Here is a 72,089-nt window from a genome sequence, read left to right as displayed (position 1 = left end):
CGGGCTACATATGGGAACATATGGACGAGAGATAAGTTCAATTCTGATTCTCAGTTCACGAAGTGCGAAGCAAATCTCTCGTTGAATTTTCGATATTCTAAATCTTATAATTTCAAAAAAGGTGTGTGAGAGCTTTCCAAGGACTGCAAATAGATACCAGGATAGTACCAGCTAACCATTCTAGCGATCGTTCCAATAAAGGTAGGTTCGAGTGCTTCCAGCGTATCTTTTGTATTGTCCTTTTCTTTTATCATTTAAATTAAACGTCAATTGAGCTACCGTAACATTATGGTTTTCCAAAAGTCTTTATCTTTTGAACCGAGCCGATTCGGAAGAATCGGAAGAATTATATAAGAGAAAAGTGTTTTTTTTTACCCCAAGAATCTACTGTTAAAATATTTGTTCCGAGTAAAAACTCATCCTGTATAAATATTATTTTGATAAAGAGCATTACAATTTTAACCATCAAACAATGATTAAAGAATGTTTATAAGATACAGTTTTAGCTGAGGTCAGCGTAACGGGGTATACCTAACGTGACCATTTATTTTTTACTCAAAACGGGACACTGGTTTATTTGGGTCCATATATATGTATATATAACGGGTATTCAATGAAAAAAAAAATAAATTTATGTATTCACAGAAAATAAACTATCAGGTATTACAAATAAAAATATTTCCAAATGTTTAGTTATATTTATATATATCAGGGGAACAAATTTCCTTCAATACTGCTTGTGATGATTTTGTAAGAGTGGAACTCTATATTCACCTCAGTTATCAACATCGTCATTAAAACTGGAATTTGCTTAGAGACTAGACTCCCTTATCTAATCTAAGGGAATTTGTAACTGGGTATTTTCAGATGTCCACAATTTGTTCATCATAGAAAATACTCTCTTTACTGGAGCATCTGTAGCTGGCAAACATAAGATATATTCAATTAATATACTTAAGTTTTCATGCCGAAAATTGTTGGTGAGAAAATATTTGGAATGTTTAATGTTTGGATACTTCCATCCAACAAGTTTCCGTGGAAACATTTAAATTATTCCATTCGATTATTTTTTGCTCTGTGATGTACATAGTTTGAAATCAATGAAAATCCGTCAAAAACTTCTGAATCTTTATTAGAGTCAATATATTCCTTCTCAATTAATACATCCAGAGATTTTTGAACATCTTCCAGGGTGGTAATTTTTTTAAATCTACCCAATAAAATATCTCCTTGTCTTTAGTAAGGAAACAAGTCCACTGCTCCAGATATTTACCGGCCAGCTCTTTAATTTTAGCGCAGGTTTCGAAAACGGGACAATTTCGCGTCCCGGAGTTCAGTTCGGGGACACCGGGACAAGCAATCAAAAAAAGGGACAGTCCCGTTCAAAACGGGACGTCTGGTCACGTTAGGTATACCATACAATTTGGCGTATGATACAAGAGCTTAGGGAAAAACCCCAGTAAAAGAACCCTTCATCCCCATGAGTGTATAGGGCATTTAAAAGATGAAACTGTTTATATAATGAGCTGAAATATTTTATATTGAAGGGCATCTCGCTCTGCAAAAATTGATCCTTTCGTCGAAGAAAAAAAAATCCAATTTTAGTCTTCTCCAAGTAACCAGAAAATTTCATCTGAAAGCAGAAAAATGCTAGATGAAAAAATTAAGTTATATATATGCCAGATTGGCCTAAAATTCACAACCCAATTCAAAAAAGATTCAGAAACTGCATGTATAGCCCTAAGACCATCCTGAAATTTATAAATGGGACAATGATTAACCAGATGATTCATGGTTTCTTCTGGTTCCCCGCATTCACAACTAGAGCTTTCAACTGAATTCCACCTGAAAAGCATACTATTGCAACGTCCGTGACCTGTTCTTACAAGATTCAAAGTAGGTACACCATACTTTCCTGGGAAAATCAAAACCAGGAACTCTATTCGAGGGATCACTAACTAATTCTTGGTTGAAAATAGTGCATGTATTCCATTCAAACTGCCAAATGTCCTTGTCCCATACATTCGAATGAAGGAAAGAGTTGGACCATAAGGGTTTACGAGACTACAGTCTGGGAATCTTATATTGTGGAATATAGGACAGAATTGGACATGAGTCGGGAAAGGTGTGGAATTTATTCCAAGGATATTTAATTGCAGTCTGTCTACGAATATGGAGTGGTACAATGTTTGAAAGAACTGGTAACTAGATGAAAGTCGAATCTCCGGACCGTACCAAGCAAAGTTCACTTCTAGATTCTCGAGGCTCATCAGAAATGACCAAAAAAACTCGGGAATTCGATATTTTTGACGTTTATGAAACGCAAATATAAAAAGAAATCCACGATCACAGAATCAACACACCCTGACCAAAGATTATAGAGTAGAAAGATAGGAAACGCCCTCATATCGCTAGTACTAAAAACCGACTACATTTTGGCCAGTGAAAACACGCGTGACAATGAGATGGCGCTAAAAACGCACTGTCAATACAGGAAAACTTTTTGATAACAGTTAATTGAGGGGCGCGAAATTTGAATTCTATTTCTCATATTGCATTCCAATATTGACTTTGTTTCTATCAGAAAACAAACATCCTGAGCGACAGAACAAAAGTATGGTTTTGCTTTGTGATCAGGATGTTAGTTTTCATCTAAACATTGTTTGGAATCAATTGATATCAACGAAAAACGCTATTGGATGTGCTATATGTTTATTTGCATTTCATAAAAAATTTACAAAAATTGAAATAGTGGGCAATAAATGAAGCTTTAACTAGGACACTAAAGTGTATGGTGATCTGCTATACGTCGAAGGTGTTGTTTCTGTACAATAGGTTGTTCTGAATTAATGAACTTAGTTGAATTTGTAAAATATACATTTATCAGAAATTAATATGAACCAATATTCAACATACATCATAGCATATATATTCCAGTTACATATGTAGGTATTATTTAAAGAATTTTCAGAACCAATCATAAAAAAACCTTACAGACATATGCAAGACCTGTATGTCAGTATAGTTTCTTGGTGCTTTTTTTATGATTTCCTTATGATATGGTCTCTTCATGACACAATATACAAATTGATTAATGAATGAACAAAACACTCACAGCAGGTTTCATAAAACATTGACTTTCTAAACAACAATTTGACAGTCACTTGGTTCCCAAATGGAAATCAATAAAACCTCTGCATTTCTGAATATATTGAAAGAGTAGCAATTGAGAATCATTGAATGGACCTATAAAGATCATCATTTTCCCAATAGGCCGTTCATGCAAAGGATGCTTTCTGCATACAACAATTTACGTCGATGAACAGTTCTCAATTGACCTGCAGTAAAATGTTCATTGCACATGGTGTAGTTAGTTAGTGTTTGCTGAATTAATTGTCTTCAAGCTCTGAGAATTTTATCCACTTCGGAGCACTGAAAATTAGAATCAATGAATGACCGATTCACATGTTACGACTTTCAATACTTACGCTTCCATTTTTCTTAGTTGAGTGAAAAACTTAAATCACGTAAAAAACATTTTATTATTTGATCCACCGTTCTTCACCATTCAATAATTTTCGAACAATATTTTGATGTTTTCACCAAGAAATAAGACAAAAAATTCAAAAATCAGCAACTGGAACGACCTAGATAAACCAAAAGCGGTACGAGAATCAAAACATTCAAAACCTCTTCGATCAAAATTGACGTCTGAAAAAATTTCATATATTTCTGCAAATGGCACTCAAATTAATATTTTAACCAGTCCTAGCGTCTTAAAAACACGCGTGACACACAGATGGCGCTCAAATCGCTTTAGTCGCCTCGTTTCCCATCTTTCTACTCTATAATCTTTGACCCTGACGTTACAGGTTAACGCAAAAGTGATCACAGAGTCACAGGGATGGGTAGTACCCATAGATTAATCTATGGTAGTACCAGTACCGACTTCACCCATAGAACGGAGAGTCATGTTTTTGTCCTCGGTATCTATGTTTTTGTGAAGCAAATCGTAAATGTGAATGGATCTCCTGGCCTCCTAGTTATTTTGTAAAATTACGTAATCCTGTCGTGTATGACAAGTTTCGAACGAATTGCCAATTGGCTAATCCCGAAGCTATAAGACAATGGCCGATTGTTTCTGTGGCGAGGCTGAAGTAATCGCTACAAATTTCCGTCGAACCGCACATATCATTCGGAAATTCGTGCCACCTATTTCTCCTCTCTCGTCCAAGTCGGCCGCGTCCAGCCCACTTCACCTCCATTCTCGTTTCCTTTCCAGATCGAAGTGTCGATAAAAAAAGACTGACATCGACAAATGACTGATGTGCATAAGTAATTCCGGATAATTTTTCAACTTTATTCACTAATTTGTATTCGTTTCTGGTGTCGATTACACACTCACACACACACTCACTCACTCGGTCTATAGCAGGAAGTATGAAATTGAAATTCCTCCTCATTTGTGTAGCGGAGTGGTTTTTTTATTGTTGAAAATATGCGCGTTCGACGAATCGATCGAAGGTGAGGTCGATTTCGAGTGTCAGTTTTTTTTTTATGGAATGACATTGTTACAGCTCGACGCCAACTCTGCAGAAGTCCGTTTGCGATAATCATCTAATTTTTCGTCGGACACATTTCCAAGATATGAATTATTATGGTAATGACGGCATTGGAATGAAATGTACGAGACTTGTTTTTGAATAAATTGGAGAAGTATACTGTCCATGTGATCGCTGTTATCTTAGTTCTTGCACATCCACTCTCACAATATTGTTGTATTGTATTCCCATCTGAAGATGTTATTGATCAAATTTTGACCTCCTCCTATTATAAATCTTAAAGTTGTGTTCAGTTAAATTGTGGTGGTTTTAATTTTCCATTCACGCCTAATTTAGATTTGAGATTAAGGGATACTCGTCAGAGTAGGGAGGCTAAGCTAGAAGCCTCCTCAAGCAGCTGACCAATAAAATTTACAATGTTTAGTATATAGTCCATTCAAGAATTGTTGACATCTCAGTTGCCTCAGTAAGCCTTGAAAGTCCAGACACATCTGATCACAAAAATCTCCAATAATTTTTGTAGTTTCAGTCACTGACTAATATAAAGGGTAAGTCTTTGACTCCTACAAATACACTGCGCAAAAAATTGACGCACATTCTGAAAATCTCAATTTTAATGAAAGTTAACTCTACATTGACTTTATAACTTATTTTTTATGTTCTCTCGGGAAGGTTTTGAACGAAACAAGACACATTAAATGGGAGAAAAATTCAGGATTTCACCGAATCTTATGTGAAAGAAGAGAAATGAACAATTGCCAAAATACTGAAATGCTGATGAGTGATTTAATACTTGGTATTTCCACCCCTTGCGTTAATTACAGCTCGGCAACGACGGTTCATACTCAAAATGAGTGATCTTGAAAAGTTCTGATCTAGTCCTTCCCAGATTTCTTCGAGTTGGATTCCTAAGTCAGTAAGAGTAGCTGGATGATTTTCTGAACTTCTCGGCCTTCTATTGAGGTTGTCCAAACCTGCTCAGTCGGATTGAGATCTGGACTTCTTGCTGGCCATTCCATTCGAGAGACTTCAACCTCTTCAAGGTACTCCTGAACGATGCGCGCACGATGGGGTCTGGCATTATCGTCCATAAAAATGAAATTTTCACCAATGTATGGGGCAAATGGCACTACATGCTCTTCCTTATATACTTATCAGCATTCATAGCTCCATTATCAACGATCACTAGGTCTGTGCGAGCAGTCAAAGATATTCCACCCCATACCATAATCGATCTTCCCCCGAAACCAGTAGTATTCAGGAAATGGTACTGAGCATATCTTTCATGTGGACGTCTGTATACAAGGGAACGTCGATCACAATGGTAGAGGCAGAATCTAGACTCATCTGTGAAGAGAACTCTTTCCCAATCGGCCTCTTCCCAATGGATTTGCTCTCTCGCAAAATCCAAACGCGCCCTTCGATGGGCTGGGGTAAGAGCTGGGCCTCTTGCCGCGACACGAGGCCTTAGATCATATTCTCTGAGGCGATTTCTTATTGTCTGAGTGTTAATTTGTACCTCATGAGTTTGCTCAAGCTGAATTTGAAGGAGGCGAGCGGTTGCAAACCGTCGTCTCAACGAAGAAACTCTCAAGTAACGTTCTTGAATGGCAGTTGTTACCCGTGGTCTACCCTGTCCTGGTCTTCGGACATTCATACCTGTCTCCCTGAATCGCTGCAACATTCTGGACACACTTGTATGGGAAACTCCAAATTGTTCTGCAATTCTTGTGTATGTCCACCCTTCTTCTCGCAAAACTACCGCTTGGGCACATTCCTCTTGGGTCAAATTGCATGTTTCGCGTTGAATAGCGATCGAGTGTAGAAAATCAAACGAAAGAAAAACTATCGATCACTAGAATTGATAGACAACAACTGATTTTAGAATGGAGCCAATACATTCAAAATCTAATAATATCATCGTTTTTTATTCCTGCTGGGAAAAAACATCTGTATTGAAGAAAACCGTTGAAAGTGGATAACATATGCATGCATAATTTTGATAAAAATAATTATCATTGAGAACACCTTCAGTTGTAGAATAAATTTGACATTTCCATAATGTGCGTTAATGTTTTTGCGCAGTGTATTTCAACAGTATATTCTTGAGGTCGGAAGAAACACTTTTTCTCCATACCATTTTTTTCGATTCGACCCTGATAAAAAGATATGGCCATTTTAAGTTTTCATAATGTGACACCCCTGGAAAAACAAAATTACCTTCAGAATAACTTCTTAAATATGTGATACTACAAATCTGTGGATCTTTTTAAAAGAAAATGAAAAAATATTTTTTAATAAAAAAAATATCAAAATTGATTGCTCGAGAATAAGTCAAATAACCACGAGCCGCCCATGATTTAGATCTTTTTAGATAAAAAACAATTTCGCAGCTATTCTCCGATATCTTTGGATTTCATATCATATCAAATGAAGCTTGAAATGTTCTTAACTGACAGAGTGAATGAAACTTCGTCTTTCACAGAGGAAACGGAAAGTTGATCGATCAGAATATTTTATTGAATTCAATAAGTCCCATCGTCGTTTTCTCATCCGTTTTCATCGTTTCATCAAACGATAATGAAGCCGCCTCGTATTTGTACCGAATAAACGAGAAAGTTAATGCCAACACGGCCATAATTATTCCGTACTAATTTGTATTCGTTCCTAGTCGCGGTTATCACCTTACTGGTAGTCCCCTCGCAGGAAGTGTAAAATTGAAATTCCTCTTCATTTATGTACCGAAGTGACGTTTTATAAGCGAAATATGCCTCCAGTATTTATTAATAAACATGGAGGATGGTGTTCCGATGTCCAGATAAACCTTTATGGTCGTAATCATTTGGCAAGAGCACTTTATTGCCTCGCGGTCTGTTACCTAAGTTGGTTGAAATGTTGAAAAACCGATGACAGATCAAGGTTGGGGCAAATTTGTGAAGACTTGGGTTCGTAATACTGTCAGCGTTATCATTGCTGACATGAAGCGATAGATAGAAGAAGTAGAATGGTGATCGATTAATTGGCGACGAAACAGGGATTTTTGAATGACTAGATTTTTTTCCAAATGTCTCTGAGTTTTGGCTGTAGATTCAATCTAACCTATTCAAAAATTCCACGTAGGTATTGGAACCCTGCAGCTATCCATTTCTAACAATCAAGTGCGATGCAACTCATCCAGTGATTTAAAAGAAGGGGAAGACTAAGAATTGATAACACTTGCAATAACTCATAACTAATGTTCGACCCATTGGTGTTCTCATTCTGATAATCGTTTTATTTTATTGCAGATCTCACACGACGTCTTCAGCGTCTTCGGAAAAAGGTAAGAACGACAACTTCTCCTGACACTCCCGATTCAGGTCTCGATGAATTCGTGTCCGATTTGCCGGAGTTGACCTAACGTCAACCTTTCGGCCGTATTGACTGGTCGCTAATAAAATTCGTATGATTTACGGTTCTACGGACGTTTATTGTGCGCCTTTCATTCGTACGGGGTCCGTTTTGGCAGTTTTTACTGCGTTTTTCGGTTCGGACTGACGTGCAATTACGGTCGTCGTTGGTGTGTCGAAGGACATGAATAAATTCAATTCGGAAATCTCGGGAGTCGTTTCTGCTTTTACGGTGTTCATAATCTTTAGCGTACGGATTGACGTGACGCAAATCGGAAAATGGCACACGTGAACTCAAAAATTCATTAGGGAATTTGAATGATTTCCCTCAAGATCAGTTGAAAAGATCCATAGCCGATTGACAGAAAGTTACTTTATCATAGCTGACGGCTGTGATGAAAATTGGCGCCGAAGCAAGGATCCAAATTTTAATTTTTCGAATAAATCTCCTTTAGTCTATTTCTTATTCCTAGGTCACCTAAGGCCTGATTATTTTCTATTTTATCTCTTTTGACATGTGGATCTTTCTGTCCATAAGTGGGTAGAGCCCGTTTATCGCTGCTTTGGTTTAGCCAATCGCTTGGTTTATATGACTATTCCAAGTAAGTGCTGCTTTTTTTTTGGTGTAGCAGGAGGAAAATCTGCAAGTCAGACGAACCACCCTCTCCTGAGGGGGAACAGTGTGGGGTTTTTCACTCTCCTGAGCTCGAGACCCAGTAAAAACCCTCAACTGCTTCTTGAATTTTGGTTCCGGGCATTTGCCTATAAACCGTTCATCTCTTGGTCGGTTTTCTTCTCGCACACTATCGTGCTGGGATTTATGTGTTTATTCTTTATTGGATTAACACTTTATTGAATTTTTCAATAAGTTTCTGTTGTTATTTTTATCTCTTTTCAATTGATCTCTTGGTCTCCTTCGGTAAATTCGCATTCTCCTCTTGTCTTCCTCTGGGTCGTAGTCCACTAGTCTCCTGAGTTCTTGATTCGGATGGTTTTTCGCTGTTTCGAATAATTTCTGTGCTTTTCTGTTCATGAATACCGTTATGGTTTCCCATTTTAGGTCCCTATAAATCTGTCTATTCCTGACAAACCAAGGTGCATCTAATGCACATCGAAGCAGCTTGTTTTCAGTGGCCTGAATTCTTTTGATATGGCTCTTTGCTGCAAAACCCCAGGCAACTGATCCATAAGTCAGTTGCGGCCTAGCAACGGCTTTGATTATCTTCAATTTTGTCTAGTTCGACATGTGGCTTCTTCTTCCTATCAGAGGGTAGAGTCTATTCATCGCTGCTTTCGTTCTGTCGATTGCTTGTTTGATATGACTTTTCCAAGTAAGTTCTTTGTCAAGCGTTATTCCTAAATATTTGGTTTCATTTTTCCAGTCGATTTCTTCGACGTCAACTTCTAGATTCGTCATGGGTCGCAGTCTTATCTTCTTCAGTAATATTGCTTGGCTCTTTTGTCCATTGGGCTTGATTTTCCACTTTATGCACCAGTCATTTGTTTCGTCAATCGTTTCTTGTAGAACTCGTTCTATTACTTCTGGGTTTCGGTGTCGAGTTGCTATGCCTGTGTCGTCAGCATATAACGTTAGCCATGGTTCTTGGATTCTTCGGAATATTGTGAATGTATATGTTGTACAGAAGTGGCCCAAGCACTGACCCTTGGGGTACTCCAGCCTCTAAATCTCTTGTTGTGGAGCATTCTTCTTCCACTTTCACGTAAAATCTTCTATTTTTGAGATAATTCCTCATCAACTTGCATATTTTGATCGAATATGCAGCACATCTCATCTTATATATTAATCCTTCATGCCATAATCTGTCGAATGCTCTGGCGACGTCTAGTAAAACAAGACCTGTAGCTTGTTTATTTTGAAATCCCTCTGTAAGTAATTCACCACATGTGTATAGTTAGATACCTAGATATTTAATTTCGTTTTGCCACTCCACTTCTTTTTCACCAATGTATCAATTTATTTATACTAACTTTTCTGATAATATCACTAGGCTGTTTTTTTTTTCATTTATTTTGATTTCGCCAACTTCTTTTAATATTTCTTGTATAATTGTCATATGTTGATGTCGGACTGCTTTTCTGTTGTCGTCTGCATGTAATGCAAGCGTATTTCTTGGAATCTTTGGTACGCAGTGTATACAGAGTGCGCCATCGAAAACGAATCAAATGTGGTGTTGTCGCTCATCGTGTGCCAATGGCATTTTTTGGGATATGTGTAAAACTTATTGAATGAGCTTTTGATTTGAAAGCTGTAATTCTATTCGTGAGGCGAGGACCTAACTGTAAACCTGAAAATTCATAAATTGAGAGCATTACCCAGTGGCGATTCTTGTGAAACACTATAATAATTAGTCCTTTTTTAGGCTCTGATAGTTTATATATTCAACTGAGAGTCAACCTTCTGGGCTTTTTCTCAAAACAGGAAACAGATCCCTTCCTATTCGATTCCGTTAAGGCGATTTTCGGACAATTACACGCAAGAAGATGAATGTTAAATTATCCACGCCCGCCTCTACAACTTTCTTCAGCTGTATACGTACAACAATGAACAGGACCCGTTGACACAATCTTTCAACGCTTTATCAACACCTAGTCAGCGCCACAAAGCTGCGATGAAAATCAGTTCAGTATACGAAAAGGTATACAGAAACTATGAGGGACATATGGCATGCCCGATAGATTTCCTATTAGATACTGCCGTGACCAGAAAAAAGGATTCCAAGTCATTCCGGGGCAAAATAACCTTTCTCCACAGAAAAGAACGATCCTTGTTTGGGTAAGGTGTTAAAAATTCTTCAGAAATACATTTTTTGTGATATCCTGAAAGCGAAAACATACGTACAGTCGTCCAGGTGGATTTTTAGCTTGTACAATGGTCGGATCTTCGAAGGATAACGCTGGGCGACCGGCGTTATCCCAGGTAGATTCCTTTCATACTCTTTTAAATTTATTTAGAGAAGGAGCCCCTTTTGTGCGCGAATCGAAGAGATTTATATCAATACTATATTAAGAAATAGATGTTCGCGTTTTGTATGAAATCCTGCCGCTTTTTTACGTTTTTGTCCGACGACGTTCGAATCGACGAAAGAGCATAATAAACCATCTTTTTGGGTTTCGAATTTTAATTCGGCGTTCTTTATTGTGCTCGCTGGTTCTCGTTGTTTTGCTCTCTGGTGCAATGTAGGTACGTTTCGGGGGCCGCTTGCTTACACCTGGTCCCTCGCTACTTGCCGCATTCAACTCGGGTTGCGATCCGGTCAAGGGTTAAGACGTGTTTTAAATTCTTATCTTTTGCTCCGGGGCTCTCATTAATCGAAATTGGATATTGTTGTTCCACTTCTGATGGGGTGGTTCGTTTCGTCGAACAAGGATGAACACGGTATCGAACCAGTGTGAAGATAAAATCGTTTTCCAATTATAGAAAATGTTAGCCATTCAAGGTGAGTCTTTGACTCGTACAAATATTACAACAGTACCTAGATTCTTGAGGTCAAGATACCATTTTTTTCCAATCGACTCGGTTTAAAAGAGACAAAACCATGAGAAAATATTATTTTCCGCCGACCTATTAATAATAGCACGAAATTAGCTGTTAATGAACCCTCTTATTGGTTAATTTCCTATTAATGCATTATTGTCATGGGTAATCGAACATAAAAGTATTAAGCAGCTTCCAAAATAATTATTTCATTTGTATGTCGCATTGATTTTCGTAGTACTTAGCGGGTGAATTGAGAAGAGAAGAATTATGGAGGTTGAAGAAAAATTATGATGGTTAGAGAGTAATCAATATATCTACGTACTAGAACTCCGGGCTCCACACATTCTTTAAAAGATATTGAAGGGAACGATATCAATGTGATTTACTCAAATGTCACAACTCGAATATGCCCTCTATGGACTTCTCGAATTGTTCGATCGGCCGCATAAATATCAACATTCCGATATGAACATAGAAAATTTATAAGGTGTCAAATTTGACTAGGTATCGATAGAAAGTTTTTGCAATCAAGAATTCACATTCAATTCAAAATGTGGTCGACGGAAAAAATCTTGTAATCAACTCGGTTATTAATTGAGCGATTAATGATCTCGAATATCAATCGCTTTCATTAATAACCTAGTTGATTAAATAACTATTTTAGTTCTCACAAACAGTTTTATCGAATGAAATGAATTTCGCAATAGAGTTTTCAATTTTTTTATGAATATGCTTCGAACACAAGATATCACCCACGTCTTTCAGTTTTCTCATTATGACCATTACGTAGTACTATGAAAATACCAAAAATTCAAAGAACTTAACTCTTGAAACTAAGTTGGACGCTATCTAATGAATATTTGAACGTTTTGTAAAATAGAAGTGATAATTTCCCGTATAATACGTCGTTTTCGTTTCAAAAATAAAAAAGTATCTGTGAAATTTGAAAAATTGGGTACTTTGGCTGAATACAACTTTGTTCATAAGATCCACAGATGTGTAGAGTCACAGGTTAAGCTAGTTATTCTGGAGGTAATTTGGTTTTTTCAGGTGCGGCACAGCTCCTTATGAAAACTCAAAATGGCTATATCTTTTCATCAGGGCCGAATCAGAGAAATTGGTATGGGAAAAAAGTGTTTCTTTTGACGTCAAGAATCTACTTTTGAAATATTAGTGTGAGTCAAAGACTCACCCTGTATACCTAATATAGCAAACTAGCAGGCTAGGAGATCCTACTTGTCGAATTGATTCGCCAAAAAAACATGGTAAAATGAATTCCACCCATGTCAAAAAAAGTACTCTCGTTCTATGAGAGTCTAGTTAGGATTACCCACCTCTGTCTGTGAACATAGCTAACCTCAGTTTGGCCAAACTGACGACTGACTTAGGTTTGTCGACTTTTACGTTTGGTAAAGGTCAAAAATTCCGCAATTCCGAAGCTTTTTCTTCTTATTTAAGATCCGGCTTCTGTGTCGAGAGTATTTGCTGGGCACGCTTTGGTTATTCGTCTTTCGTTTGTCGTGGTTCGCGGCCAGCAATATGCAGCGGTTCTCTCTCAGTTAGTGATTTCCCAACCCTTCTCGAAACCTCCTACCTCAATCGTTTTGTTGCAATTGCGCTCGATTCAAAAAATACCTACAGGCTGTTGAAAATCCATAAAATAATGTGATTTTCAGTTATACGAGGATATGTTGAAAAATTCTTAGCCTACAATAGAACCAAACAAAATTTCAATGTCAAAATATTTTATTTCACAACATATTCTCCTCTTAATTGGATATATTTATTACAGCGAAAGTGCAACGTCTCTAGACCTTTAAAAAAAATGTTTCTTCTTACTCTGCAAACTAGATCTCTACAGCTTTATTACCTCCACGTTGGAAGGAAATTTACGACCTTTTGAACTATCTTTCAGTTGAGGAAAGAGATGATAGTCGGTTTGAGTCAAATCTGGTGAATAAAGGGGGTGTTCTAATAATTCAAACCCTAAATCACGAATTTTCTGCATGGCAATATGAGACTTGTGTGCAGGGGCGTTGTCCTGCAAAAACTAAACACCTTTGGATAGCTTTCCGCGTCTTTCCTCTTTAATTTTTTCCCGTAGAGTGGCCAGTAATGTCGAATAGTAATCTATGGTTATTGTTCTACCCTTATCCAAAAAATCAATTATGATTACTCCATGGCAATCCCAAAAACCTGCAGCAAGAACTTTTCCAGCTGATTTTTGGACACGAAACTTCCTAGGTCTTGGAGAACCAGAGTGTCGCCATTCCATCGATTGTTGCTTTGTTTCTGGATCGCAGAAATGAACCCAAGTCTTATCCATAGTAACAATTCGGTTTAAGAAGTCTACATCGTTTTCAAATCGAGCACAGATCGAACGCGATGCTTCTAATCTTTCACGCTTTTGGTCAACATTTGGGGATCCATTTTGCAGCAATTTTTCTCATGTCCAAATTGACGTTAACTATTTGATGAACGCGTTCGTATGAAATATTCAGTGCTTCAGATATCCGTTTTAGCCTAATTCGACGGTCTGATAAAATCATGTCATGAACTGCATCGATATTTTTAGGGACTGACACAGATACTGACCTTCCCGATCGGTCATCATCTTCAATGGAAAATTTACCTCTTTTGATGCTTGCAGTCCAATTTTTCACGGTCGCATACGAAGGACATTGATCGCCAAGGGTATTAAGCATATCTTCGTAAATCTGCTTACCTCTTAACCCTTTTAAATACAGGTACTTGTATGCTCGATACTCCAATTTTTCGATTTTCACAATTTCGGTGGACATCTTCTTTCTTTTAATTTATTGCGTAACTCTGGTTTACGTTTTTGACCTCAAACTTCACACTGATACTTCTAATGAGCTATTGTTCGTTGCTAGGGTAACGCAATATTTTTTTTTATGCATGGAACTGGTCTAGGCTAACTAGATATCAATAGATCCTCGTAGAAATTTTTTGGAAAACCGTGAACCTTTCATTAAAATAATAATACGCAGTCCACCGATATCACTAATCTGCGTTTCAGAATTTCCTGTCTCTCATCCAGCGAAATCGAACGTGTATAAGCCGAGACAATGGAAATCGTTGTACCTACATCGACAGTCGTTTTATCGTCGAGCAGTTGATGAATTTTTCTCATTCGCATGAATCATATCTGCCTCCTATCCCCCCATTTCATACGGTCCCATTCCGCGGCAGATTATTATTCGCGAAAATCAGCAGATCTCTCCGTGTGGCACATACATTGTCGTCGATCGCTGAATGAATTCGATCATTATATACCGGGGGAGTCGCATATACATTTTAGGAGTTCAGTTACCCGAACGATCTGGATCGGGATACCTCAGGTATTTATGATTTAGAGGGGGACGTGGACGTGTGTTAGTGAACTTTGGCCGGGTCACGGATTTGAGTGATCTGGAGCAATGGGCGTGAATCAGATGAATGACTTGTTATGAGTAGTCGATAAAATTGAATGATATACGGGCTGTATCTTCATGAGGTTACGCGACTTATAAGTCGACTGAACATCTGTATAAAGATCGAGCAAAAATTCGTCGTCAAGTCTCCAATAAAGTAAAACTTCTTGTAAAAAGTTGGGGATATTGAATCAGTTTTGGGTTTTCTCTCCAGAAAAACTGAATATCCTTTCAGGTTAGAAGGACAAGATTTCATGAAAATAACAGTAAAAAAATACAAAACTTGAAAAAGTATAAGGGGAGTCCAGGAGACTCGGGTAGGAGACTTGAACCACCTCAAATATTTAAATTCAAATTTCGCGCTACCGGTATCGTAAATAGCTCGCGACATACTGGTAACAAGGCACAACTAGTGGCGGCTCCATTTTGGCCGCCATCAGTTTGGGAGTGAAAGGGTTGAACGTGATTTTGTTGTTAGGAAGTAAGAAATTTAATAATTTTTGTTTGTTACACTGTCTGAAAATTTTAATTATTTAGTTTTATTGCTTTCATTGATTAATATTGTTTTATAAACGATAAGCTTTTTTAATAATTGTTGTGAAAGTTTCAAGAAAATATCTGTTGAATAGACTGAAAGGGAGTGCGGGAGACTTGACCCATGCTATGGTCGGGAGACATAATCAGTGGTCCAAGATTCCCGCACTGAGTTTAGATAATAGTTTGCTTAAAAAAAAAAAAGAAAATTGAGTAGTAGAAATAAATATAAAAAATATACATAGGTTCAAAAAAAATCATCTCGGAAATAAGGCAGAGTAACTCTGAAATAGAAAATATGTATTTTATACGCTGATACATCTGATGATGAAACCTTGACATAGACAATCGTTGGTCATTAGAAATTGTTTTCTTTCAATGTTTTTCCTGATAAACAAACTTATGGTCAAATCTCTTTAGCCCCCTGTTCAACTCTACCATGGGTTAGGGAGACATGAGCCAATTTTCGTGTCTTAAAAAAAGAATTGCTGTACTCAAAATGTTCATCTCACCATCACTCTACTATTATCTATCGTTACCTATTTGGGCATGATATCTTCACGCAAAAAAAATGAGTTGCTACCATTTACAGATTTAACTTAAGAGGCTTCAGAGTGAAAAGGGGTTCAACTCTCCCGCACTCCCCATACCTTCAAGTTTAGTAATATCCGCAATTCTGAAAATTCATAGTACTTTTGGCGCTCATTACAAAGGTTGACATCCACGTATGTAGATCAAGAATATTTTCTGCATGATTTCTACCAAGTTATTGGGAATATCCTTCTCAATGTGTTGCCAGTGCTATGCCAAAGGATCTCGGAGCTGTCAAAGACTTCACGGGGATGATTGAGGGTTTTTTCTTGAATTGATCTCAAGCGTGGATTTGGATATATAAAGAGAAATCTTGGAAGTAAATGTGGTAGTCACCTGTTGGAATCTATGTGGCACATCACTACAACATCATCATCCAATTTGGTAACAATGGAGACCTTTGAAAAATAACCGAAAAAAGGTTGAAAAAATTGAGATTGTTAAGGAATACTGCAAGGTAAGCGGGTTGTGCTGCAGTCAAGCTAGGTAATGCTTTATGTGCTTATTATTGACAGCCTGCTTTCGCCTCTTTTATGAGGCTCCTTCAAATGTCTGTAGATAATGAAAATAAGAGAGATATTATATGGCATTTTAATATAAGATGTGCTTAAACTTACTCAATGAGCTCCACACATAATGTAAACAAGTAAACAGTCTTTCTTGACACAGCGTTGTGATAATTTCAAAAGTCTACGTAAATTGTTTACTTGACTACATTATGTATGGAGCTCCTAGGGTGAAACCCACATTGAGCAAGTTTAAGCACATCTCAAATGATAAAATGCCATACAATATTTCATTTGCTTTCATCACCCACAGACCTCTGAGGAAGCCTCACAAAGGAGGCGAAATCTCAGGTTGTCAATTAAGAGCACATAAACCCTGACCTAGTTTGACTTCAGCAGTCAGCACAACCCGATAACATTGCAGTATTTCTTCCAAAAAAGTTGATAACACACAACCTAAATTTTAAACTTGAGATTGTTTACGTCGTCAAACGCAAATGTAATAAACAAGTCCACAGAAAAAACTCCTTTTTGACGCCCCCTACGAAGACAGGTTAACGTCAGTTTGACAAAAGTGAGGTTGGCATCGTGACAGGAATGGGTAGTACTGATTCGAGTCATAGAGCGAATAGTAGCGTTTTTGGCCTCTATATTTCTGAAATTCATTTCATTATTGGCTTATAAGGGAATGATATACACCTAAAAGGTGGACCTCCCGGCCTACTACAACATTTTCTCCATATTTCGATAACATAGTCAAGACAAATGTTATACACATCGAGATCATTTGATTGAATTGCCATGGATATTTCTCAAGCTTCCGAACGCTTTGTTGGTGCCAAGTAATCTCTTCAGTGGCTAGTAAAATTCCAGACTGATGTACTTTTTCCATTTTTCAACCCTTTTTGTCGACGTTTCACGAACGGCTTGGTTAGCAGTAATATTCAATAGCTAATGTTTCAGATAAGACCTGAGATTAATGGAAATATCGCCAATCGAATTCCTACCCCTATTTCGTATTCTGGCCTTATCGCAGCCACCTTACCATTGTCGCCACGGTCCCCTTCGGTCGGCCCAGACAGACTTTTTACGTTTTTTAAGACGCGGCCCGATGATCGATGGTTTTTCACCATTTTAATCGATGATTCTCCGACAACACAACTCTCCTCATTTTTCCGAGGGGGTTCGTGACTCCAGATATCATGAGAATTTCTTAATGATTTTTTTTTACCGAATCTGCCACTGTCAGATTGGGTAATTGATGAATTCGAGGCTTGGAGTCGGTTGGGGAATTTTCTGGGAATGTGGATAATCGTATGAGGAATTTTATTGAAGGTCTTGTGAATGCGAGGAAAGGTTGTTGAAAAATTGAAGTGGACGAAAGAGTGTGTATCGATCGATCAAACTATTTTTTTTTTTCGTTTCTTTGTATATAATGGAAATAACGAGTTGTTTGGCGATTCGTCATGAGAAACAGGATTTATTCAGGGATGATGGAAATGTTGCAGTAGAAAAATTTCGTGTTTAGTCCACGATAAATTCCCAACGGTGATAGAAAATTATTGATTGCCACAGTCTCAGAATTGATTGATTTTTCGTTCATTAAGTTTTCTTTTTGTCTTGGAATTTATCTATGTTGACTTTTTCATTCAGTCTCCTTTTTTTGTTTTTGCTTGAATTTGTCTATGCTAAATAACGTGTATCATTAAAATTTTATATATAAATTTATTTTTATTGTTATTAATTACTTCCGAAGGGAGAAAATCAATTAATTCTGTCCACATTTCACATTTCACATTTCCAAAATGTATTGGGTATTTTTCTGAAGAAGAAATACCACTTCACAAAGATATAATCTCGTAGGATTCGATCTGCAGTAATCAGTCATTTTAGCTATTCATATTATAAATATCGATTTAAAAATATACAAGATATGGTAGATCCACCATATCAGTACATATTTTCCTTTGGCAAATGCAACACATGAATAATGTTAAAAGTACATTATTCAACGAGCTTAGGTTTACCCAAAAAGAATACTGTATTTTATCCATAGTTGTGTAAAAAGATCATTTCTAAAATATTTCCCTCAATTTCAATAATATCTGTATTCATTTCGATATCTCAATATTGATATTTCATTATTGCTATATATCAATACCTCTATGATCAGAGCCTCTATCTTTGGTTAGGCCATGAAGTTTGATAAACCAATGAATAATGACTAATAAATCACAAATGATCAATCAATGTTTAATATGATAATCAGTGAATTATAGCTCATTAATCACCAGGTCATTTAGGAATGTTATAATTTTCTAACAAACGTATAGATTATGATCTCTTTATATGCATCGATGGTGGATCAATAAATTAATGTACTCATAAAAGTCTACTTTCAATCAAATTAGTCTAGCCAATTTATCTATATCGGTTTATGTTCACGTTGTAAACCGTTGAAGCTCGTTTGCGAAGTTCTGGCTCGTGAGCTTATGTATAAGTATACGAATACCTCTGAAGAGATGTTATTGATTTATATTCTGCATCTAAAAATTCAAGATTGCGCATACTTGAGGCCTCAACAAGGTTCGAGCCATTAAGTTTTGCAGTGTATTTACGTGTAAAACAAAGGAACACCTTATATATGTGCAAGGGTTTCAAATAAACAATCCACGCGATAAAATTTATATGTTATATAACTGAGAGAAAGAATTCGTCATGAAAATATTGTCGGATTTGACAATATTTCATTTCGATCATTTTATTGTAGGTACAACCCTTCACTGAAAGACTTTCGATATAAGGTCATACAACACGTGTTTTATTTTTTTATCCTACACTACCTCTAGTTGACTATTTCTATGATATAAAGAAAGGAAGTATTCTGATTTGACGTGGGCATAGAAGACTTTAATACATTGCAATAGTAAAGGTCATAGAATGAGATGAGTTTCCGTAAATTTTTTGCTGTGAATTATTTCTAAAACAAAAGCATTGTCATAGATATAGGCAACCACTGGATGGGTACACCTGATCCTATTGCTTAGCCATCAAGATCACCACACCTTAATCGTTTGGATTTTTTCGTATGAGGATATGTCAAATATAAATTTTCTTAAATAGGGTTGATTTAGAACAGAGAGCTGTTGAATACAGTGAATTCTGTTAGAAAAAGCTATCAAATTCGTTTGTCGAATATGTTTACAGAATGATTGTACTCAATTTGATGAGTTATATTAAAATTGATTATAGAAATTCTGCTCCATATTTATTTAAAGTTTACCGTAGATTCGGGTGACTTGGGACGATTTCGAAATTGAACTTGTCATATTTCAAAAACGGTAGCCTATTTTCATGTGAGAGGAAGGTTCGAATATGCTGAATGAATCAGACTATTGATTAGGATATAAACCATACTTCAGCATTCGGATATAAATTTTAAAAAAATTAAATATACTTGTCCCAAGTCACCCACCGAGTTGGGAGGCTTGGGAGACAAGTTAAAATCCATTGATTTCTCAACTCTCAAATGAAATAAGGTAACTTGGGACGGTGTATAGTTGTGAAAAATTAGAATTTGTGATTATATACTTGAAATTTGTTAAGGAAATTAAATGATAAACCCTTATTACAGCGAAAGGAAATAAATTGTAACTCAAATGTAAAAAAAACTAAACAAAACAAGGGAACTATGATTTTTTTCATTTTTTCGTGATTTCTTTGTGGAAATAACGTAAATAATAATATCCTGCGAAAAATTGGCATATTTCCTGCTGCCAATGCGCCGTTTGTATCTATTCGGCATTGTCCCAAGTCACCCTTTGAAACAACAAAATAAATGAATGAGATCCGTGTTGCCGTTTGATTTGTAAACAACCTTGTTTCATGATATATCTAATATCCCAATATCCCACGTATCCAGAAACAAAAATTACACATGTACAAAGTGAAACACATGTACAGGACAGTAGAAAGTATAAGGGCCATAAAAAACGCGTTTTTAGTCTCCTGAATTCGTTACTTTTTCCTGTCAACGCGAACGCTCTGGTCACGGCAAACTCGACAGGTATTAATTGTTTAACTAACCGAAAAGACGATACATAATCTTATAAGTTTGTCCCTTCACTCATAAATGGTAAGAAACAAAGAAATCTGCAAGGGGGGTAATTGTCCCAAGCTACAGGACTGTCCCAACTCCCAAGTCACCCAAATCTACCGGTACATGATTTTATTGAAGTTATAGAAGTTTCAGCTAACAAATGAAATTCTAATTCTCATCATAAAGATGGAGATTCATTGAGAGTGAACAATTTTGTGGTCAATGGTTTCATATGACATATCAATATTTTTGAAGAGCCTTTTTTTTGCATGACATGAGATTCAAAATAAAGAACATATTTTTTCCACCCTTAGTACAAGAGATGAAACAGAGTTGAGTGTAGTGTCGTATTCCCAGTGAAAAAGTGCCTGTAAAAAGTTTCCATCGTTTTCAGATATTCTCGAAAATAAAGAACTAATGGTAAATAAATTTTCGAAATCGACTAAAATCAAAATTATACCTTCGGTACAACCGTGAAACGAAAACGCAGCCCAGGACTGAACGTTTTCACCTATTTAGTCTGGAAATACCAGAAACAGCCAAAATCAAGCAATTTGGGATACCCTGTACAGCCGAAAGGAAACCCTTTAAAAAAATAAGGTCAATTAGTAGCAGCTATCAGTGCCTCCAGCTGAGCGAGGTCCGTATAGTAACACGGCATTTCCAACGGTTTCGCACGCCGAATTTGTTTTCCCTCTTAAAAAACTTATTCCCACAACACCCCATAAGTCAGACGACGATGGCGAATCCCACTCTTTTCCACTTGACAGAAAACAGAGAATTGTTTCCGTATGTAACGCGGCATTCGAATATCCATCGATCATCGGCGATAATCAATCAAAAACGATCATTAACTGCACAAATACGGTGTAGGGTTACTTTTTTAACCCCTTTGGTGGATAGAGCGAGAACGGGAAAGTGAAAACGTCGGGGTTTTAGGTAAAAAACGACGTTTTTTTACCTGAAGCTACCTGTTCGGTCATTGTTGACGTTGGTTTGGGGAATGGGTAGGGTCAGGCGGTATTGAATGGGCTGGTATTGTGTTGGCTGGATGAATAGACGTCTGAAGGAATTGTGTGTGGTGATTTGCTAGACTTCTGGACGTTCTTGGGAATTCTTGAGAGTTGGAAAATAATATTTGATTTTTCGTGTACTGTCGTATTTGGTTATCTAATTTCGGATCAAGCAGAAACTTAGTTAATGAATCTTTCTGTTTTTTGAAGGCGAAGTTGCAGCCTAAGATTGTCTAGAGACAATTGAAGAAGAGCAGCAGTTTCTGCGCGATTGCATTTTGAATTTTTCTTTTTTCACGTACGTGTGAAATGGAAGATGTCTACTAGAGTTAATTCAATTTTTGAAGCCCCATAGCTACTTCAAATAATTAAATTAAGTTCAATCGGAGTATAGAAACACAAGGCGAACTAAATTTTCACAATTATAAAGACGAAAAACCGTAAAAACCTACCAAGCGAGAGATGTATAACCGACACGGCTAAATCACTTGTAGAGTTTTTTTTAACAAAGAAAACTGTCTGAAATTACTTCGGATTTTTAGATATCATGCATAAAGGGTGTTTTCAAAGGTGAGGCTTTTTTTTTGACAGAAGGTGGAACTCTCAAAAGATATCGTTTTACCAAAAATTGTCTATATAAATTATCCAGGATGGCTGAGATACAACCCCTAGAAGTTCGACAAAATTTCATTGAATTTCAAGTGCGGGACTGTGGAAGGTGACTCCGGCATCGCAAAAACGAAACGAAACATCAACATATGGCTGGACAATGAATGGTTCAGTACCAAGTTCATCGGATTAGATGCATCAGTTCACTTTTGAGAGAATCATAATTGTTGTATCGTGCAATTCAGGGTGAAAAAAAATGTAGAATATCGAGGCAGTTTCTTGAAAGTGCTTATGTTAATTATGTTGAAACAGTGCTATGATGTTTCCCCATTTCATCCCATTTTTTCGACGATTGTTGGAATGTTCAAACAAGAGGATTGTGATGCCCATTGTGAAAACATTCGTGAATAATTTAGACCAATTTTATTGGTCAGATTTTGAAATATTATTCTTTTTCTTACACTTGTGTTGTAAATTTCTTCTGTCAGTTGGTATCGAAATGAGCCATTTCATAAAATCGTGTCAGTTACTGAAGAATAATCATAACAATTCGGCAAACCTAAGTTTCCATTTTCATTACCACGTAAATATCGAACGAGCCAATATCCTAAACGAAACCACATAGTCGAATCAGAAGATAAGTTTTTTTCCCACTGCTTTGCGATAACTCAGCTAACAAACGGTGTAGGTTATTATAAGGATCTATTTCAGTCATCATTTTCAATATTTTTTTCAACTTTGTCATTTGAAAGTTTTCTATGGGTGATTTTTGGTGAAACGCTTCATTTTGACCAGTTCTACCTTCTGTAAAGCCTTATCTTCAAATACACCCTGATGCATACAGGGTCTTTGACTCGCACCAATATTTCAACAGTAGATTCTTGAGTCCAAATGAAACACTTTTTCTGAATCGGCTCGGTTTGAAAGATACAGGCTGTTGAAAAACAATAAAAAAATTATGTTTATTTCTATTTCACAAACGGTTTTATCGAATGAAATGAATTTCGGAATATAGCTTTTCAATTATTTGAGGAATCTTTTTTTCGAGCAAAAGATATGGCTCACGTCTTCCAGTTATCTCTTTACGACGATTTCCATAACGTACCATAAAAATACCAAAAGCTCAAAGAACCAAACTCTTATAACTAAGTTGGACGCTATCTAAGAAATATTTGAACGTTTTGTAAAATAAAAGTATTCTTCATATTTTCTCGTATAATGCGCAGTTTCCGAGTGATTTGATGTTCAAAAGTTAAAAAAGCATCTTAGAAATTTGAAGACTTTGGCTGAATACAACTCTGTTTTAAAGATCTACAGATCTGTAGTGTCATAGATATAGCTAGTTATTCAGAAGTTAATTTTGTTCTTCCAGAGGTGGCAAAGCTCATTGTGAAAATTTAAAATGCCTTTATCTTTTTATCAGGGCCGAATCAGAGAAAATGGAAAAAAGTGTTTCTTTTGACCTCAAGAATCTACTGTTAAAACATTTGTACGAGTCCTGTATACGCAGGATTTCAATATTTCAAAGCTTTCCAAATTTTTCTGGCCCTCGAAAAATATTGAGATCTGTTTTCAATATAAATTTGAAAAATATTCTGTACGAAAATTATCTTCATTTGAATCTCTTGTAATTTTTTAACGTCAACTTTCTCGTAAATTTACTACTGAACAAAGTGAATTAGGAGACATTTTTCTATTATTGTTATGGCCCCCGGTGGCTTGTCGGTCGTATACGGTGAACACGTGATTGTTCATTTCAGACTGCGTCGTATTCCACACGAATAAGAATAACAAATTGCAGATACGACATTTCATGTTTTCATTATTCTGTAATAGACCGGTTAGTATATACGGTAACACGATCCGATTGTTTATAAGAGTGCCAGGTGCCCCCCCTGTATCAGTTTCAACGTCGCACGTCATCTTCGGGCTTCAATTTAAAAATAATAAATTCCTTCATTTACTATCTCAAATATGCGACTTTACTGGAAATATCACTCACAGAAATATTAAGTTTCAAGAGATAATGAGCGATAGTCTGCCCGCTCGCTCGGTTAAGCTCACTGATCCAGGCACGGTTGCCAGATAGTCCTGGTGAAAATTCTCGAAGGAATTTCTAGGAATTCTAGGAAAAAAGCGAATTCTTATTTGAATTTTTCAGTGAATACTTTTAGTGACGACTGTGATGAATCGCATTTCTAGGATAACGCTTTGAAGGGTTTTTTCAAAATTTTAACCTCTTTTAGCTACTAAATTCCTGGGAAGCATATTTCAAATAGAAATGGGAACTCCACAATACTGACATATTCAAAATATCGGGAGGTCTAGACAAAGCTACTCGTCTTAACCCTGAAAATATAAGAAAATTGAAAGTAACGAATGAACAACAAAACTAAAAAATTTAAAGGTTTTCCATAATGAGAAATTCCCATTTTCAGGGATAATCCCGCCTATTTGGCACCTCCGCAACGGTTTGATGCACAATAAAAGCTGGATGAATGGCCGTTTGAAGGTATCAAAATGCACCGGATTCCTGTTGTTTGAGAATTTAACGATGACGATCGTAAACTTTTATTGCCTAGAAATTTTGGTCTAATCGTGTGAATCTCTGGTATCATCTGGTCAATTAGTGCCGTTCATCCTAGGTTTCGTCATTTGTCCGAATGACCATGGATGGTTATGAGATGAGGGACCGTGATGAATTAATTTTTTTCAATATTCGGTCTTGTAGTGCCATCTGTAGAGTTTTTTTTGAGCCAATGATTCTCGCACAAAATTTTGGCACGTCGGAGAAGTCTTTTCATTGGTTATATTTTGCAGTGTCGCATGCGACTCTATTCCAATATAATGCCTCCTATTCACTACATCCTTTGAAATCATTTTCACTCAATCCTGCAATTTGCTTCTTCGCTGCCTTCCCCATCTTGTGTATGTTACATTATTTTCCAAGATCACCGGATTTCCTATCCGATCACCTCTAATATTACCAAAAAGATTGCTTTGTCACTTCGTTTCTGATACTTTCCCCATAGTACCTATACTTCTAAATTGTATTTCTCGAGGTCTTACGCTGGTTTCTTGAACCCTAATCTTGTAGAATAGAGATTAATTCAAGAGGTTGCATTACACTGCAACCTTAAGATCTACTGTGCCCTCCATTAGTATATAGCAGTATATATCTGAAACGGCTTCTCTTCTCCTGGAATTCTTTTTTTAGGTGCGTGTTCTATAACGCAGAAAGTTTCTGGCCAAATGAAAGGCATTCCTTCTCCGGACATGCTGATTGACCTTACACTTTGATTCCCAAGTGATCGGAAACCCCAACCAAAAAGACCTTGTTATTTTTGCCTATTTGTTGTTCGTCTTCATTGTAGATCACTCCCTTAAATCTTACCCTGATCTAACCTTATGTACAGGTTTGACCATATCAAGGATAGGGCAAACGCAGTAATCTTTTTCCCATAATACCTCAGATTTGCTCAATGGATGAGAGATCATGAGATATAGGGGACCAAGGCATCAATGACAAATCAGCCTAGCTTTAGCCCACTATCGGCCCAGTATCAATCTCGCTATAGGCTGCTGAAAATTTCTCGACTTCTCACTCTAGGCATGATGAACAAATTAAAGCGAATTTTTAACTGAACCCATCTTTTAGACCTCGGTGCAACCGTTAAATCTTGAGGAATTTTTAAAGGGCCCCATCTTTTTCGGGATATTTGAAGGACGATTTTCGACGCTTGTATCTCCTAGAAAAATCATCCTAGATCTGATTCTTCCGAAATAGCTTGTGCTATATGCTTAAAAGAATAGTATGTACTTTGAAACTCGTTCATATTCGAAGAGTGAAATAAAATCATTTTTCGATATTGGAAAAGGTATTTGTCTCAAGTTTTCAAAGGGAGGGACCACTGGACCGCCCTAGTCCCTCTGGCTTCCTGACAGGGTGTAGCCGCATCAGGAAGCTTCTATTGGTAATTAATATATCTGGATCTCACTTTTGGATGATTTACCAGACACATCATCGTTCTCCTTTGGTAAACATCATCCATATGAGTAATGGACATCACAATATGCTTGTTGAATATGTAATAAACTATTTGACTTGTCCCACACAGTTGTCCAGCTGAATGATCATCATCACTAATGCCTCCTTCTTCTAAAAGTTATTCCAAGAAAACTCTGTTTATTATCGGCATATACCAGTCCATGCAGGACCAAATGATCCGTCGACACGACGACGCTGACCCGTACAATCAACGTCCTCCCTCCGAGGACATTTCCTCCGGATGTTATGACCACGACTTTCGCGAAAACCAAGCCATAAATCGGACTGGAAAAGGCGGGAATCGGCACATTTTCTCACCCGACCACCCAGCTCGTCCGCAGGTCGAGGAAAAGGTAAACATTCGGCCCGAATATATATCGATAAATGCGCCAAATCGAAGAAAGGCGAGAACTGCCTCGGCGCGCTTGTTTAGTCTACCGAAATATTATTATTGACAATAATGACGGGGTATCGGTTGCGTGCGAACCACCGGACGGTAGCCCCTTCGGGGGCAGATGGAATGTGTCCCCGCCGACATATCGGGGAAATACGAAACGGCGATACGGCGAAGAAAAAAGAAAAAAAACGGGAGGTTCGATAACAACGCGGGCGTTCTGTTCCTAAGGAGGAATCTGGGAAAGTGCCCTCATTGAATGGCCGTGTAATACGTGGAAGTCGTAAGGATCGACTCCGCGGCGTAAAAAATACGACTAAGGTACATTTGCAACGTATGAAGTTTCACTCAGGACGATTTTCTTGAATGGAACTGATATTTTGCTGTCTGGCATTGCCGCCAATAACCAAAAGAACGTGCTAGAATGAAACCACTATGGTATGCCACTATTGCGTGGGTGTCAGGGCACAGAGACAGATAACCTTGCTAAACATGCCCACTAAAGAGAATCCCTGTTGTTAAACCAGAGCACATTAGACCAAATAACGAACTGCTAAGTGAAACTGGAAATCTTAGATCTGTGCAATACAAGGAACCCTATTTTCCATTAGGCTCATAAAGAAATTAATAAAAAATATGTTAAGAGAAGAAAAACGCATCAGAATTCATCTAGGAAGCAAATTGTAGAATCGACAACAAAACTAAATGTTTGTGGAACATAGTTATAACCATCAAACGCCAAGATACCAGAGCTTCCCGCATTCTAGAAAATCCTTATGAAACGCCAGAGAGATTCAATTTTTACTTTTCAACATTTGCTAAAAGCTTATTAAAACAAAAAAAAAACTCAATCTTCTTCCAATATTCCTCGAAATCCAAATTCATTTCAATTCCAAAAGTAAATGAACAAAACATGATAGATTTGTTGAAAAATGAAAGCAGCTGTGGAATAGATGGTGTGCCAATGAATATCATCAAGAAATGTAAAGAACAATTTGCCGTCTCTTAACTTTCCTGATCAATATAAATATTCTTTGGAAAAAGAGTGTTACAAACTTTTACACTCTGAAAAAAGATGAAGCGGGTGTAAAGAAATGGCAACAAGAGATAGATCCTAAAAACCTGTTCCTCGTTCCAGATCTCAGTGTAAGCAGAGGAAAAATGTCAACGGGGTACCATACATATCTTCGTATGAAGCATGAAAAAGCAGTGATAAAAACCACAGAAAAAACTCTCTGTTTGCCCGTATAAGTGTAATGATGATGTATTTGTGTAAAGAATAAGCTGAAAGTATTATATTGAAGGACATCTTCTTCATAGGATAAAATCCAAAAACTTCCTCCCCTTCTTTCTACTACGATGGTTGACGAAGAATAATCTGAAAACAAAAAAGAAAGAAAAAAACGAGAGGGGTATTGAATTTTATATTTCTCATTAAATAATTTTGAAATTTGTAACCCATCTCAAAAAAGAATCGGTCACCGAATGAATGTCTTCGAAACCACCCTGAAAATGCTATATTCTACAACTCTTCACCAAGTGGTCTATAGTTTCTTCTTCTGCGCCACACTCACATCTTGGACTATCAACAGCATTCCACCTAAAGAGCATGCTATTACACCGACCATGGCCAGTCCTCAGTCGATTTAGTGTACACCAAATTTTTCTAGGAAGATCAAAGCCAGGAACATTTTTTGGAGGATCCGTGATCAAATCTTTATTAAAGAGATTACACGAATTCCATTCCGATTGTCAAAATTCTTTATGGCTATTAGTCGAATACAGAAAATCATTAGTCCATAAAGGCTTACGAGATTTCAATCTGGCACTTCTAGAATCTGGTAAATATGATAAAATTGGAAATAAATTTGGAAAGGAATGGAATTTATTCCAAGACTTCGAGACTGCCACCTGTCGGCGAATATGAGGTGGTACGATCTTTGACAGAACCAATGCAGAGGTGTAGATTTGATAGTCCCAGTAACAATCCTCATAGAATCATTGAGTAGGGTATTGATTTTATTGACGTGAGCACTGTTGAACCAAACAGAGCAACAGTACTCAGCAGCAGAAAAAACTAGGGCCAAAGCTGCCGTGAGAAGTGTGATGGCATCAGCACCCCATGAAGAACCAGCTAATTATACTGTTCAATAACTCGCTGGAACTGGGTGTATTCCTCGAGCAATATAAACAAGCACTTGTGAAACTATTGTTCAGAAAGAACATGAAGATGCGCCAGAAAATTATAGGCAAATAAACTTACTTCCAACTTCCTTAAAAATATTCGTGCTGAGTAAACAACCCACGGCTTTCCTAATTGATCAGAATATTCTGTCCCCCTCACAACATTGATTCATAAGAGTAAAATCAACAAGACTGCAATATATGAGTTCGTTAAGAGGACATTGGGGGCTCTAGAGGATTCTAAGATTGTGATGGCTGTCTTTCTGGATCTTTCAATACTCTCAACCACGATCACATACTGCAAAAGATGAATTCCTATGGAATAATCCCACTTGGATAGTTTAAATCTCATCTCTCCTCTCGAACACAACAAGTTTCTATCACCAACGAAGAAACCCAAGCCATCTCCACTTGAATTGGGTGTACCGCAGGGAAGCATTTTGGGTCCACCTATTTTTATATTTTTTATGAATGAACTTTTTTAATTTACTAATAATTCGGTTTGTTTTCGAAAAAAACTCTGCCCCTTACTTAGGATGAAACAAGGGTTTGCTTCTACTACACAGAAACAATGCAACAATCGATTGAATTATTTTCCAACGTCTAGAAAGTTTCCCAAAGATCTGCTTCTGTTTTTTGGGTTTGCGATGGAAAGTCATGATTGACTCGATGATGGTTGAGCTGATGGAGGCAAAGAACTATAAGAAGTTACTGATCATTCTACCCTCCACGAAAAAAATTTATGGGAAAATACGAGGAAGGTATTTTCGTTTTCGAAAAACATGTCCCCATGCAGAAAAATATAGTGATTAAGGGTTCAAATCACACCCTCTTTATCCACCTAATCTAAGCATTTCGACCATAATATTTATCGTAATATGTGAAGGAAACTTCAAAAGGTCATGAATTTGTCTCAACGAAGAAGTGAAGTATATACAACACAGAAGAGTGTAATGTGCTTGTGCCCCTCCTAGATTTCCAGGCCTACTTGGTTTTCTCCAATGGAATATAGCACCTTTGGAAACTTTTTGTTTTGTCAATACATCCAGCTTGGTCTAGTCGATCACCAACGTTGATATGTTGATATGGACCTAAAAATCCCGAGCGGAAACAATCGAGATCAAAGACATACGCACACGCAGGACATGACGTTTCGGTCCGTTCCATCGACTTCCTACCACTGTCAGGATTAACCGTGCCGTGCTCGCAATATTTCCCGTAAAACAATAAATCATACGCCTAACGCCCTGATTTACGACTATCGCAATCGTTATACAAAATGGGTTCGAGTAACGCGTCAAATAAAGCGAAATATGTGTATGTGCCTTATTGATTGTCCGTGGCAGCGCAAATCGAATTTTTATCCCGCCCGAGAGCCAGTCAGTGGTCTCTCGATCGGGGACATTCAGCAGAAACTGTCGTGGTGAATGTCGAGAGGATTTTTTTTTTGCGATCGAATTTTAGCGATTCGCAAGTTTGCGGACGGGGCGTCATGAAAAACGCCAAATACCGTTTCGAAATCGATTTTCGCTAACAATCCAACGGTAATTGATATTTTTAATCGCTGATCAGCTTCGGGATTGAATTTCAGCCCGTCGCCTTTCTTTATTGTTCTGTTTCTCTGTTTCGTTACTCACAGGGATATTATTGTGGCACGAATGTGACGAGGTGTATAAAATATCAACTGAAATCATTGGAATTAATTTGGATATTCGATTAACCTCGTTTCCAACACTTTGAAAAAGGCCTCGCGACTCCAGAACATTTCTTTCGTTGGTGCTTGGAGATCGAAGCACATATATGTAGTTCTTGGCAAGGTTTAGGTTTCGAATAGCGGTATAACAAAAAAATCAACATAACTTGCGTATAAAAAACGCATAGAATTTTGATGGTCGATATTCCAAACGTAATTCCTAGCTTTTGCTGTCTCATTTTCCAGGTAAACTGTCATGATAGCGTTCTTCATTATCAACAATAGGTTATCTCAACTTGAGGACCGGTGAAACAGCAAAAAGGAACAAAAACCCTTGTTGAAATTACCAACGTTCCGTATCTTTATTGATTATTCATCAGGTCTGCAAAAATATATAAAAATATATTAATTGGTGATGCTTTATTAGAGGGACAGAACACAACAACAAAACATGTTCAGAAAATGATAAGTATATCGAAGAAATTCAATATGAAGTATTTCCGAAAATAAAAACCATGCAACATAAGGAATAAAAAACTCACTAAGCCAGATGAAAGCTGCCTAAGAAGTCAAAACAACACAAAGAGTATAAAGTATATAATAAACACTAGTCAACAATAGTCTTTGATCTTCAAGACAGCTCTTTACAAAGCAGTGGTCCTCCCAACGCTTCTTTACGGAAGCGAAAGCTGGACTTCCTACAGACGACACATAAAACAGCTTGAACAAACGCAACAACATCTAAGACAAATAATGCACATCAGATGGTTCCACAAAGTTTCAAATGCAGAAGTCTTGCAGCGCGCGAGTGGTATAACAATTGAGACTCAAGTAACGAGAGCCAGACTCAGATGGAGCGGCCACATTCTGAGGATGCAAGACACAAGACTCCCGAAAATAACTCTGTAGAGCGAATTCACAGAGGGAGCGCGGAAACCAGGAGGCCAGTATAAGCGGTCTAAGGATATACTACATCAATCCCTAAAATCAGTTAATGGCAATCATAACTGAGAACAACTAGCCTAAGACAGATCACAGTGGAGGTCTTTGGTCCACAGCTATAATGGAGACTCGAGAAGAATACAGCGGCGGCCAGATCTGGTTGGTGACTATCCTTGCCCAGAGTGTGGAAGGATCTGTAGGTCACGGTTGGGTCTCTTCAGTCACAGGAGGGCACACAATCACAAGTAGCCCTAAGAAATTGTAAGTTTGATCGCACCGATAGTCTAGTCTTTTAGTCTTTTTGTAGTTTCATTCTCGGTAACGAAATTCAGCAATTAATGAATGTAGATATAAATATAAGGGTACAATGCCCAGGGGGCACCTTATTTGAATGATTGCACAGGCCTAATTGAGATCTGGGTGGGTCTAGCATGAAATTTAGTGAGGGAATTTACAAAAGCTAATAAATAGGTAAATCTCATTTTTCCATTGAGACACCTCAAAAATTGAAATTTGGTGTACCATCAGTCAGATGTTCTTCATTTGAAGAACTGTATCTTCCAAAATCCTAACTCTGATTTGGACCAACTGAAGACGAAATCATTGAAAAAAATCTCAAATATAACCGAATTCCCATTGTTTCCATGGATGCTGGGACACCTTGTATGGGCAATGTCATCAATTTTTACATTTTTCATGTAGAAAACATGCAGTGATCTAAGGAAAAAATACGTTCACTTACAGAACTTCATTGATGTTCTCAAAATTCCAAAGCTTAATAATTGACGGGTAATTTTTTCGAACGCGCGTTTGACACAGAATACGAGTATGTTCATCAGAGAAATTCATTTTTTTCGTGGGAATTTTGTTTCAATTATACTTTATACATATAGATAGTATAATTGGTTTTCGAGAAAATGTATCTTGGATTAGTGAGTTCTGACGTTTATTCTCAGTTTGTGTATTCAAAATAATCCACACGTAATCGGCCTATAGTATCTAACACTCCTGAAAAAACACGAAAAGCATCCAAGAAAACATCTCGATAACACATCCACCACATCCCCAGCCCTGATTTATACGAGGCCATAGACAGGAATTAAGGTAGCACCTCCTACCACTTGAGCAATATCTCGAAATTTCAATACAATAGATAAATCAACACAATATCTCCTAAATACGATTTTCCATTAAATCACCGGACGGGGAGTGGGCGCATTGTAACAACATTCAAACAAACCGACACGCATCAACAATATTCCACAAGAATCGCGTCAGCGGACATAGAAAAGCTTCTTAGGAGTTGACGCCGGAGGGAACGAACGCACACGGTCAATCTGGGCTACGTGGGCAAGCGATTCATGGCCCGGCTCGATGACAGGTGACAATTCCACTTATTTACTGGACGATCAATTGGTGCGTTTTGCCTTTCGTTCGTTAAGATGTTGAAGCAGTTTGCGGTGGTCTCAGATTTGTGCACTGATGATGACCGTTGTACGAAACTTTCGTAGGTTGCTCTCTTGATGAGTTCTTATTGAAGTCAGGGTGCAAAAGTACAAAGTCAAAGGTGGATTTGCAATCAACACAATCTTTTATGTTATTTGCTCTGTGCATGGCTGTGCAAATCGAATGACAATGCAATATAATGTCATAAAGCAGGGGATGACCATAGGAAGATCATTTTGCTCACTCATAGATGACACCTTATTGTTTTTAATCACAGTCGTCGTCGAATAAGAAAGATAAAATAGATAAAAATTGAAAAACATCAAAAAACAAGCTTTTATATAGAAAACATGAAATTGCGAAAATATTTAGGCATTTCAAAAAATCATTCAGTTAAATTGATAATATCACCTAAAGTATTAATCCTTTATTCAGTTTATTTCTTCTTTTAAATATTTTCGTTTTTTATTCAAATCATTCGAGAAAAAAATAAAATTAATAGTTTCTCAACCAATAACTTCAATCAAGAATCAAGACGTTAAATACGTTAATCGGCTGATTATTCTTATTTTTCGGTAATAAAATTGAATATTATTCTTCATACATTTGCGACGGTAAAATATAAAAAATATTAAAATGAGGTGGGCAACATTGTCAATTATACTGAACTGTTTTTATTACTTCAATCTTTTATTTAGTTTAACATCATGTGAAAAAATATTATCATTATTTTTTTGTTATTATATAATAATACTTCTATTATTATTTCTTCTGTTTTTGATGTTATTTGTTCAATAAAACCTTGTTTACCTTTGTTTAATATTTTTCATTTTATCCTTTTTATTCAATGACGAGTAATCAAATTAACAAGTCCATAGTGAAACAAAAAATAATGTTCGTACAGATATCAAATACAAGAATGCCTTATTCAAGACATTTTTCCAAAGACAAATCTTTCGAAATGCAAAAAAACAATCGCATTCTCTCCTAGATAAACGGAAAATTCTCGTTTGACACCCGTGTTCGTTCGGGCAATCCTAAAAATTAATCGCAATGTTATTTTATTCATTTTTCAATCTCGTCTCCCAACCACCCTTGCGTCTATCCCGTACGCGGCATAATTCATTCGGACATTTCTCAAATACGCACCGGAGCAGCAGACGTAGTACGCAACCCGTTACGTTCACGCAAATTGTCGCCGACAATAGGCTGGTAAATTTAGGCAATAAGGCCGATATGCAAATAGGCATTATGCCCGGTTTAGAATCGATATTTGCTCATTTATAAATCGTAATTTATACCCGAGCTGGGGTGGCTAGCAGCTCGTTTGAGAATATGCTAACGAACCTCTCATTCATATTCAAATTTCCACGGGATTCGGATCTGGTCGGGTTGAAGGTGATTTATGGTCTCGGCGTTGGGGAGGTAGGGGGGTACAGAAGGTTCACCGTGGATTTTTTTCACACCTTTCTAATTTCGCGAATTATGGTTACGACGGATGGCTCGTTGACGTGTACGTCTGCCGGTTTGTCACGCTGTTGCTTGATTGGGTTTTGATTTCTGATTACCATTTTTGATTGTGGTGGTTCCATGGGGATCGTTAGGAGGTTGTGATGGGTGAAAAATTCGATTGGGATGATTGGAACAGCCCTGCCGATTTCATGGGCCTAATTCGAAAGTTGAATAATTATTCAGTTTGTATAATGTATAAAGAATCAGGTGTCGTGAAAATATCCTTTTAAAATATTTATATTGATTTTTAAATAATTTTTTGTTTTTTTTTTTCGAAAAAACTTTTAGAATGTGGAAAATTCTCTTTCTTTTCAGTTGATCGATCTATTCCGCCTTGGAAGTCAAAATTCTGAGATATGAGTCGAAATTTTGACTTGCAAGTTAAAAATCTGATGAACAAGTCAGAATTCTGACTTAATTCGAGTTGAGAGTACAAATCATTCATTTTAACAAGCGATCAGAACGATGGACTGATTATTTGTTGTTTACGTCCATTCCATCATTTTAACTTTCGTCTCAGAATTCCAACTGTTGGAATCCTGAGATACAAGTCAGAATTTTGTGTTGCAAGTTGAAATGTTGAGATATAATAATTCTGAATTCCGAGATACAATTCTGAATTTTGAGTTGCAAGTTGGAAATCTTAGATACAGGACAGAATCCCGACTTATTTTAAGTTTACAGTTGAAATCATTCAATTGAACAAGCGATTAGACGATGGACTGCTTGTACTTGTAGTTTACTTGTAATATCTCAGAATCCAAACTTGCAACTCAAAATTCTGAGCTACAAGTTGAAAGTCTGAGATATAAAGCAGATATAAAGTTGAAAGTTTAAATCATTCATTTGAACAAGCGTTCAAAACGATGGACTGCTTATTGTTTACGTCCATTTCAGCCAGCATTCTAACTTTCTTCTCAGAATTTCAACTGTAAAAACAGAATTCTGACTTGTATCTCAGAATTCAAACTTGCAACTCACAATTCTCAATTGTATCTCAGAATTCTGAGTTGCATGTTCGAATTCTCAGACACAATGATGCTGAATTCCGAGATACAATTCTGAATTTTGAGATGCAAGTTGGAATACTGAGATACAAGTCAGAATTTTGTGTTGCAAGTTGAAATTCTGTTATACAATAATTCTGAATTCCGAGATGCAATTCTGAATTCTGAGATACAAGTCAGAATTCCAACTTTCGTCTCAAAATTCTAACTCTGAAAACAGAATTCTGACTTATATCTCATAATTCAAACTTGCAACTCAGAATTCTTAATTTTATCGCAGAATTCTGAGTTGCAGGTTCGAATTCTGAGACACAATAATTCTGAATCCCGAGATACAGTCCTGAATTATTAGTTGGAAGTTGGAATTCTGAGGTACAATTTATAATTTTGACTTATTTCTAGTTGAAATTTAAAAATAATTCAACAATCAGAGCGATGGGCATATATTGCTTTGGTCTATTCCAGCATTTCAACTTTAGTCTCAGAATTCCAACTCTGAAAACAGCATTCTGACTTGTATCTCAGAATCCAAACTTGCAAACTCAGAATTCTGAATTGTATCGCAGAATTCTGAGTTGCATGTTCGAATTCTGAGATGCAATAATGATGAATTCCGACATCCAGTCCTGAATTTTGGGTTGCAAGTTGAGAGTTTGAGGAGTAAAGCAGAATTTTGAGTTGCAAGTAAGTTGAAATGCTGAGATGAAAGTGAAATTGCTAAAATAGACGTAAGCAACAAGCAATTCATGCTCGTAAGTCGAATCTCTGACCTGTACCCATCTCATAATTCCAACTTATAACCAAGAATTTCAACTCACTTATCTCAGAATTCTGACTTGTATCTCAAAATTCCGACTTTCAGGTCAGAATTCTTGCTTATCTTCAGAATTGCGACTTACAACTCAGAATTCTGACTTATATCTCGGAATATTTTGACTTTCATCTCTGATTTCCGACTCAAAAATTGAAATTATACATTTAAAAACGAAGGTATTATTCTATAATATACGAGCTTCCATAAAAGAAGTTCTCCTCAAACACGCGGCTCTATAATTCTCTCGATATCGTATCTTCGCTGAACTCGAGTGGAGCCACGTGTCACAACTGATGATCCGAAGAGAAATACTAATAGCATAACTAATACATTCAAACGGCGTGCTACGTGTTTGCTCAAACTTTTTTCGTATAGGTAAGTCGTCAGCCGGTAGGCAGGCAAAGGTCACGAGTTGAGTGGGCAATGGGTCTCTGAACTGCCGGCGGTGTAGTGAGGAGATCCTGCTACTTCTCGCATGTGCATTCTTGCCCGTGAACAGTAGACGATTCGGTAGTGATTTGTTGGTATCGTAAGTTGGTAACACTGTCATCCGTCCATTTGCGATATAGGCGGACGGTCGCTCCTTGTTACAGACAGAGTCGTAGGGCAACTTGATATTTCTTCGCATATCCGTTTTGAATGTCCCTTTAAAACATTAAAACATTGACCCAGAAGATATTCATTAGCAGAAATCACTGAATACTGATTTGTGATTCAACTTAGGATGCGCTAGTGTTGAGAATTTTGGCTCAAATAATAGGTTTCTTCGTAGAGTGGTTCGCAACGGTTGTGAACTGTACAGAGCAAGCGCAATTTCATTTTAGGGTAGCGAAAATCCATTTGCGCTTGCTCTGTACAGTTCTAAACCGTTGTGAACCACTCTACGAACAAGCCTAATGAACATCGGAGAACCAGAATGAAGTTTCCATTACACATGACACTAAAGTAAACCTGGGTACCTGAAATAGAAAACATAGAACGAAGTAACCAGAATTGAAGCATACTTATGGAGGTTTATTTACTAGAAAGCGATTTTTTAGATGAAGAATGATAATTCGTTTATGATACGTAATCCCCAACCAACAATAACAAACGTAATATTTAGGTACTAGCGTCACTTACACTAGCAGCACAATTTCGTGGTTCCTAACCCTAGTATAAGCCCGGCTAGCTCAGTCGGTAGAGCATGAGACTCTTAATCTCAGGGTCGTGGGTTCGAGCCCCACGTTGGGCGAATACTTTTTGAGTTTTCTCATCTTCTAATACAAAAATGAAAGAAATGGCCAAAATGACTGTCACTTTCGAAATTACGTGATGAACAGTACCGACATGAAACGTGGTTTAATCTGTTAATGGTCTGAAATAGATAATCAGGAACAGAGGAATTGCCTTTTTATATGGGTATTGAAATTTCATAAGCCCCACTTGCTGCAACAACACAGTGATAAGCTCGAATCATGAAATTAATATATCATATTTTTTACCCTTAAGTTCAAATCAGAAGAACCAAAAATTCTTCGCCCAACGTGGGGCTCGAACCCACGACCCTGAGATTAAGAGTCTCATGCTCTACCGACTGAGCTAGCCGGGCATATATTAGAGGATCTGGACCACTACTTTAGTGACATCACTACAAAGGATGAAAACGTACAAATCGATTGAAGATAAAAACAGAGGATCAACTATGTCAGGTTCAATGATAAGCAATCGAGGCTGAATGATGAGGAATCCTGGAACAATGATGAAGAATCTCTCTTGATGCAAAAACCAGTATCAGTGATGAAAAATCTAGGATGAATGATGAAGAATCTTCAAGTATCGAGGATGAAGAAACGATGATCAACCATGAAGCATCAATGATGAAAAATCATCGTAGATAAGGGTTGAAGACTAGAGAATCGACAATGAAGAATCAAGAACCAGTGGTGAAGAATCGATGATCAATAATAAGAAATCAATTATGAAGAATCTAGAATTAATTGTGAAGAATCAAGGATTAAAGATGAAGAATCCAGGATCATTGATAAGCAGCAATGATGAAGAATTATCGTAGATAAGGGTTGAATAATCGAGAATCAACAATGAAGTATCAGTGATGAAGATTCGATGATCAATGATGGAAAATCAATTATAAAGAATCAAGAATCAATTATGAAGAATCAGGAATCAATGATGACGAATCAACATTCGGTGAAAAAGAATCGGGAATTAATGATGGGGAATCCAGGATCACTGATGCAGCATCAATGATGAAGAATCATCGTTGATAAGGGATGAAGGAACGAGAATCAACAATGAAGAATCAAGAATCAGTGATGAAGAACCAATGATCAATGATGGAAAATCAATTATGAAGAATCAAGGTTCAATTATAAAGAGTCGAGGATTAAGGGGGAAGAATCAGGAATCAAGGATGATGAATCAACATTCGGTGAAAAAAAATCGAGGATTAATGATGGGGAATCCAGGATCAATGATGAACAATCATCGAATATAAGGATTGAAGGATCGGGAATCAACAATGAAGAATCAAGAATCAGTGATGAAGAATCGATTATCAACGATAGGAAATCAGTTATGAAGAATCAAGGATCAATTATGAAGAATCGAGGATTAGGGATGAAGAATCAGGAATCAATGATGATGAATCAACATTCGGTGAAAAAGAATCGAGGATTAATGAAGGGGAATCCGGGAACAGTGTTGAAGAATCCAGGATCGTTGATGAAGCATCAATGATGAAGAATGATGGTAGATAAGGGTTGAATTGAAGCATCGATAATCAACAATGCAGAATCATGAATCAGTGATGAAGAATCGATGATCAATGATGGGAAATCAATTATAAAGAATCAATCATGAAGAATCAGGAAGCAATGATTACGAATCAACATTCGGTGAAAAAGAATCGGGGATTAATGATGGGGAATCCAGGATCAGTGATGAAGCATCAATGATGAAGAATCATCGTTGATAAGGGATGAAGGAACGAGAATCAACAATGAAGAATAAAGAATCAGTGATGAAGAACCAATGATCAATGATGGGAAATCAATTATGAAGAATCAAGTTTCAATTATAAAGAATCGAGGATCAAGGGGGAAGAATCAGGAATCAAGGATGATGAATCAACATTCGGTGAAAAACAATCGAGGATTAATGATGGGGAATCCAGGATCAGTGATGAAGCATCAATGATGAAGAATCATCGAAGATAAGGGTTGAAGGATCGGGAATCAACAATGAAGAATCAAGAATCAGTGATGAAGAATCGATGATCATCGATAGGAAATCTATTATGAAGAATCAAGGATCAATTATGAAGAATCGAGGATTAGGGATGAAGAATCAGGAATCAATGATGATGAATCAAAATTCGGTGAAAAAATATCGAGGATTGATGATGAGGAATCCAGGATAAGTGATGAAGAATCCAAGATCAGTGATGAAGAATCCAGGATCATTGTTGAATCATCAATGATGAAGAATTATCGTAGATAAGGGTTGAATAATCGAGAATCAACAATGAAGTATCAGTGATGAAGATTCGATGATCAATGATGGAAAATCAATTATAAAGAATCAAGAATCAATTATGAAGAATCAGGAATCAATGATGACGAATCAACATTCGGTGAAAAAGAATCGGGGATTAATGGTGGGGAATCCAGGATAAGTGATGAAGCATCAATGATGAAGAATCATCGTTGATAAGGGATGAAGGAACGAGAATCAACAATGAAGAGTCAAGAATCAGTGATGAAAAACCAATGACCAATGATGGGAAATCAATTATGAAGAATCAAGGATCAATTATAAAGAATCGAGGATTAAGGGGAAAGAATCAGGAATCAAGGATGATGAATCAACATTCGGTGAAAAAAATCGAGGATTAATGATGGGGAATCCAGGATCAATGATGAACAATCATCGAATATAAGGATTGAAGGATCGGGAATCAACAATGAAGAATCAAGAATCAGTGATGAAGAATCGATTATCAACGATAGGAAATCAGTTATGAAGAATCAAGGATCAATTATGAAGAATCGAGGATTATGGATGAAGAATCAGGAATCAAGGATGATGAATCAACATTCGGTGAAAAAGAATCGAGGATTAATGAAGGGGAATCCGGGAACAGTGATGAAGAATCCAGGATCGTTGATGAAGCATCAATGATGAAGAATCATGGTAGATAAGGGTTGAATTGAAGCATCGATAAATCAACAATGCAGAATCATGAATCAGTGATGAAGAATCGATGATCAATGATGGGAAATCAATTATGAACAATCAAGAATCAATTATGAAGAATCAAGGATTAAGGATGTAGAATCAGGAATCAATGATGAATCAACATTTGGTGAAAAAATATCGAGGATTAATGATGAGAAATCCAGGATCAGTGATGAAGAATCCAGGATCGTTGATGAAGCATCAATGATGAAGAATCATGGTAGATAAGCGTTGAAGCATCGATAATCAAGAATGAAGAATCAAGAATCAGTGATGAAGAATCGATGATCTATGATGGGGAATCATTTATGAAGAATAAAGGATCAATTATGAAGAATCGAGGGTTAATGATTGATTTCCGATGATCAGGGATGGAGAATTAAGCGTCATAGATCACTTATAAACTATCGTGAAAGGAGAAATGTAAATTGACCCCAAAATTTCGCACTATCGAGAGCCAAGGACCCATAATGAAGATGTATGAGTTGTTTCCAAGAGATTAATTGTTGAGTTAATTGTGGAATGTTTTCAACGGGGTTTAAACATCCAAACCTAGGAAGAAAATTAAGTGGATTATCCACATCTACGCCACTGTGACGATACGGAACGGATCCCATCGAAGGCGACGCCCCGGTACGCGGGCACACTTGAAACACGCGCTGCACGCGCTACCAACTTTTTTTCATCGCGGCCAGCTCGGTACAACGCGGACACTTAGTGCGGAATACTTACACCTATTACCCGACCCGTCGGTGAAGACTCCTTCCGCTAGCCTTTTTTTTTTCTTCTCAAGTCGAGACTGCTAACTGCCGCACCGCTCACTTAACACCTGTAATAAGCGCCGATAGAGCGGCCAGTCCGGTACGGCTGGGGCCTGATTGGAAATGCCTACCGATCTAGACTTGGCGAGAAGGTTTTCATCCGTCTTATGACCACTAGTCCTGTAGAGGGTACTTCATTAAGCTATTGGACGAGACGAGGACCCTTCACGTCTTGAAACTTGAATTTGATCGTAGAGTTTGGATTTTGAAGCTTTCCCAACGTTTTTCGCAACCCAATGATCAAGAAAATGAGCGACAAAAAACTTTAACCTCGGTGCTTACTAGGAAGAATGATTGGGAAAGGGTTGGCACAGAAACCACGACATGGATTGGCGTTGGACTATTCGAGGAAGGCAGCAGATGCCTACTGGCGTTTTGCTCCTACCTGAGCTCACTTTGGAAGAAATATATGCAATGTCTCCAGTTTAAATGAACCCAAAAAGAAACCTTCAAAGAAGTGACTCAGTCAGACTGCTATATCAAGGTACTGAGCTCTCATTGATCGTCAGTATATTGATATTGTGATTCTAAGCGTGTGTTTATAGTTTCCCGGAAAAAGCTCAAACCATAGCCGAAAGAAGTGATGATGAATCACTAAAGAAAAGTAAAGAACATACCCGATAACCTCTTACCTCTCCTTGTTTGATTCCAAGACTAGGTCCTTTTGATCTGGGTTCTCGGACTCTGGAGAACCAAAGAAAATTGGGAGGTAAATAAGCTTGCCAGCCTCTTATGGCCCTTTCTGTGGTATAAAAAAGCATCTTCAAGAGTTCCATTGGAAGAAGGTTACTTCAATTCTTCGAGATAATAATATCGAGGAACCTTAGCCTAATATCAGCCCGGCTAGCTCAGTCGGTAGAGCATGAGACTCTTAATCTCAGGGTCGTGGGTTCGAGCCCCACGTTGGGCGAATACTTTTTAAGTTTTCATGTTTTCTGATGAAAAAATGAAAAATATTACCAAAATGACTTTCACAGATGAAATAAGGTAATAAAAAGTATCGATATGAAATGTGGTTTAATCAGTTAATGGTCTGAAAGAAATAATCAGAAACAGAAGAAATGTCTTTTCATATGGAAATTGAAATTTCATAAGCTTCACTTAACTTACAACAAAGTGATCAGCTAGAGTCATGAAATTAACTAGTTAGTTTTTATAAGTTATAGTTTTGTAACGTGATTAACATCTGTAAAGATATAATGGATATAATAAAGTATATCTATATATCATCTAATCTATATTATTTTTCACCTTCAACTTCAAATGAAGAGAACCAAAAAGTCACCGCCCAACGTGGGGCTCGAACCCACGACCCTGAGATTAAGAGTCTCATGCTCTACCGACTGAGCTAGCCGGGCATATATTAGAGACTCTGGACTTCTACTTCAGTCTCATTTCTATAAAAGATGAAAACGTACACGTTAATTGAAATTATCGAGAATCGAGGATCAACAACGAAGAATCAATGATGAAGAATCCAGTATCATTGATGAAGTAACGAGGATGAGTGATAAATAATCTTCGAGTATTGAGGATGAAGAAACGATGATCAATGATCGTTGAAGAAGAATCGCGGATCAAATATGAAGAAGCTTCGAGGATCAAGGATGAACAATCAGGGATCAATGAAGATAAATCAAGAATCGGTGAAAAAGAGTCGAGTATTTATGATTCGGAATCCAGTATCAGTGATGGATAAACGAGGATCAACTATGAAATAATCAAGAATTAGTGAGGAGGAATCAAGAACTAATGAAGAAGAATAATCAGCGATGAAGAATAGAGGATAAGTTATGGCAGGATCAGAGACTTGAAGATCAATAATGAAGAATCGAGGGAGAATGGTGAAGAATCGAGGATCAACTATAAAGAATCGAGAAACAATGATGAAAAATCAATAATCAGCGATGAAGAAAAGAGGATCTACTATGTCAGGATCTGTTATAGAGAATCGTTGATCAATAATGAAGAATCGAGGATCAACTTTAAAAAATCGAGAAACAATGATGATAAATCCCGAATCAATGATGAAGAATCGTGGATCAACTATAAAGACTCGAGAAACAATGATGAAAAATCAATAATCAGCGATGAAGAATAGAGGATTTACTATGTCAGGATCAGTGATAGAGAATCGCTGATCAATAATGAAGAATCGAGGATCAACTGTGAAGAATCGAGAAACAATGATGAAAAATCCAGAATCAAAGATGAAGAATCGACGGAAAATGATGAAGAATTCAGACTCAATTACAAAGAATCAAGGATCAATGATGAAGAAGCAAGCATTGAGGATGAGAATTCGAAGATCAATGATGATGCATCGAAGATAAGGGATGAAGAATGATCGAGGACAAAGGATGAAATATCAAGGATCAATAAAGGGGAATCAACAGGGATTACTGATGATTGATTGAGGAGCATTTTATATGAAAATTGAAATTTCATAAGCTACATTTGCCGCATCTACAAAGTGATCAACTCGAATCATAAAATTAACATATAATATTTTTCAACTTCAAGTTGAAATGTGGAGAACCAAAAAATCAGCGCCCAACGTGGGGCTCGAACCCACGACCCTGAGATTAAGAGTCTCATGCTCTACCGACTGAGCTAGCCGGGCCTATAGAGGCTTTGGACCACTACTTTAGTCTCATTTCTACTCAGTATAGTGGGAGACCGAAGTTAGATCAACAAAAAGAACGTTATCAGCAAACTTCCATCAATTCGTCTCTTACAGTTCTCGTTGTGAACCAGAACCATTTCCAACGCTCTGGAATCGGTTCGATACCAATTCATCTCAAATTGGACACATCGTTAATTGGTTCTGAATCAGTTCAATCTTAGACGGAACTGTGGTCCAATTCTAAACTGGTTAAAAACCGTATATTCAATATTACCCGAATGGGGTTCAAAAATTACTTCGCCCAACGTGGGGCTCGAACCCACGACCCTGAGATTAAGAGTCTCATGCTCTACCGACTGAGCTAGCCGGGCTTACAGTCAGTGAAGTTAGAATTATCCATCAAGTGGTGAAGTTCCTCGACTGAAAATTGCAGTAGCGGGAAAATATTCGCAATTTCAAAGTAGATAGATCTTTCGATTCTTGGACCAAAGAATATTTTCAATTTTTGTCTGTACCACTCGCTTTTGGCAGCATTCTCAGCAAAACCAATAAAGAACATGTTGATAAGACGAATATTTCAAATTTGAAAAATAGTTTATGGCTTATGAATCTGTAAATTTCACATTTCAAACAACGCGTTGAGAAAAACGGAAAATTTTCCAAATGTAAATCTAACGTGTCATCAAATGAGCATAAACAGTGGAGTTATAAGTTTTTCATGACCAGTGTTCCTGAAGATAGTCTTCTTTACCGGTGGAGAAACTTTGCATTCATTTCACCATAAGCCCGGCTAGCTCAGTCGGTAGAGCATGAGACTCTTAATCTCAGGGTCGTGGGTTCGAGCACCACGTTGGGCGACTACTTTTTGCTGTTTCTTTTCGAATACCTAGTACCTACCTATTCAAAAGGATCTATTTGAGGAATTCATGTGTAAAATGACCTAACGAAGCTATAAGCTAATAATTGATCGTTTCACAACTTCAGCGAACTTATTCTCAAGCGATATTTATTATCATCTATCAATTTTTGTCCAAATACTATAAAGGAAATAATCGAGAAGTTGAAGATCTAGCTGGTTAATTTGGGGTCTGATAATGAGAGATTTTTTGAATACCAATTATGGCACAGTTGGATTTGAAGGGGCATCCCAAAATTGGCCTTCTATATTTTCCGATATCGTAACTCTCTACTTTATTTGGTGTTTTTTGATATCTATAAATACTTTCAGGTTTTATGAAACAGTCATTCTGACAAGGCAACCATAAATAAAATGAATAAAAAATAAAAGGTCTTATAAGTATAAGACGTCGTTTACAGAAATCCTGTTGTATTGAATTAATTCACACTTTTCGTTTGTTCGTTCACTTAACTAGTAGATATACCTATGCTTATTATTTGAATAACCGTCTCAGGATTCGTCACCCTGTATACCCTTCGAATACCAGCACGCGCGTCCCCGCAGAATGTAATCCTGTCAATGTCGACACAAAATATCTTATTGGTATAGGTCTTCGTCAAGAATAAACAAACGCGAATACGATCTTTCGTCGATTCGAATATAATGCAAATTTGGCAACCTCTTCATTCCGATGGACGATGATGATGACAGGGGAATATTTTATAATACCTCAACGTACGGTACGTACACGCGACATGGAATCTGAATTTTAATTCTCTTCATTCTGCCATCAGCGTCGATTCAGGGAGTAGAGGTTGGTACTTATATCCCCCGATAATTTCAAAGTGTTTTCCTTGTGAAGAAAATATCGATCGGTGTGTTTCATTGACAGATCAGAAGCGAGGTTGGCATCGATCATAGAGCGGGGTGGTTTTACATCGATCGGATTCATAGTTTTTAGCCTCAGTATTATTTTCTGTGCGGAATCTTTCTAGGTTCGAGATCAAAAATGGCGAGGGCCTAGGCCCAAGCCTGGTCGAAGGGGAAACCGTGAGGGCCGCAGGCCCGAGCCCGCCTGTTAAAGGTGAACAGTGAGAGCCGCAAGCCCGAGCTAGGACTATGAGCGAACAGTGAGAGCCGCAAGCCCGAGCTAGGACTATGAGCGAACCGTGAGGGCCGCAGGCCCGAGCCCGCCGGTTAAAGGCGAACAGTGAGGGCCGCAAGCCCGAGCTAGGACTATGAGCGAACCGTGACGGCCTCAGGCCCGACCCGCCGGTTAAAGGCGAACAGTGAGGGCCGCAAGCCCGAGCTAGGACTATGAGCGAACCGTGAGGGCCGCAGGCCCGTGCCCGCCGCTTAAAGGCGAACAGTGAGGGCCGCAAGCCCGAGCTAGGACTATGAGCGAACCGTGAGGGCCGCAGGCCCGAGCCCGCCGGTTAAAGGCGAACAGTGAGGGCCGCAAGCCCGAGCTAGGACTACGAGCGAACCGTGAGGGCCGCAGGCCCGAGCCCGCCGGTTAAAGGCAAACAGTGAGGGCCGCAAGCCCGAGCTAGGACTACGAGCGAACCGTGAGAGCCGCAGGCCCGAGCCCGCCGGTTAAAGGCGAACAGTGAGGGCCGCAAGCCCGAGCCCGTCGGTTAAAGGCGAACAGTGAGGGCCGCAAGCCCGAGCTAGGACTATGATCGAACCGTGAGGGCCGCAGGCCCGAGTCCGCCGGTTAAAGGCGAACAGAGTGAGGGCCGCAAGCCCGAGCAAGGACTATGAGCGAACCGTGAGGGCCGCAGGCCCGAGTCGAATTGTCTCCTAAAGGTGGATCTACCCAAAAGGTGAATCTACCAAAAAGGTAGAACTATGGGCGTACTAGTTAAGTCTTTGGAAATAATCATGTCATAGAACAGCTACCTATTCATCGAGGAAAGCAAGCATTTCTGAACTTGTTCATTGATCATATTTATAACCCTTTATTTTTCCTCTAAATGAGAATATTTGAGGTAATGATTGTCCACTCAAGTTTGAATCAGAGAATAACCCGTCAATTATGGCACATAGGTTGAATCTGGAAGTGAGAATTTAAATTTAATCACATATTGAAAATAAAATGAATTGTTCGGTGCACACGGCTATAAATTATTCAAAAAAATTATCCTTTCAACATCTCTCAATCTCCAACACTCCAATATACGAAATAATCCGAACGAGCCCCGATTTCTCGAAGCGCGTCAATTGAATGAATAAACGGTCAACAAGTTAACAACAACACTCGTAACATTGTCAGAACGCTTCTCGGTAAACAACCTGCGATGACGGGAGTCAGAAAGTCCCACCCACCGGCTCCAATGGCAGGTCCGTTGCGCTTTGTGGGGCGGAGCTAAAGACCCTGTAACGCGAATGGCAAGGTGGACGATAACAGGAGCAAGTTTATTGCGACACTTTTATCCCGGGATAGGATCTGATAATGCACTCGTTAAATGCGTTTTAAAGTGTCCACGTTATAGCAGTTCGTTATTGGGCTGCACGGAAATACGTCAGCGGAAAGGTGCGAAATGAGATGGATATACGATGAGTTGAGCTAGTTTTGGATTGTTTCGAAATTTATTTGACCCTATACTAGTCAACATTGTTGAACTAGTACAGAAGCACTTTTCGACTTTCACTTTTATTGAGCTACTTTGTGAACTTCAGGCTTATGTACGCACAATTATTGAGATTACGTGTACGATGAACGTTAGAATTACGTTAACGAGCCTTAAAGTCACGCTCATTATAGCCTCAGGACAGGATCACGTTTTAACCGAACGTTAATTTTGCATTAGCGATGAACGTTATCATTTTACCTATACCTCCGTGATGATTGTGAGGATTATCTTTGAGTTGAACTTTTGAGTAGTAAATGTAAAGGATCTCTTCTGTAATCTTTACGGATTTGGGAATACGTTCTCGATCAATGGTATTACAACTTTAGCGAATAAAGTTGAAATAACGTTAACGATAAACTGTAGTATAACGTTAGCGATGAACAGTATACCTCCGTGATGATTGAATTGCGTTTCTTTCACAGATCTAGATCGTTTTTGATCAACTATAAAGCACAACTTTAGCGATAAAGGTCGAATAACAGTAGAATTACGTTAGCGATGAACAGTTTAGCTCCGTGATGATTGAGATGATTCTGTTTGAGTTGAACGTTAGTAGATATAATCTTTGCAATAAATTCAAAGGACGTCTTTAAGCATTTTTACAGTTGTGGAATTAGAAGGATGACGTTAGCGTTAAACGCTAGAATTACGTTAGCGATAAACGGAAGAATAAAGATGAAAAGTGATGATTGGAATTATTACGTTAAGATCTTTTTTCACAGATTTAGGAATACGTTCTTGATCAACGGTATTACAACTTCAGCGAATAAGTTTGAATTAGCATCAGAGATAAAAGATAGAATAACGTTAGCGATGAACTGTTACCTCCGTGATGATTGCAAGGATTACGTTAAGTTCTATAGGTACAGATTTAAGAATACGTTCTTGATCAACTGTGGTTGACATTAGCGGTGAAGTGGAGTATGATAACGTTAGCGATGAACCGTAGAAAAACGTTAGTTATAAACGGTATGAAAACGTTAGCAATAAACGATAGAATTACATTTGCGTATACCTACCTCAGTGATGATCGAAAGGACTCTGTTTGAACGTTTTCGAGCACGTTCTTGTACAACTGTGTTACAACGTTAGTAATAAACGTTAGAATGGAGTTAGCGATAAACTAAAGAATAACGTTAGTGATATCCAGTCAGTAGAATAACTTGAGCGACAAACGGTGGAACAACGTTGGCGATTAACGGTACAGTAAAGTTAGCGATAAAGGGTAGAATAACGTTAGCGATAAACGATAGAATAACTTCAGCAATAAACTTCCGGTTTACGTTCATGTCCATCCAAAGTATGAAAGGCCAAAAATAATATTGCATTTCCAGATATTGTGCTAATACTAAAATTTTTTACCATTACACATTAAACGTTCGTGGTCTGTAATAGTAGAGGGACGTGTAAGGATAACGTTCGTGTAGAACTCTGAGGTTAGGTTTGTGTCTTAACACGTGGAATCGCACTGTACCTATAGAGTATTTTGGACTTTGACAGGACCGCTGAGGCTCACACAAGTGCTGGTTAGTTTCAAGTCTTTGTGATTTCGATTGATTTCTATAAATCCTTATAAATGTGCTTCAGAGAATATTATTCAGTCTTCAGCGGTGATACGAAAGTGCAGTATATTGATGGATCTCAAGATAAGGTTATTTGCGAATGTTAGGATTGCGTTCGTGATCAACGTTGGAGTAACGTTCGAGCTTAAAGTTGAAAGAACGTTAGCGGCTAACGTTAATATAAAATAAAGTTATGAAGCTATGTGCACACTGCTTGGTTTCCAGGTCTGGACTGAACTGGGTGATGTATTTACAGCCTTTGTATGATCATCGGTGCTCTGTTTATCTCACTTACACGTTAGTTTATTTCCATCCATTTGGAGTTCTTTTTACATTTTCAACGTTGAACTGTATACATAGTCAAATCTCATACTCAATCTCGCATAAACTTCAAACTGTAGGATCGTCGTTCGACCGAGAGGTAAATAATAAACACGATCATGTACCGTGAAAGCAACAAGTCGAAAATTAAAAAGCATAAACAATAGATGATTCACATATTAGCCACCGCCTCGCCCCTCTCGCGCGCACGGAAAAAGGATGAAACGAAATCACCAATTTGCGTCGATTTCAAGCAAAGGTAGATAAACACAATGGACAATAAATTCCTACGAAATGACGATATTTACTCGGGTATGAAATGATTTGGGTATTATGATCGGTCCGCGATATATAATGGCAGGAAGGGGCGCGGAGACCCCGACGCGCACAGATATATCGGTTACGATTCTGTGACTTTTTAATAAATCGGGACTATATACGGTTGCATATTGAATGGGAATGTTGCGTTGTCGTGAATCGTTTGACGGGCTTATTATGCGGGCAATTACAGTCGACGCGGTCGCAGTACCGTAACGGCGATCGGGTAAATTGGGCGAAGGGTGAAAACGCTCGATTTGACGGTATGGTAATTGACTGTTGTCCGAGCAGGAAGCACCGGGATTTGTTGAAAGAGGATCGTTTCGGTTTGGTTTCCGGACGAAGCTTTAACCTTTTCCGAAATTAGTTGTGTTTAAAAGCCTGCAATCTTGTCAGATTTCACAAATCTCCAGAGTTTATTCCTTTCATGCTGATAAGGTTATTATCTCACAAAAGCATGTCATAAACAGCGTGTCGTTTTTCACGTTCATTTCTACACTTTTCATAGTATCAGGTCCACCTCTGTATCGCTTTCTGCTTCTTCAAATCAATTACGGAAAAAAACAATGGGGAATTCTCCTCAATTTGGGTTATCACAGCATATGCAAGTTAAAACTGAATAATTATAAATTTCATTCATGAATTTCTCGAATGCACCGCGGAAACTATTTGAAATGATTCTTCAAATATGGGGTTTTAAAATTTAAATCGCTTCGTTTCTAGTTTACGATTTGGCAACAGCGCCTACTAGAAAATGAAAAGAAAAATGGCTTGTTTATAAAATAACAGCTGTTGATTCACAGCCATCATAAGGCGCGTACTCACTGGCGAGTCTCAACAGTAACCGGCCATAAAAATCCCATAAAATTTTACGACCTTCCTCGTTCGTCGTAGACTTTCTTGACAGCCATCTTTGTCTATTTCATCTAGATAGTGTATTTGTTGGCTGTATTATCAACGCATATTTCAGTCGATGTTGCCAACTTGTGCAATTGAAACGAAACGCTTTAAATTTTAAATACCCATTATTATTTTTCATTTTTAAGTACTTAAAATATTTTTTTTTGGAAACGGTTGAAATGGTTATTTCAAAATTTGACGATTCAAAGATATCTCATAAAAATACATCATTTTCGTCAGAAGGAGTATTCCCTATTTCACCCAACCAGAATTGAGGAGATAATGCTGCTTCCACAACTGTTGCAAACGGAATAATGAGTACTGAACACTAACACTATCGAAGAAAAAGTAGAAAACTGCAGAAGTCATGGCAAAGATAAGAGCCCTACGAAAATTAGCAGAGGATTTATCGCCAAGAGCCTAACAGAGACTTCTTACCAGAAGATTTAGAGGAGATCTATCAACTGGTCAGCAATAACTGGGCAAATAAATACATTGTAACAGAAGGATTCCAGAATAAACAAGCAACAGGTCTTTTTTTACTGTAGATCTTCGGGCATGCATGATTGCTCCGAGTAATTCTGACTGGGTTTTAACCTTTCCCTGAAACTCTTTCTCGCAAGTACGTTTTCCTATACCATAGAAAGGTTTCATTCAGATCAATGGAAGAAGTTTATCTAGGGACGAACAGATCTTATGATTGTTGCCTAATTCGTTGAGTTTCCTCAGGCACTCTCACTGACACTATACGTTGACAACGCTAGAATCGTAATTCGACATTGCAAGCCAGAAAAAGAATATCAATTGAAGCTGCCGATGAAATAAATGCCTGGTGTATCGAATGCAAGATGACATTGGTTTGTCATGAACAGACGTATCTATCGTCTATCGTCGTACAAAACAAAAAATCATGAACTTTCTGAGGATCCTGAAGCATTCCAGGGCAGAGAGTCGTTTTCAAGACTCTGTTGAGTTTGTTCATCAGCCAGCTTTTCTTTGACTTCAGAACATGAGTCGACTGAAGCTGGAGGCTGGCAGAATCTAGCAGATTTCTTGGAATCTCATAACTTTCTGAAGATCTGATCATTGTTAAGACAAGTCTACGTCAGAAAAATGTGTGACATGGACAGCATCAATATGAAAAGCAGCTCATCTTGAAAAACAAGAATTGATGATTCGCTTTCGTATGCAAGCATCTCCAAAAACACTTCCATGTCTTCCAACATCCAATACCTTATACAATCATAGACAGAGGGATAACAGGTAGAAAGAAGAAGACACAGAACTTAATCCTATCAGAAAGTTGAAGAAGAAGAAGAAATAGCTGACCGTATTAGTGCAATAAGTTTCGTGAATCGTCTGGTCAAAAAGTAATCCACGTGGTTTACTGATGAATCAAAATCAGGTAGGGGCACTGGCATTGACCTAAACTGAGTGTCCCTAACGCCCTGGGAAGTGAACTCTCTATTTAACAGACCTAGACACTGGCTGTTTACGTATGCGCCTAGGAAGGTCTTGAAATGAACCTCAAAGAAGCGCATATCTATATCACCACGGACTGCCAGGCCACGCTGAGGTCCCTGGATGACTGCCAAGGATTTCTGCTGACATGGGAATGCCGTAATACCATAAAACAATTGGTAAGAGGCAATAAAGTGATTCTACTATGGGTACCAGAGCATTGTGGTGTTGGAGGAATTGAAAAAGCCGATGAACTTGCAAAGAGAGCATCAAGGTTGACACCTGCTGGACCTGAGCCTTTTCGTGGGCTCGGAAAAGACCAATATAAGGCACGGTCCAACAATGGGAGTTGAACAACAGAATTACACCTCCGGAGAAACACCCCTGGACATACTTAGTCAAAGAAATTCGTGATGATTCCACCGACCTTTACGTTTTACAAAACGAAAGCAGCGATGAATAGACTCTATCCTCTGATAGGAAGAGGAAGCCACATGTCGAAAGAGACAAAATTGAAGATAATCAAAGCCGTTGCTAGGCCTCAACTGACTTATGGATCAGTTGCCTGGGGCTTCGCGGCAAAGAGTCACATCAAAAGAATTCAGGCCACTGAAAACAAGCTGCTACGATGTGCAATAAATGCACCTTGGTTTGTCAGGAATAGACAGATTTATAAGGATCTGAAATGGGAAACCATAACGGAATTCATGAACAGAAAAGCAGAGAAATTATTCGAAACAGCGAAAAACCATCCGAATCAAGAACTCAGGAGATTAGTGGACTACGACCCAGAGGAAGACAAAAGGAGAATGCGAATTTACCGAAGGAGACCAAGAGATCAATTAAAAAGGGATTAAAATAACAACAGAAACTTATTGAAAAATTCAATAATAATTCAATAATAAAATCCAACAGAGGATAAACACATAAATCCCAGCACTTAGTATGCGAGAAGAAAACCGACCAAGAGATGAACGGCTTATAGGCAAACGCCCGGAACCAAAATTCAAGAAGCAGTTGAGGGTTTTTAGTGGGTCTCGGGCTCAGGAGAGTGAGAAACCCCACACTGTTCCCCCTCAGGAGATGAGGGTGGTTCGTCTGTCTTGCAGATTTTCCCCCTGCTACACCAAAAAAAAAAAAAAGTTGTCACCTGCTGAGCTTCGGATGATGGCGGTACTGCTGACGGAGCACTGTCTGTACAAATATCATTTGTACAGTGTGGGAGTCAGCAGATGAGATTTGTAGGCTCTGTGTATCAGAAGCAGAAACAGCTCAACATATGATAAGTGTCAAGAGCTGGCAGACATAAGAACCAGTTATATGGGTAAACCGATCTTGGACACTCACGAGGTAACGGTCAAGGCCTCTAAGGATGTTGTCGGCTTTATCAACACCATTGACGACCTCCTTGGGTTTCTATGAATGAGTAGGGTAGAGAACAAAAGATCTACATAGTCGCAGTTCCCGAAAGGCTAATTGTTCAAATAATAAAATAATAGGAGAATCTGAAAAATCTCGTACATCAAGTTTCCTGAAAACTTACGTTTTCTGGTACGTTTTTGTTAACCAGTCTTCTTTTTGTTTCTCTAGATCCTTCGGTCTACACACCATACACTCATTTCAGCCCTCTTGTGGTACCTAATTACAATTGTAATCCTTTCGAAGTTGCAGCTATAGGGATAATTTTGAAAACTTCTGGCTCTCCGGGTTTTTTTTTCCGAACTCAACACTAAAAGAAGATCCTACTAGTGTATCAGTCCACACAAAAATTTAGTTATAAAATCGATATAAAAACATTGACGTAGTACGCCATAACAAATGATAATTCCCCAGCGAAAATATGTAGTTGATTAAATTACTCCTTCTGGGTGTGACACTTACAAATGGCATTGAGTATATCCCCAATTACCGAGGCCTACCGGGATCTGGACACCGTCAATTACCCACGTCCGCGCGGAACGGCGCGTCGACGACGTCCACACGGAAATCGAAGGAAGCGCTCGTCCAAGATTCCTCCACGGCATGACTGATGATAGCCGGAAACGCGATAAACGAAACAATTGAAACGAATCGGGGTCGACTAATGCGTTTTATTATTATCATTATTCCACTAGACTGACGTTTTCGAGAACCGTATATGTATAATGTGTGTGTATACGGGCCTTATGGTCGGGGTCACATGCCAGATTTGTTTATTGGGAAAGGATTGCTCCTAAATTGGTGCCGTCGAGGGCTTTCTGTGCTTTTCTGATTGATATTTATGATTTTTTTAGTGGATGATTCGATTAGGTCAAAGTGTCATGTGTGGATGTGTGAATATTCAATTCTTTGGTAATTGGGGAACGCTCGACCTTTTAACAGTTCTTTCCTGAACTGGAAGAGGGTTCAGCGATCAACAAAAACTACTGTAGGTGGCTTGCTGAAATTTGGTAGAAGAATCAAGTATAAGATTGATTGGTCCATTGAGAACTAGTAGAGTCATTCGGGGCAACTGTGCGCACTTTTGCCTTTCAAGCCATACCATACCCTGTTTCAAATGTTGAAGCTAGGAAAATTAAAACATATTCATGAGATAGAGAATTTTCTAATCTATAAGAAAACATCAAAAAGCAAACAAACAAAAACGTTTTCTTTCCGCAAAAAAGAATTTAATAGAGAAAGTCGGAGTGCGTTCACATGCCCCGTATTGCGGGTAAGTGTGCGCACCCTCACGGGGTAAGTGAACGCAGTGCTTTGTGAACCACACAATCAAAACAAATTACAAAATAATGTCATCAAAATGTTACAATATTAGAGAAATGCTGTTTATTGTCAATACAGAAGCGCCTTTTTACAAGCACTGCATTATTGTTCGTGCCACAATTCTTGGTGAACACAACACTTGATACATTCCCCTGTTGGTGGCTCTTCATATTTTTCTGAACAAATAGGACAATATTGATCGAGTCTTAACCAAGAAAATCAACAATGTCATAATTTATTCCTCACTGAACAAATGCCCTTATAATGAATCTATGCGCACACTTACCCGCGCACACTTTCCCCAGTAAGCCAAAATTTGAAATGACGTTCTTATAGAGTTAAGCAGCTAAGAGAACCCAAAATTTTTTATTATATATTTGGATTAATATGAGCATGATAGAATAAAAAATTGTTTAACACTGATGGACTCGGAACTTGGACCTGGCAGAATTTGCAGAGATGCTAAAAATTAACAAGAAAACGAGTGAATTTGATTGATTGCAAATAAAAAGTTAAAGAAACGTGGCACGGCGCACTCCTATGAAAAACTAATATGGCGATTCTGCGCCCTTGCTTCACCCAAATGAACCCCTCTTTCATACATTGCATAATCGAGATATACGCACTGCGCACACTTACCCACTGCGCTCAGTTACCCCGAATGACTCTATATTTTTCAACAAGCATATTATGATGGCTATAATATGCCAGTTTTGAATGCTCTACACTAGGTCCTTTCGTTTGCATAAAAAGTGTAGCGCTTTTCTACACTCGATTTTAGTATTCGTTTGCTGATTGAATTTACACCAGTGTAGAGGAGGTGTAGTTTATCTACATCTCCTTTTGACTATGTGTAGATAAACTACACTTCCTCTACACTGGTGTAAATCAAATCGAGTGTAGAAAAGTGCTACACTTTTTATGCAAACGAAAGGACCTTTTATCAACCCTTTTGAAAATATCCTACCTCATTTTGAATTTATTGCAAGCCCATTTTTCCCTATTGTAGAATGTTCATCCCAATATCGGTTGACTTGCTTCGAGATCTAGTAGTAGATTTTCTCAACCTCAACCATCAAAAATTATTTTTACATGAACATGTGAAATGAGAGCATGAAACTCTACACCAGCTAAGTTGACAATTTTATCAGCAGATGATGAAATTTCAATTTCTTTTCTGCAATATATTCATGCTTCAAAACCAAAGGAATCATTATGTGTATTCAAGTATGTACCTATACAGGGTCAACAGAAGGTAGAACTGGTCAAAATGAAGCGTTTCACCAAAAATCAACTATACAAAACAAGATCACAAAGTTGAAAAAAAAAATTGAAAATGATAGATCCCAATACGACCCTAGACTGTTTGTTGGCTGAATTATCGCAAAGCAGTGGGAAAAAACTCATCTCCTGATTCGACCATGTGGTATGGTATCGTTTAGGATATTGGCTATGAAAATGGAAACTTAGGATTGCCGAATTATTCTCATTATTTTTGGTAACTTACAAGATCTGAAATGGATCATTTCGATACCAAAAGTGACAGAAGAGACTTGGACACAAGTGTAAAAAATAGAATAAAACTTCAGAATCTCAACCTTAAAATTCGTCTTCTTATTCACGAATTTTTTCACAATGGGCATCACAATCTTCTTGTTCGAACATTCCAACAATCGTCGTAAAAATAGGATGAAATGGGGAAACATCATGGCACTTTTTCAACACAACTAACATAAGCACTTTCAAGAAACTCCTCGATTTTCTATATTTTTTCAACCTAAATTGCACGATACAACAATTATGATACTCTCAAAAGTGAACTGATGCATCTAATCTGCTGAACTTGGTACTGAACCATTCATTGTCCAGCCATATGTTTATGTTTTGCTTCGTTTTTGCGATGCCGGAGTCACCTTCCACAGTCCCGTACTAGAAATTCAATGAAACTTATCGAACCTCTAGGGGTTGTATCTCAGCCATCTTGGATATTTTATATAGACAATTTTTGGTTAAACGACTTATTTTGATGAGTTCTACCTTCTGTCATAAAAAGCCTCACCTTTGAAAACAGCCTGTATGTAGGTACATATTTATATTCTTTGAGGTCTTCTTGATGAATCATACACAAATGGGTTATACCTGTTAATACTTGACACTTCCAAGCCTTCGTACTTGAATATTTTCGTCATTTACATAAATTTCCTACGGTCTCAAAACAATTTTGTTGGTGCCCTTTCGGTTGTTGGTTTCCTTAATTAGCGGAATCGGGTATGAAAATTCCGGATAATCCGAAAAAACCATCCCATCAGTTCGCCCCATATAATCATCATTACGCAGCCGTGCCTACTGTAGATGTTTGTTAATTTTATTCGCATTTCCAACCATTCGAATTCGTAAAAGTTTATCCTGCAAATACACGAAACTAATTCGGACAGGCCCTGGGGTATTGCACTGATGTTTATTTCTCGATAATCAAAGAATTAGGGTAATTGCTTCATCTTGTATATCCGTGACCACGAGCGAGTGAGCGACGATGCCTATCTGAGGATCTGACGCAATTTTATGTGATGAAAGTATGCAGTGGTGGTCGAGGATTTTTTACGAAGAGAATATTTCCTTTTTCGATGATGATCCTCCAGCAACTTGTGCAAAGGCAGAGATTCTCAGGCGCCTTCTATTTCAGTGTGAATTATTCAGGTTCCTAACAAGTTGGTTCAATTTCGAATAAATATTCAATTTAGCTATGATCATTTTATTAAATTTGGTCGATTGATCTCTAGGATAATGTCAGATAATGGATTGTTTCATAAATTGGCAGAAAACTACGATTTTCACTGTTTGTTGTTATTTCCACTTCCAAACACTATAATGAAAAAGCTGCCAAATATCCTCGCTTATCATTCATACGTTGTATTAACTGAATATTATCCGATAACTCAAAATGAATTTCCTCATTGTCGATGGATCATTATTTGCCATGAAACAACCCCTAACATATTTTCGAGCATAATCCAGTTTCCTCATATTTCCCAACCAGAGGTGATAATGTAGAGTGGTCTGTTACTTCTTCCGTCCAACGCTAGATGTCGACCGTTATAGGGTCAGTAACTGGGGGTGGAATAGAATGGATTTTTTTTCAGTAACTGTTGGAAATATATCGAATATATGTGGTGAAAATAAAGTTTGATATATTGTTCTAGAGTCCTAATTAACTCCAGTATCTGAATTGGCTTCCGAAAGGTTATTTCCTTGCTTCTGCAAATTTTTCGCCCAAAGCATTTTCTAGCAATGAAGAGGCATTCTATCACCAGTTGATCTGGAGTTTCATCCTTCTCACCACAGAATCTGTACTCGCCAGACCCATTCTCTTTAGAGAAACAGCGAACCTACCTAGTGATGTTATGATTTAAAAATTAAGCATTGAGAAATACCTTAACACGATGGTATGTGCAAGGGAAGAATACAGATGGTTCAAAAACCACGATAGGGGCTGGTGCTGGGGTATACTGAGCAAGAAACAAGAGTACACTATCGTTAGGTTCTTGTTCGGGAGTTTTTCTGGCAGGAATACTTGCAATCGGAAGATGCGTAGACATAAACCTGGAAAGAAACTATGAAGGATGTGACAGTGATCCTTTCTGATAGTCGAGCCACTATCAAAGCACTGAACTCCTATGTCATCGGCTCAAAGCTGACATGAGAGTGCCGAAGGAAACTCAATGAAATAGTCAAGAACAATAAGGTCTATTTATTCTTGATCCCAGGTCGCTCTGGAATCAAAGGAAACGAGGAAGGTAACACACTCGTCAGAAAGGAAGTACAAACTCCACTTACTGGCCCAGAGCCTTTCTGAGATATAGGAAAATGCATCTATAAGAAAGACGTTCTTGAGAAGAAATAAACCAGAAGGGAACCACTCTGGAGGAATCTTCTACGAATGGATCATTCCAAAAAGTTTCAGTGGAATTTGAAAACTGCATGATCCAAGAAGTATCTGGATCTGAGTAAGAATAAGTTACGCCTAATCACTGACTTCCTCACAGGACATTCTTTAGGAAGCGTAGATTCTTTTGGGAAAAGGAAGGAAACTTCTGCTCACCTGGTTACAGAATGCCTCTCCATTGCAAGTCTGTGCAAGGAATGTCTTGGAGGAGAAAATTATAGGAGGAATGAGGACTTAGCCTCCTTGAAGCCCTCTCACATACTGGAGTTCATTGGAACTCTGGAGCTGGAGGGCGAGCTAAAGATGGTGTAGTTGTGAGAATAGCTCTGATAGGGGGCATAATGGACCTTAAGGTCGCAAAGAAATGTAGCCCTACTTTCACCAAACTATAAACTGAACTCAATCCAACGGAACTGAATCCAGTATGTTAGTGTATCATATTACAGCCAAGATCCAGATACTTCTTAGATCTTGGCTGTGTTAGAGCTCCAAAGAACTTTTTGGGCTATCTATCATATAGGAAGATACCGTACGTAAGTTAGTAAGTAAGTGTAAGGGCTCTAACACTGATCCTTGGGGTACTCCCGCTCCAAGATTTCTCGTGGTTTATTTTCACGTAAAAGCTCTCAGATAATGTTACGAGTTAGAAGTCCATTATTTTACTGAAAAAATACCGAATAGGAAATCGCCTTCTAAATCGATATTGTAAATAGTAGTGTACCCAATTTGGGGCAGTGGCTCATACCCATTCTCTTAGTATTGTAGATTGCGACTATAAAATTTGTTCAGATATCGATTGAAATTTATTTTGGGAGGATTTTGCATCTCTTCATAAACTGAATATATAGACTCCGAAACGTTACAAAGAATTATAATTTCAACGTTATTTATTTTGAGTTCATTGTCAGGCAACAATTTTTTCTAGTTAATTTGCTCCTGACAAATTAGAGCAAGAATTTACGCAGGAGTAAATCGTTGATTTCATTTTTAATTGATTTTGTTTCAGAGATTGGGAGTGAAAACCCTAAAAAGTTTATGAAGAGATATAAAATTTGTTGTGACCCCCATCCAAGCTGTTTTCGCAGCTTTGTCGTCTACAGCTTCCAGTTCCAGGGTTCTAATAAACTGTAGTACCAGAGATGTTTTTAAGGAGGTTATCCCCACTCTCCTCTAAGTTTCTCCTGCCAAAGCATTTTCTTCCTGGACTAAAAGTGGCGAAGTCTTCTGTCACTAGGAGATCAGGTGGTTCATTCTCCCCATAAAATCTGCACTCGTCAGTTTTTGCCAGACATATTTTATCAGGCGACAATGAGCTGAAAGGAACCCTATAGGGAGCTGTAGCATATTCTTGCTGAGAGCTAGACATTTCTCAGATCTAGCAGTCTTTAAGTTCGTTCGTCTTCTTGGCTTGCCCTATTCGTTCTTGAAGTTGGCATTCAACATGGCAAGCGTTATTTTATTGGCAGCGTTCCTTAAAAGCTGTACTAAAGTTTGTCCAAACCATTTGCGGAGATTGAACAACCATGAATGTCACCTTCTGCCCGACCCTCTCCTACCCTCCTTTTTGCCTTTTAAAATTAGCTGTATTACTTGGTACTTGCTGTTTCTCATTTTGTGCCCAAAGTAGGTATTGAAGCTTCCGCTGCCTGATGATACAATCTCTGTTCTCTTTCGCACTTTCACTTCTTTTCACTTCTACATTGGAAATGTGGTCTGCCCATGATATTCGAAGGATTCTGCGGTAGGTCCACATTTCGAAAGCTTCCAGCCTCTTAAGTAGAACTTCAGTGAAGGTCTAGCCTACGGATCTTCAGATATAAGCTCAGTTCTCTATTAACAAACAAAACAAAGTTTAAGAATGCTGATCAGGCTTTTCCTTAGACCACAAAAAGGTGTATAGGACCAAAGAAAGGAGTTTGTGGTCCTTTCCTGGCAAGTGTTGCTGGCCTCTTGCTTTTGGCAGGGCACTGGGAGGTTTACTTGGTATATAAAGGAGATCAGAATAGCTAAGAGGCCTTATTCTCTCTCAGTATTGACTATCAACGTAAAATTTTGATCATTTTACGGTACGCTTTCTCGTTTAGCCAGCCCTAACAGTGGATTTCGAAAATGTTCTAGTCAATCCCGATTCCGATGTTCGTTTCTCGAAACTAATGAACCGAATAACCAACCATTCGCCAATTTGGTAAATTCACCTGTTCCGAACCTCGCCCACCACCCGATTCACACCTCCCAGCCTCTGCTCAGTCCCCATAATCCGTATATACCGGGACACCTTGTACAATTACGCCATCACGCCAGCCCGATGAATCATCCGTCAATTAACGCGAACAGTTTCGCACCTGATCGACGACAGGGTGTCTTGGTCGTCCGCGTCATCAGCGCTGCGCGTCCGCGCGTCCCACGGCACGGCGGCGGTGCACGGGTTAGTTATTGGTGCCGGTAATGATAATGAACGGCCGGTCCGAGACCGGGCCACGGTCGTAAAGTTGCCGAGCGCCGTGGCCGCGCGTCGAGGGAGGTCCGATGCGATCGACGGGCATCGGGATCGTGGCAATTGTCGATTCCGCGAAACGCTAAAACGTTTTAATCGACATTAGCATGCGAACCGGCCGTATAAATGCGATCCGGATGACAACGGACGAACGGAGGAGAGATAACGGTGAGGGATACTCGTCGGCGCGGATCCGATACCGGTGGGTTTTTTCGTTGTCGTCTGATTCGAGGAGTTGGAATTGACGAATTTTCGAAAATGAAGCGATGGATTTCGTATAAGTAGGCTGTGGCTTATGTATATCGTTGGGGTCGATGGAATAATGAAGGCGAGTCAGATCGGGAGCGACAGACTATTTATCCACGGGGAGTACAAGTTAGTTCGGGGATATCTGTATTACCACGTCAGTCAGGTCACGCTGAGATCCCTGGAATCACACTGCCAAAGATCTCTGCTGACATGGGAGTGCCGTAATACCATAAAGCAACTGACCAGAGACAACAAAGTGACTCTACTATGGGTACCGGGGCTCTGTGGTGTTGAAAGAAATGAGAAAACCGATGAACTTGCAAAAAGAGCATCAATGTTAACACCTGCTGGACCTGAGCCTTTCTGAGGGCTCTGAAAATACCAATAACACGTCCCTCCACACTACCATAAAAGCGAAGAGAAGAACCAGGCAAGGTTACTCTATAGTTGCGCTCGACATCTCCAAAGCGTTGGACACGCTGTACCATGCAACTGTGGAGAGGGCTCTACAACGCAAGGGCATCGACAAGAAAACCTGTCAATATATCATGGCAAATTACCGAGAAGCTTCCACTACCATATCTTGTACTGGTGAGGAGATATGCATCCTCCCTATTGAGAGAGGCCCAAGGCAAGGCGACCCGATGTCCCCCTCCATCTTCAATTTCGTATTGGATGAGGCGATAGAGGAACTGGAGCAGCAGTCTGGCATTTCCCTGGGCGATCATGCTATCAGCTGCATGGCGTATGCTGACGACCTGTTGGTGATGGCGGATGATGTGAAATCGGCAAGAAAACTCCTGAATATCTGTCAGAATTTCTTTGACCTGCACCACCTGAACCTCAATGATGACAAGTGCTTTGCCATGTCGGTGGGAAGAGCACCTGGACGGAGACTATTCGTATATTCGACCAGCCAATTTCACATCTACAGCAAACCCGTCCGAAAAGTAGGTGTGAAAGAAATGAGTGAAATAAGTTCTCACCCATGGGAATATATAAGTGCTCAACTTAAGAGCACAGGTGGATAGAGTCTGTAGAGCCCCACTGAAACCTGACCAAAAGCTCCAGATTTTTAAATTCCATCTGATCCCTAGGTATATCCACTCTCTGCAGAACCTCCGAGTACATCTGAAAACTTTAAAGGCAGCAGATGGAGCAATTAAGTGGGGCATAAAGAGGGCACTACACTTGCCCATCCACGTAAGCGGTGCATTCATCCATGCACCGCTAAGGGAGGGTGGCCTGGGAGTATTCTGTATGCGGGACAAAATTCCCATTATAATCTCTCGCAGGATGCAGAGACTGAGAGGAGTAACGTCAATTCTGAACTGCGTCGTGGAGGGCTCCTCAATCTGGATGAACAGGGTGGCCAGGATGATAAAACCGCAAAACGCCACTACTGCCATGAAGGAAGCTAATAGGGCCAGTGAACTTCATCAATCTTACTATGGCACTGGACTGGATGCGCTTAAGAACCACAAGATGTGCAACACGTACATTGATAACCCTCCCAGTGGTCAGGTGAGGACTATGTACGGGCAATACAGCTGCGGTCAAAATGTTTACCAACTGCTGGCCTGCCGTGGAACCAAGGATCAGAAGCCGTGTGCCGGGCAGGATGCAGGCAACATGAGTCACTCTCACACCTCCTGCAAAAGTGCAGTATCATGCACTGGGAAAGAATAACTAGGCACAACTACGTCACTTATCGCCTTGAGGATATAGCGATAAAGAACAGCTGGAGGTGACGAGAGAGCCTAGGATTAGGGACAGAGAAGGGAAACTTTTAAAGCCCGACCTTCTGCTAATTAATGATCAGCACGTCATTGTGCTGGGAGTGTTCAGAGCCTTTAAGCATGGCTTACGCAGTTAAGAAAGCCATATACTCCACTCCCACCTTCCTAGAGAAGGTTGAGGAACTTCAACCGGATAAAATCATAGAGGTGCTTCCACTGATTGTGGGAGCTAGAGGAGGATGGTGCCCTGAAAACCGCAATATCATCAAGATGGTTGGCGCTACAGATGCGGACATTGGTGACGTTATCCATACCGCACTGAGGGGTGACTACATCATACATAAGCAGTTCAACAGCGTGGTTTGGAGCTGTGTCCGTAGGGTTCGCGAAGTCCGCGTTTAGTTCGTCCCACTGCAAGACCTCAGTGGTAATGCTTTAACCAGTCTCGCCTGTGCGCGAATTGGTTGTGTGTTCGGGCTACTGATGCGGGCTGTAAGTGCGGTTCGAGAGAGTTTGTTCGTGCGTTTACTTGGACGTATTGATTTCTCTCTGTTTTTTATCAGATATGTCATGTACTGAACTTTTAGTTTCTGTTTTATCTATGGACCTGACATTGTCTACGTCATCTCTGAGGTCATGTGACCAAATAGCATAGGAATATCTTTCTACTCTGTTTTTTGTATTTTCCTTTGCTGTGAACCGCCTTTGTATACTGCCTGTAGTCTGAATATTAAATGAAGCCTTATAACAGCGGTCCAACAATGGGAGTTGAACAACAGATTAACCATCTGGAGAAACACTCGTGGACTTACTCAGTCAAAGAAATTCGTGATGATTTCACCGACCTACACCAGAAAACTGCTAAAGCTGTCACGAGCTGAACTTCGGGTGGTGATGGGACTGCTGACAGGACACTGCCGGTATAGATATCATTTGTACCTTATGGGAAAATCAGCAGATGAGATTTGTAGACTCTGTGGACCAGAAGCAGAAATAGCTGAACATATGGTATGCAAGTGTCCAGAGCTGGAGGACCTCTGAACCACTCATGGGGAAACCGTTTCTGGATACTCACGAGGTAACGGCCAAGGCCCCTAAGGATGTTGTCGGTTTCCTCAATACCTTTGACGACCTCCTTGGGTTCCTATGAATCTATCGTAGCGACCGCTCGTTCAGGTACTATAGAAGCCCTCATAAAAATCACGATAACGTGAATACCAATGAGACTAATTTGTTCTAATTTGACTAGTTTCTGTTGGAATTTCTTTCAGATAACGATAAAAATTGGATTCGCCTCTTATTCAATAGGGAACCCACCAGCCAAAGCTGAAAGAAATGACGTTTAATGGTGCACAAATGGTTCTAAAACAACCACAAGAACTGGCGCTGAAATATTCGAGAAACCACCAAATACTTGCTCGCTATCTTTACCTAGCTGCCTTTCAGGTACCTGCAATTGACAGATGTGTTGAAATGAACCTATACTAGAAAGAAAAATCAGATATGTGACAATGCGATCTCTTCTGACAGGGTTCTATCAAAGTACTAAGCTCTCATGACATCGGTTGATGATATGGATGTTCCGAAGAAAACTCAGTGAAATGAGCAAGAATAAGAGTAGACAAACGAGGAACATCTGAATTTGTGTGATCAAGTCGATGGTAGATTTTCAGTGTTGGATTTTCTTTAATACATCGAGATGTGAAGTATCTAATATTCTACCCCTTTCACTGGCTTCCTCACAGGGCGTTGCCACATCAGGAAGCAACTAATGAAAATGGGTCTAACTGAAACTGACTGCAGATTCTATGAAACTCCAGATCGCTTGGTGACGGAATGCCTCGCCATTGCCAGCCAACGTAAAAAATACCTTGAAGTCATTTGGATTTCCATCACTTACTGATGGAGGGATTACTTCAAAATTATGAAACAACTTTGACAAATACAATCAACTAAACTGGAAGGATGTACGACAAAACTTGTGTCAAAAATATCATTGCCTACTAGAAAGTCTCAACGAAAACAGTTCAACATTCGCATGACGCACCGAAATATCTCCGAAGCTCCATTTTTTCCGCGTCCTCGTGAAAACATCCTTCGTCATCCACTTCAATTGATCGTGGAAGATGCGGCTCTCCGATCTGCATAAACGATACACAAAAGCTCGACCGGCCGACACACAGACGTCGGTTCTACACCAACAGGTTTTTGTAAGAAATTCGGAGCTCGCCACGTTTTTCGAATGTCATAATTCAAAATTTCAAATAGAGAGAATTATTAGTCTTTATTGGAAGAGTTATAATTACTAGTCTGGTTTTGTCAGCCCGGATGATGAATGGTGGCGGAGCAACAAGAATCGGGCTGCCGCTGGTGCTGCGTTGCCGGATCGATCGATCCGTTTATAAGTACTAAATTCGAAGAAAAAATTAAATTTACACAAAAGAAGATTTTTCACATGGAACTCAGCAATTAATGGCTCACTACCTATTAAAAATTGTGAAACGAGGGCATATTTGGTGCTAATCTTTATTTACGTACTCAGTGAGTTTACATAGTTATTTCATAAATTTTAATCGAGTCTCGAGTCTTTTCAAGCACTCTGAACTGGAAGTAATAAATATTTCTCCAAACTTGTAGTGAAATTGTTATCTAGTTAAACAATCTTGATTACGTCATGGTAAACCCAAAAAACTTAAGGGAAAAGCTTTCCAGTAGATATACTTTGGAGGAGAAAACAAGCATCGAGAGATACTACGATGTTATGTTATGAAGGAGTTCGAAAAAGGAAATCCAATCTTCAAATCTTCAAAAAATACCATCAAATATTCTACAGATGGTTCTGAAACCTCTAGGCTGGTATCCAAGCGTCTTTCAAACAGATTGCAGAATTATTTGCCATAGAAGCATGCCTGGAAATGTACCCAAAAAGGAACTATCAGAAATGTGACGATTTAGTGACAGTTAGGCTGCTTACAAAGCTTGAACTGATGTGGCCGATACTTCTTGATGAGTATCCATAATTGAACTAAAAACAGATTAGGTGATTCTCACAAAAATGAGTTTTAAATCCACGACATGTGTTTCGCTATCACAGTAGCATATTCAGGTGGGCGAACATAATCGGTTTTTAGTGCTAACAAAGCAATGAGCTCTCATTTCATCGAATCTAAGGTGGTATAGAAGTGCCGAAGAAACTCTTCTGAATAGACAAGAATAACAAGGCCAGTTTAGGACAAACTCCTTTCCTACAAGAAAAAGTCTCAGGGGAAGGAAAAAACTGAAAGAGTTGGATCATTTCCAAAAGATTCAAGAATAAGCATCTAGATCTTAGCAAGAATATATTACACCACCTTACAGGGCAGTGTTGCTTGAGTCTATCAGAAACTGACGAGTACAGTGCATCGCAAAAAAATGGTTTGTACAATCAACTTGTAATATCCTTGAAGCCATCCCAGATATCTACTGGAGTTCATTAGAACTCTTGAAGGGAGTGTGATAGACGACATGGTAGATAAGCTCTAATAGGGGACACAATAATTCTTAAGGTCTCAGTGCAACACAACCACAATCTACATCTAAGTCTGGAACTGGGAGAACCAGAATGTCCCAATTCCATCGATTGCTGTTTTGTTTTGGGGTTGGTAGAAATATTTTCAAGATTTATCCAAAGAATCAACATGCTTTGAGAACCAAACAGAGCACTGATTTGGGAGATCTCCAATCCAGTATTTCATGTCACATACGAAGAACATAAAGGGTATAGCCTTATTTTCTGTATCCATGAAACTGGTTAAGGTTAACTAAGTAGATAACGATACATCCGAGGGCTTTTGCAGAATTCGAATCACCTTTCAGATGTCTGCAAGCATCCTTGCTTAAAAGGATTCAAATAATGTAAGGATACAGCTAATTGCTTACAGACTAACGATGAACTTTGGAGGGTAGATACAATGAACAAAAGTACATGGAAGGATCTATATAAGAATTCCGACCTTATCCTTTCATCTTTGGCGTTTGTCTTTATGCTTATTCATGTGGGCAGGATATGGTTCTCTTTTTGGAAGAGTGTCCTGGGATTACTTCCATGTCATCTCAAGTGTGATCCAGAACAATAGTGACCTTTCAAGAGCTTGGTCCTTATCGTATCCGGTAGCCTGGAAGAGAATGATAGGTTTAGCCTTTTTTCCGAAATGTTGTATAGGATGGTCCGGAACAGAATCGCACCAGACGTAAGTGGTTGGCACAAATCGGTAGAAGAATGGTCTTCTAACCTGATCTGGCCACAGAAACACAAGAAACTGATCTTAGAACATTTTTGGTAATATTTGATCATATTATCCAAGAGAATGGACGCGAAGGAGGAAATGTTCAGCCACGCAACACCGCGCCCGCGAAGTGGTTGAAAGGGATAAAGAGAGATGAAGATAGCGCGTGTGGGCAGGCGAGGTATTTTATTTATATAGAAACGAGGAGATTATTCTTCGGGACGAAGAGCAGCTTTCTGTTAATGTTGCCTCCTTAATAAAAAGTTATTAAAATAACCCATCGATGGGTTCGAAATACGACGATGATTTCGGATTTCTTTTGTTCGCCGCGCGGGTTGGATGAACTCCGGGGGTACGTTCGGAGATGGAGAAATTATGTTCCATTCGGCGTAATCTCGACGGAGGACGATAAAACGCCCCCGGTGTTTCGGGGAGATCCAGCTCTGTCCAGCTGTCCGAGGAAACACGGTCGTATCTAGGTGTGCGATGGTCGATTCGAAAAAATTCCGATAAGGTTTCTGAGGAAAGATATTTACGTCTAAGAGGCAGGGCCAGATCAATGTACCAGGAAAATGAAAAGCCGGATGAAGAAGTTGCGTGGAAATGTACGTGATTGCCGTGCTTGGGGTGAAGTTTCATCGTTTTTTCGACCGAAGGGATCAGCAGACTCAGCGCTCAGAATCTAGTGCTCATTTCTCTGAAAATGAGGATACAATGGGGAATTCTCCTCAATTTAGGTTATTACAGCAATGCAAGTTTGAACTGAGCTTCATCCATGATTTTTTTTAATTCACCGCAAAAACTATTCAAAATCATTCTTCAAATAGGAGGTTTTAAAATTAAAATCACTTCGTTTCTAATTTACGATTTGGCAACGGCGCCTACTAGAAAATAAAAAGAACAATGGCTTGTTTATAACATAACAGCTGTTGATTTACAGCCATCATAAGGCGCGTACTCACTGGCGAGCAGCAACAGCAACCTACCATAAAAATCCCATAAAATTTTACGACCTTCCTGGTTCGTCGCAGGCTTCATAGACAGCCATCTTTGTCTATCTCATCAAGATAGTGTATTTGTTGTCCTTTAATATCAACGCATATTTCAGTCGATGTTGCAAACTTGTGCAATAGAAACGGAACGCTTTAAATTTTAAATACCCATTTTTATTTTTCATTTTTAAGTACTTGAAATAATTTTCTTTTTGAAATGGTTATTTCAAAATGTGACGTTACAAAGATATTTCATAAAAAATACATCATTTTCGTCAGAAGGAGTATTCCCTATTAAGTTGAAAACTAGCCATTAGCAGTGAAAAAACGTTCATACTTTCAGAGAGTTCTCTCCATTGATATATTTGCATACTTACAATAATATATGGAGGCAATTAAAAAACAATTTGTTCTGATGTATTAAGTTAGGTGTCCACCTACGGTTGAGCTGCTTGAAAATTGCAATGGCAACAGTAAGCTTCAGAGATTTAGAGCGACAACACATTAAAGAACAAATTAAAGATTTTACCTGATGGAAGCTGCAGGCTAAAAAGGTTCATTCTGTTATAAGCACCTTGGAAACATGGTTCAATATCAGATGGGGCCTCCTCTAGTTCTTCGTATTGCTCTTACTCCATTGTGACAATGAGGTTATCAATGAAAAATTGAGGAATGTTTTGCCAAATGTTCGTCAAAGCATTAGAGAGCTGTTCTTATGTCTGCGGTGGGTCAGGTAAACGGTGTAATTGCTGTGACATTGCTGACCAAACAATTTTGGTTTGGAGAGAGAGCAGATCAATCCATTCGGTTAATGTCATGCTTTTCTATGCGGTCGTTGATACTACTGGTCCGATGTGGACATATTAACGTTGATTAACAGAAAATTTTCGGACATACAGGCAAACAATATATAATAGGTTCTACAAACAAATCGCGGTGGATACGTTAATGAGGGGGGCCAATTGAAATAAATGTTTTACGAAACGCACACTGAGCCACCACCGAAAATATTTCTTGGTGTCATCAAAGTTCGTTATACCGTTGACTCCGTTCTGGCCACACCAATTTGCGCCCATCAGATTCATACGACGAAATGTGGACTCATCTGTGAACTGGCAAGATCTCCATCTATGCTCTATCAAGTTCTCTATTCAAGGGCTCAACCGCCCAACGATATCTTACTACTCAATCGCCTGCGATTGGCGTTTGCGGATATTTTTACCGTCAAATTGAAGCTTTTCCGATTTCTTTGACAAGTATGTATCCTACCGGTAGCTTGACAGAATGAGCTACTAATTGGAGGTGCCGTGAGGAAGCATCCGATCTTCTGTGAATATTATAGCTCTGGCTCTTCCACCCCCATGAGCACGGGGGCAGCGTGGTTTAACCAAAACACAATTTTTCAAGTTGAAAGGCTTCTGAACGCATGTTAAACTCGAGATAGTTAATCCACAATTGATACTACACAACAACCAGATGAGTTGCAATTGCAATAGCCCATTATCGCACATAGGGACCACAAAAAATTTCGTACACCAATAAGAAATGTGTTTCTTATTATTATTTTTTTATTAAGTGTAATGAGGACCATATATGTGTCAGTGATAAGTGAACATATGCCTCCCCAAAAGATATGTCCACCAATACTGAAAATTTGAATCAAGTGCGAAAAGTAACTTTTCTCTCTAATAAACTGACAATTATTGAGTGGTGTTGTAGTTACTGCGTACTTATACAGGGTGAGTCTTTGACTCGTACAAATATTTTAACAGTAGATTCTTGAGATCAAAAAAATTACCTTTTTCCTTCACCATTTTTCCCGAATCGGCTCGGTTTAAAAGATACAGGCTGTTGAAAAACCATAAAAAATGTTATTTTTAGTTCTATATCACAAACGGTTTTATCGAATGAAATGAATTTCGGAATATAGTTTTTCATTTATTCGAACCCCGAACCCAAGATATCACCCACGTCTTCCAGTTTTCTCATTATGACCATAACGTACCACAAAACAAAAATTCAAAGAACCCAACTCTAGGAACTAGGTTGGACGCTATCTAATGAATATTTGACTGTTCTATAAAATAAAAGTATTCGTCATATTTTCTCGTATAATGCGCTGTTTTCGAGTTAAGGTGCGTACAGATTACTCTGACGTGACGTGGGCACACGTCATAATGCGCATGATTCCAAAATCCAACGAAGGACTTTGCGCGGAAGCGTTCAAATTGTTCTGACGTGACGTGGGATTGCACGTCCAACATCACGTCAGACCAGTTTGAACGCTTTCGCGCAAAATGCCATGTTAAATTTTTTAATCATGCGCATTATGACGTGGGCCCACGTCACGTCAGAGTAATCTGTAGGCACCTTAATTTGATGTTCCAAAATTAAAAAGTATCTGTGACAATTGGGTAAGTACTTTGGCTGAATACAACCCTGTTTAAAAGAAAAATGGGGAAAAATGGTATAGGAAAAAACTGTTTTTTTTACCTCAAGAATCTATTGTTAAAATATTTGTAGTAGTCTAAGATTCACCCTGTAGTTATTATTTGAACCGGGGTCATGGTGGCTCGGTTAACCTTCCGGGAACTGCGACCATGTAGATCTTTTCTTCTCTTAACCCTTCAATGCATCTTTCAATCATTTATACGTAGCAGTATAATTCATAGATATGATAAATTGAGAATAAAATCAACGTAAACTAAAAATAGAATCAGCCATTTAGTCCCAAAATCGAACGTCCTATCAGTATTCTAACGTCAGCTCTCGTCGAATAAGAGATACATCAATAACGAGCAGGTCGATAGGAGGCATTCCACAATAAAGCCAAGTGTGGGATTATTGATGATACCGCACAAGATCAGAGATGGCATTCCTTAATTCCGATGTTATTCGGAATAAATATATCTTGTTCGAGAGTTCCAATATAACGTGGGTTACATGTGGAAGAGGAAAAGGATACACGCTGTCATGTCCCATGCTACCCGTTGTTGGTCGACGATAAACCATCTGTAAAATTATTCAGGTCTGTCGGAATCGATTCACCTGTCCGGCTGTTTAATTTGGAGTTTTCTGGCTGAAGTTGATTGAAGATGGACCCGGGAGAATTGAATTGTTCGTCGTCGAGTACGTGGGCCACTCGAGGATTTCTCGAGAAGTAAAAAATATATATAGAGGGTGTGCTGATTATCTTTGTCCAAATTTCACTGGTATACAGCTTCTGGCTTGTTATTTAAGCTGAGACTCTTTTAATTTTGATAACGCTAATATTTCCCACGTTGAATTACAGAATTTGTTGGGTTCAAGCTCGTGACTACAAAAGTCACTCAAATCAGGACATTCTTCATCGATGTTTATGATATATTGAAGGATGAAAGACAATATGTGAGGATATGTTGAAAGATTCTTAGCCTACTATAGAACCAAACAAAATTTCAATGTCAAAATATTTTATTACTCAATATATTCTCCTCTTAATTGGATACATTTGTTACAGCGAACCTGCAACGTCTCTATAGACCTTTCGAAAAAAAATGTTTCTTCTTGCTCTGCAAACCAGACCTCCACAGGATTTATTACCTCCTCGTTGGAAGGAAATTTACGA

At 38.6% G+C, this 72,089-nt stretch overlaps 7 non-coding genes across 7 annotated transcripts; 3 read left to right on the top strand and 4 right to left on the bottom strand.

Annotated features, from left to right (window-relative positions):
- The first annotated feature begins 37,437 nt into the window (after positions 1 to 37,437).
- On the top strand, positions 37,438 to 37,510 carry Trnak-cuu. The gene has a single exon. It is a non-coding gene; the product is annotated as a tRNA-Lys (tRNA).
- Positions 37,511 to 37,794: 284 nt separating this feature from the next.
- Trnak-cuu lies at positions 37,795 to 37,867 on the bottom strand. The gene has a single exon. It is a non-coding gene; the product is annotated as a tRNA-Lys (tRNA).
- Positions 37,868 to 42,173: 4,306 nt separating this feature from the next.
- Trnak-cuu lies at positions 42,174 to 42,246 on the top strand. Its single transcript has one exon. It is a non-coding gene; the product is annotated as a tRNA-Lys (tRNA).
- Positions 42,247 to 42,621: 375 nt separating this feature from the next.
- On the bottom strand, positions 42,622 to 42,694 carry Trnak-cuu. The gene has a single exon. It is a non-coding gene; the product is annotated as a tRNA-Lys (tRNA).
- A 1,192-nt stretch (positions 42,695 to 43,886) lies between these two features.
- On the bottom strand, positions 43,887 to 43,959 carry Trnak-cuu. Its single transcript has one exon. It is a non-coding gene; the product is annotated as a tRNA-Lys (tRNA).
- Positions 43,960 to 44,260: 301 nt separating this feature from the next.
- Positions 44,261 to 44,333, bottom strand: Trnak-cuu. The gene has a single exon. It is a non-coding gene; the product is annotated as a tRNA-Lys (tRNA).
- Positions 44,334 to 44,746: 413 nt separating this feature from the next.
- On the top strand, positions 44,747 to 44,819 carry Trnak-cuu. Its single transcript has one exon. It is a non-coding gene; the product is annotated as a tRNA-Lys (tRNA).
- The last annotated feature ends 27,270 nt before the right edge of the window (positions 44,820 to 72,089 follow it).

Source organism: Coccinella septempunctata, chromosome 9, assembly GCF_907165205.1.
Source record: "Coccinella septempunctata chromosome 9, icCocSept1.1, whole genome shotgun sequence".
In the NCBI taxonomy this organism is placed as follows: Eukaryota; Metazoa; Arthropoda; class Insecta; order Coleoptera; family Coccinellidae; genus Coccinella; species Coccinella septempunctata.
The sequence above is the reverse complement of the archived record's forward strand: the minus strand, read 5'-3'. Positions and strand labels throughout refer to the sequence as shown.